General features: G+C 41.6%; 2 protein-coding genes across 3 annotated transcripts; one reads left to right on the forward strand and one right to left on the reverse strand.

Moving 5' to 3' along the window:
* Positions 1–14,024: 14,024 nt before the first annotated feature.
* On the reverse strand, positions 14,025–37,651 carry NUFIP1 (nuclear FMR1 interacting protein 1). The gene is made up of 10 exons (XM_050334060.1): positions 37,117–37,651; positions 36,770–36,855; positions 35,559–35,663; positions 34,867–34,929; positions 34,453–34,529; positions 27,512–27,604; positions 23,645–23,904; positions 20,643–20,771; positions 19,515–19,747; positions 14,025–16,324 (listed from the first exon to the last, which is right to left on the reverse strand). The coding sequence occupies exons 1-10, from the start codon at positions 37,649–37,651 to the stop codon at positions 15,986–15,988; spliced, it is 1,920 nt and encodes a 639-aa protein (XP_050190017.1). The 3' UTR covers positions 14,025–15,985.
* Positions 37,652–37,836: 185 nt separating this feature from the next.
* Positions 37,837–58,929, forward strand: GPALPP1 (GPALPP motifs containing 1). Of its 2 annotated transcripts, none has more exons than XM_050334067.1 (8): positions 37,837–37,977; positions 43,919–44,063; positions 45,079–45,174; positions 49,002–49,110; positions 51,824–51,958; positions 52,186–52,350; positions 52,776–52,874; positions 55,046–58,929. In XM_050334067.1, the coding sequence occupies exons 1-8, from the start codon at positions 37,893–37,895 to the stop codon at positions 55,262–55,264; spliced, it is 1,053 nt and encodes a 350-aa protein (XP_050190024.1). In that variant the 5' UTR covers positions 37,837–37,892; the 3' UTR covers positions 55,265–58,929. The 2 variants fall into 2 exon arrangements, with proteins under 2 accessions (XP_050190024.1, XP_050190025.1); XM_050334068.1 differs by having other exon boundaries at positions 37,853–37,977; positions 43,925–44,063.
* Positions 58,930–64,671: the final 5,742 nt, after the last annotated feature.

Below are 64,671 nucleotides of genomic sequence, written 5' to 3' on the forward strand. Positions count from 1 at the left end.
GTAGATCTTCTAGCTTGGGAAATACTAATTATTGTCGTTCCCATGTAGCCATCCAGTGCTGAGGTGGGGAAAATTATGCATGGGGCATTAGGTGGTCCTACAGATAAACTTTTAAAACACAATATTCAGCAGGGAAGCAAAAGTTATTATCAAGATGTGTTTCTTATATGGTCTCAAGTGACCAGTGCTGGATTTAGGTTGATGTTTTGGCAGGTTGCAGTTGTTAACCCTGTAGTCAGGTTATTCCATTTGGACGTTTCTGGCATGTTGCAAGATTTCAAGAAGAAAATGCACTTACATTTTTAATGTGCATCCTGCTGACAAACCACCTTTCCCTGTGGGACAAGCAGTGCTTGAGGAGGGAAGACTAGGAAAGAGGATAAGTAAATCCTCTCAGTTGGATAAACTCATTGATTTCATGTGCACAACGTTTTAAAAAAAAAATCAACAAAAAACCACAAAACAAACATACAAAGAAACAAATCTCATTATTGTAATGTGTTTATTATTTCAGTGAGTGGCAAAACGTCATTCTAAAAATAATATTAACCTACCATGAGAAGCCACATAAATTTTATCAGGATAATTGGTAAATCAGACCTCTATCTAATGTTTCTCTTCACAGAAAATTACAGCCTTGGAGAAGAACACTTTATCACAGAGAAAGTCAGAGTGAGCACTGAAGAGCTGACAGCCCAGTCTGGAGAAGAAGATTTCTTTTCATGGAAAACACAAGGTTTTACCAGTGCTAAACTGATTTGGACTGTATGACAATCAAAGTAACAACATCTGTGGAGCTTAATCTGCCCTACAACCCAAAGAGTTACAAGAAGATTTCCCTTTCACCACACCTGTCATTGAAACGTGTAATATATATAAATTATATATATATATATATAAATATAAACTTGAAGGAAGTCTCCAATAATCACACTTTCCATCATCTCTCCCCAGATAAGAAAGATCTGTCGCTGTCACCAGACGAAGCCATTCCTAAGTCTTGTTTTCTTGCATCACCCAGATGAAAGCCTACTGTGAGGGCAAGAGCTTGGAGAGGCTGGTCTGCAGCTGTCCCCGACAGCCTCTGTCATGGCTCCCATTTTCCATTTCCTCTTCTCCAAAAGGGAAGACAGACAGCTGTTTAGGAAGCTTTGAAAAAAATCTCATTGAGAATTCAAAAGAAGGAGATGGTGCAAGTATGTGTGTATGTCCAGGATTTAGCCTATCTCCAGCTGGTTGATGGTATAGCACTGGCTTTCTTCTTTGTTTCCAAGCTCCAAAATAACCATAATAACAAAATAACCATAATAACAAAAAATCTAAATAATGCATTAATGGCTTGATTAATTCAACTTTTAGTCATGTATTCTAGTACTTGTGCAGCCCCACAGATGTTTCACTGTGTAACAAGGAGTTCTCTAACTGTGAAAGAGGACAGAAGAACTGGTGTGAATTCACAACAGTAAATAACATTCTGCTCTTCCACATCTACAGCTTGCAAAAAAAAGTAGAAAAGGAGATGTTTCAGTTCAGAGAGAATTATGTGCTCTCTGAATTTCCTTCCTGACTGCCTGAGAGTGCAAACAAGCATTTCCAGGAACACCTGAGAAACTAGGTACATGCTGCCTTGGATTCCCAAGGACACTCTTGTTCCTTCATGGTCCTGGATGCTGCACGGTAGCGGAAGAGCTGGATTTGTTCCTGTTGACCTCATGATGGTCATTCTGAAGGCCAAGCCTATTTTGAGAAACTATTTTCTTAAGAAAGCAAGCACCAAGAAAGGCAACAGGGAGTAGTTTCTGCTTTGCTTCATTGCTTAGCTGGTTAATATTTAAAAAGATCAATCCAGAATCACTCAAAATTAATGTTGCTGTTCAGATCTTCATAAGACAGCATGAATGTTGCCTCTTGCCCTTGACCTGACACTTCGTAAATTCCCCATAAATTTACAAAACTAAGCTAAATTTAATTCAGCTGAGGTCTTACCTTTGTGTCCAGTAGAACACACACACACACACACACACACACACACACACATACACACAGCATTTTAAGTGACACAAGAAGTCACTAACATGATTATGATAGGCACTACAGGCAGATATCTTTTAACAATGCTTCCACTTCTGCTTGCAAATGATCCCTTTTCATCGTGCTCTCTGCAAATCTTACTCATTTCCTGTCATCAAACTGCAAGAAGTCATCTGTCTTCTTTCAGTAGAAACAAGTGAAGAAAGACAGGCAACCCAAATCTTGACTCTTGTCCTCCCACAGAGAGTGGTCAAGTTAAAGAAGTGGGGTTTGACATCGCCCGCTGTCCAGCTGTATTTTATGCCTTGCTGGCTTTATTGGGAAATGTCCATGCAAAGCCGAAAGACCCTCACAAACACTTTATTTGCTTTGCTGTGAGTTCTTTATTCTGCAGAAGACCAAATGAAGAGCTAGATAAGCTACTCAGTCTTTCCCAAGGCATACTACTAGCATTTTCACTTTCAGAGTCCACAAGAGCAGCATGATGCCCTTGCCTTGTAATTAGCTTAAGCCAGAGGGAGCGAAGATCTGAGATCTTGGGCTGTACCAAAGAGACTGAGAGCTGAAGAGCTGAGACAGAACTGCTGCCACCTGCCATAACCCCTCCTCACCATCAGCTCCCCATCAGTGGGAAAATCAATGTGTTTACTTCCCATCAGTGGGTGAAATCAGAGCCCTTGTGCAATTTCTGTCAACAATTACTTGATCACCCTATTTTTGTGCAGGTCTGATGATTGCAGTGCAGTGTCTCTGTCAGGGGATGGATGAGAGGCTGGAAGGGATCAACCTATTGCTTAAAAACAGAATGCAACAACTAGAGGAACTGCGTTTTTGCAGGGCATTTTTTATTCAAATGCTAAAACTGTTTCACGTTAAACAAGCTAGGTTAATAGATGTGGCAAATTAAATGCTAAGTCAAGTCTGCCTTGACTGGCCACAGCAGCTGTTAATCGGATTTTTTAAGCCGCCAGCTTGCTGGGCAGTATGAACACAGTTTTGCTGGCTGCTCTCATGGCTGGTGGTGCAATGTAAGCACAACACTTGGAATACAATCCACCAGTGTCCCCACGCCAGATCCCAAAACCTACTTCCTAGGCCTGCTGCCAGTGTTGTGCTATGAGTCACGAAGAGAAACAAACACAAGGAATGTCAAATTAAATAGGACGCAATGCTTTCGCAGGATTCAAAAGCAGAGCAATTGTGCTGCAGAGTACAAACCTCCCTGGACTCCTCTTGGACTGCTTCTCATCTTGGTAATAAGAAACATCCCTTTAATTAGTTCCACCTAATGAAATTCATAAGTCAGGGAGTGGGAGTTTTGCTCCTGGGTAGAAACAGAAAACTTCTCTCCACTCTATCTGCCCATTTTCTGCAGCAGTCATTAGCAAATTTTATCAAATCTCTGCATTAAACAGTAACAACTATTGTTCACTCAGAACACAGGTCCATTTATGAGCTGCAATATGACACATCTTAGAAACCCCAGACTGAAAGACACTTTTGAAAAAAAAAGTAAATAAATTAGGACTGGCAAGAAAAAGTAGTTTCAAATTGTCAAGAAGAAACAATAGAGAAACTTCTACCTGATCTTTCCGGCTGCTGAGATTAGAGAAGTTCCTTTATCTTTCTGGATTTGAGCAAAATAATTTACAAAATTTATTCCTCTTTCCTTACAATTAAGGGGCACCCTTTATCTCTTCAGCTGAAGCTCTGGGTGCTTCATGCTCCTTTGCATTAGGGACAAGTAAAATAACTCTAGGAAGTCTCAAGATGTGCATTTGCTCCTATGGAAATATTGACCCACAAGCGTCTGTTTAAATTCACTTTGGTTATGTGTTTCTCAAGACAAAGCGATATCCATGGTAACACTCTCACTGCAGAAGAGAGAGCACGTCCAGAATGAGAATGTAATCGCTCTGTTTATTGATGACTAAAAGCCTGAAAACACAAAGTTTGAGCTCTCAGGCACAACACCAGTGCTCTGCAGACGACCAGGGCCTTTATCAGGACATTTTTGTAAATGTCTGTCATAGAGGTTAGAGAGGGAAAGTGAAGTCTGGCCAACTGTTTTCCTTTCCAAACTCTTTTGCAAAGAGACATGGCTCACTGTGCATTTGTAGTTGCCATTGACCTTTGAGAAGGTAACGGTGGAGAGCGAGAAGGACAGAGGTGATGCTCAGCTACAATCAGAGATAGCAAAAGCACAAATCACCACTAAGACAAACTGTTAGGACAGTTTGGATTTTGGTATGAACTGTTTTCAGGACCTATGGGGTCCCTTGGTGTATCTGCTTGTTTTCCTCAAAGTGAGGAAATACATTTATCCTGTTATTCAACATTGAGTCCCATAATTACAGAGTGTGATTTACAGGGTTGGTTATAGCTGCTGTTACAGGAAGGTATGGCATTGGACACAACCACAGTGTTGATGGGAGAAGGAGGGAGGAAGATGGCATGTGGCAGCTCTTGCATGAACACTTGCTGCACTGGGCAGTGTTAACAGAGGGAATGGAGGAGGAAGCCACAGCCCTCCTAGGATCTTCCCAAGACTCCTTCCCACTTCCAAAGCTACCTTTGACTTGGGCTGTGAGGAGTAATTTTCTAGTTTTGCACTCGGGTGAGTTTTTCACAGCTTTCAGCAATAGCTCAAACCAGTTCTGCTCTCAGGACCTGCTAGGGAAAAAGGTGTTGGTGCAGAGGTGGTCCCACTGGTGCTAGAGGACTGCTTTGCTGCTTCAGTGCATTCTAAGCCAGGAGTGTCTTATCCTGACCTGAATCCCCTTCCTCTTTAAACCTGGCTGCCTGCTAGCATTTGCTCTGCTCTCCAACCACACTGAGACAAAAACCTCATACCAGCATTGATCAAGGCCTCCAAGACAATTCCTTGAGCTGTTGGGATCCTTCTACCTGCAAACCAGAGCCAGCACACACTTCTAGCCCTGAAGATCTGTGGAGGCTGGTATGAACTTGCCCTACAGACACTGCTGTAGAAGGAAGACAAAAGAGTCCCAAGGCTAGAGTTTTCAAGCAATGTTTTGGTGCCACAACCCCTCTAAACACTACACAGCCACTTGCAAATTATGTGATTGATTACAAATTACATCAACACCATCCTATCAGACCTTCTTTCCTACAGTAGTGCTGACAGAGCACTCATCAGCTTCATTTCTGAGAACCCATAAATGCAAGAGCTGTAAGGTCATCATCCTCACAGGCAAAAGAAGGGACCCTTGTTTTGAAAGCCAAAGTAGCTCTATTAGGAATTTGAGGTCAAGGTACTCAAAGGGGTACACACTGTCCCCTAAACACGTATCCAGGCTGAGCATACCTCCCGCAGAAAACACAAAGTGTGAGACAATTGCTTTGTCAGGGAAAGACCAGGGTAACGGTTCCTTTCAGGGATTTGGCTTCTTATACCAGAGCTTCCTGTCCCAAAGAGAAACAGGTCCTACTGCTGGAGGCCAAACCTTATCCATTGAGGACAGCAAATTATTTGAAAATCAATATTGAATTTAGCATGTCTAGCTGAGATCAGGAGACTCACCTGACTGAAAAATACTCTGAGGCACTGCCTCTGACACCCATGCATTTGCAAGCACCTACAATTCGCCCTCCTGTATCTACCTCACCCCACCACCATCCATCTGAAAAAACCCACCCTCGTTACTGCAGGATTTTCCATTTCAGCTGCAATAGAGGGTGGCCTCTTGCTCTGCAGCAATGGTGATGTATTACCCACCCAGGTACTGACCAGGCTCCGAGCATCAGCTTATCTGCCAAGGTCTACTTCCATGACCCTTTGTCCCTGTTAGCCTGCTGAATTTATGCTCCTTCTCTGATGCACTGCTACGTGAAGCTGAAGGCAATGATGAAGGTGGTGCAGTTAAAACAATGAAGACAAAGAAAAGCTCATGAGAAAAATTGTCTTATCTTACCAACATCAGGTGGAATGCAACCTTACTCTCTTGTTTGGGATGTAGCAAATATCAGTTGATCAAAATGGCTTCAGGTACAGCATTCTTAATACAAATTTGAAAGAGCTGTAAGAAAACATTTGTACTGTCTCAGGATGATGCTTACCCAAATTTAAAGAGACGTCCAAGTGGTTTGAGATCAACTACATGGGTCAGAGGGAAGCTCTGCTTCAGTGATTCTCAGTGAAAAGATATAGTACCAAGCTAGGGTTTTATTATGATTAACCCTTTTAATACTTACTACTGGAGTTATGGATTCAGATGCATATTAGATTACTGTCAGTGGCTCCTGGTGTAAACAGCATCTTCTTGAGTCCAGAAACTGATAGCTGGTTGCTCATCTGTCTCTTGAATCTTTTCTCCCAAGATATAGTGGGTATTTATAAGTCATCACTCTCTCATTCACTTGCCCTTAATAGGGCATCACATTCCCAAAGCCACCTATCAGAGCTCAGCTGGCTATGGAGACTGTACTTATCCTCCCTCCCCTCCTCTCCCACATCATGCTGCATAATGCTTCTCTTAGCGGTAGCCAAGATCCTGCTGAAGATGACCAAATTTCAGACTACTCAGCAATTCCAGCTCCCAGGGGAGCACGAGATCCAGGCTGGAGAAGCCTTTTCTATCATTACTCCTTGGAGCTGTTAACAGCCAAGAAGTGGTTTTGCCAGATCTCAGCTCCTCTCCAGTCACATCCCCACCACCGTGACCCTAAGCAGAAATCCCAGGCTTATAAAATTAAACAGGCCTTTCCCATGAGTCACCCTGGGAGTCCATGCTTGGGTGGGATCAGGGGAAGGAGCAGAGGCACGTCTGCTCCCTGAGCAGCGCAGAATAGGCAGTGTACGAATGCAGGCTCCGAGATTTCCTGGCCCCAGCTTTTCTCATAGCTGCAGGTCAAACGGACATGGATATAGCAGCACAGTAACCTATTGAACCAGATTTTGATAGCTAACTACAGAGAAGTCTAGCAGACCATTAAAAATTGAGATAAATATAGGCACACATTAAAAAAAAAAAAAATTGTGACTCTAAAGCTCTATGCCTAATTCATCAGGGAGCAGAAAATCATAACACTTGGGATGTTCTTCAGGCGATGCAACTGCAGCTCTAGTGAGCCAGAAAGCTTTAAGCAGGTCTCCCCAGAACCACAGGAAGGAATGCTGTGCCTCTGCTCTGCTGCCAAAAAGACCCAGCTCCCTGCACGCCTGGTTATTTTCCATGCTCAGAGAAGTGTGAGTTCACACAGCATGCAATGGATGTGCTACCCTTTCCAGCCTCCAGAGGCTTGCTCCTGCTTTCAAGGCTTGATTAGTAGCCCAAAGGACAGAACAGTTTATTTCCCTGGAGACCGGGAGTGTTGGTGACAATTGGTTGGCTTTTAAACAGATGATGTCACTGGCACAACCTCCCGGTCTAACCCTGCGAAGCCACTGCTGTCATTTGCTGCTTTTGGCTCACACTTGAGCAGTAAGGACAGCTGACCAGCGGTGCTGGGTGTCAAGTGCAAAGAAGACATCTTTTAACTGAGAGGTGGGTGTTGCACAGTGGTCTAACCATGGGGCTTGGCAGCAAGAGCTGTGGACCTCCCCACCTACAGCCTTCAGGTTTTATCAGCCTCTCAGGAGGCAGAATGAACGAAGTAGACTGAGGAAAGGCCCTATCAGAAATAAAACAGGACCTTCACAGTTGTCCCATGAGGTTAAATTAGTTTGTGTGAAGACTTCGGAATCACAAGCAATCGTCTGGTTCAAACCTCCAACGTTATGTGAGTCATAGTGCTTTGATAAGGGCTGAATTACTCTAGGAAACTTCAAAGCCATCAAAGAACTTGTGCTCAGTGACGTTTGTGTGCAGTGCTTTGAGTGAGTTTTCTCTGCCTTTCCCAGTCACCGCGCAACAGTCAATTAAAAGCGCTGCTCTCTTTGTAGCATTCACTGCAGTACTACATTTATTGTCCTATTTATCACCATTGAACTGCCTCAGGCTGAATTATTTATAGCACTGGAGAAGATGAATTAAGTGGTAAACTCAAAGTGGGTCAGGGGGATGTTGCTTGGCCTTGAGACCCGGACGTGTCAGTGGGCTGATATCTTAGTCTCCTTGGCTTAATGGGATGGAGCATCATCATCCACACTCGCACCAAAACCTTCAGCTGCACCCAGCCAGTGCCACCCTCGCCCTGGGCCAGAGGAGTAGGAGGCAGGTACCAGCACCCTGCATTTTGCTCCCACAGGTGATTTGGCCCCGCCTTTTTATTTGTGCGTGCTCTGGTATTTCAATTAAGCGGATCATTGCAGCACCCTCATCAAGAAACTCCACTACAGAGCTGCATTTCCGGCACGCGACATGGCATGCCAGTGCATCACACTGCCAGTGGCATGCCACAGGGTGGGCCAAAACACCCCAAAAATTCAGAAAGCGGCCTACTAGCCTGAGTTTTTTAGTTTTTAGTGTATTAACAATACAGCTACTTAAGCACAGGGTTTTTTAAAGGAAATCCTGTGTGCATTTCCTGTCCCTAAATCCCAACTGAATCTTGTAATCCTCCACTGAGAACAGCCTGTGCTCCACACCACCTAGAACTTTAATGACGACAATGAATCAGTTGTTTCCCAAAGAGGAGAATCAGTTTTCACATTACTGCTTTTTTTATGCCACATCTGACTGCATAGCAGAGGCTCCAGCAAGATGCTTATGCCAGGGTTCCCCCAATACCTTCCATGCCAGAAGATGAGGAGTATTCCCACAGGCAAAAGGGATGGGGTATACCTGCCTAGCATGGCCCTGAAACCACCAATATGAGGATACTGATCTCCTAAATATTGCAAATTTACATTATTTTACCAAATATCAAAGCTCAAATATAATGCCCAAGTATTTTTAAAATACGCTTTAAAAATAAATACATACATGAAACTAAACACTGCTTCCCTGCACAAAATCCTTGTTCTTGGAAAGCACCAGACATCTTGATTCTGGTCATCTTGGGCTTCTCTCATAGGGTGTCACAGTCAGACACCGGCTATGAGCTCCCGTGTGTGGATGGAGGTCACGGGCTAACAGACACCAGGTCCCCCAAAAGGGTCATCTGAAACTGAGATGGAAAACATGCTTCTGGCTATGAAACCAAAGGGCAACAATAGAAGACCAGGTTAATGGTATTTTCCCTCCACAATGCAAGGGCAGATAAATTTCGTTCTCTCTTGTGAGAGAATTTGTATCAATGGTATCGCCTAAAATACCACAAAAGACAAGACGGCCTCCAAAATTCAGAATTAATTTGTTTCAACAAAAAGGTGGGGAAATACCTCTACTTTTGGAAATCTGCAATAACATTTTGCCACTATATGATGCAATCAACTTCCCTCCAGTACCTGTTGGCTGGTACAATACTGACATCTTGCCCTTGAAAGTCAAGATCTCTTGGCTAAGAGACCAAAAGAAAATAAACAGGGTTTAGACTTAAGTACAGCAAAATGAAGAGTTTTACAAACAGTGAACTTGCTGGGAAATTGTGGTTTAAGTAATCCCACTGCTATTTTCATATTCAGGTTGAATGTACTTAATAGCTCCAGCAAATGAGAGCCTGGGACCAGGTTCCCCAGCCCCGGCAGAGTGGGAGGAGGAGGAAGCAGACTGCTTAATTTAATTAGGAAGAAAGTCAGCAAAAGCACTTACTCAGGAGAGGATCATCCCGAGGACGTGGACCCCCCATGTCTCCCTGACCAGGAATCCTCCAAGCAACACACTGCCTCTCTGCAACATCCTCTGGTTTTGTTGTTTTTTTTTTTTTTAAATTCCATTTTGCAGAGATTCGACCTCCCAGGTGAGAGATGCAACCCCTTGGCAAAGCAGCCTGGTTCTTCCTCTGTCAGGAGGGAAGCACATTGGGCCGAGTGGAATCACAGAGAGGCAGGAGATGGGGCTGGCCAGCCCCACATGTCCCAAGGAGGCCACTCTAAACAGCTCTCTCTTGGGAGCCTGGGAATGGGGGTCACTTTTTCCCACGCCGAGGAGGAACTGCTCTGGCTTCCTCATTTCTGTTTTAAGAGAAACTAAATGCTTTTGTCTTAAGTGAAATGCAAGGTTTCACCAATCTAAAACCAGTGTTCCAAAAATGTTATTCTCTGGTCAAACATAAGAAAGGCATCTCTTCTGAAATCATTACAAACTGGTATACTCTGGGATGTTTCAGGTCATTTCTGGAACTGAATAAACCTCCTGCTTGCCCAGATCCATCCGTAAGTCAGTCCTTTGGGAAATCTAGTTATTTCATCCCAACTGTTTGCCAAGGAAGAAGAGATTAAAAGGCACCCAGTTCTGAACAGATGCCTGCTACTCAAGAGAGAGCAGTGGATCAGCATAGACAAATATTGGTGGCAATTTTCTTTCAGCCTCCTCAAAGCCAAGGATACACTTCCACTATTCAAGCAGATCAACCTGTGTTTAGAAAGTAAAGTGGTGTGACTGGAGGGGGAAAGCAGGTTTAACAACTCTGTACCTGGCTTGCTGTAACAAATAGAAAATGAATTTGCCCTTTTCCTCCAACTACATACTGCATTTGTTCCAATTTCTTGTCCCTTTTTCCACAACAAGAACCCAGATCAGTGTTTTCATGACGATGTTAGTCAATCTGAAAGAGAATTAAATCCACACTGGATTTCCCCTCACCCAAAACAACTGCTCCTATGACAACTTGGATGTGTCAGATACTCCTCAGCAAAAGCTTTATTTTACTGAGCTGGTATTGCTTTTATATAAGGGCCCGTGCTCACACACAGTCTATACAGCTTCCTTCATGTATACAATAAAGATGGAAAAATTATACTATGCCAAGAAAGCTGTCTTGCCAAACAAGAACCACCCCCCAAAGGGTATATTTAGAAATCAGAGGACAATTTAGGAAGAGAGTCACACAACATAAGCCAGAAGAGTAAGGAAAAGCAGGAAGAGTGGGAGTTTCTTTCAGGTATTGAGCACTCCCAGACTGCTCCAGTGAATAACCAGATCGACACAACTCTTTTTCACCTCACCAAGTAATAGCAAAGCCCAACGCTTACACAGCACTTTTCATTCATCCATCTCAAATTGCATCACAAGGAGAGTTAAAGCTTCGGATTTAGCATCCCCCTCTGCAACTTGATGCACAGAGCTGAAGTCCAAGGTTGAACAAAGGCAAACACTAGGGACAAATGTAGGCCATCGAGTTGTGTCTGTTTTAGTGGATGGTGAGTTTGGACCTTCCATTCAATCCTTGATGCAGGCCATCAACCTTGTGCAGACAGGGTAGCCCATGGGGTCTGCTTGTTCTTGCCATTTCATTAGGGGCAGTGGTTTCAAAGCAAGTGTTCTACACCAAGAAGCAATTTTCAGCAGCACATCCATTTCAGCCCACGGAATCCCAGTGCTGCTGAGGCTGGCAAGCATCTCTGGAGGTCATCCAATCCAACTCTCGCTCACAGCAGGTTCTGGCACAGCAGGATGCTCAGGGCTGCATCCTATTGGGTTTTGAATATCCCCAGGGGCGGAGATGCCACGATTTCTCTGGGCAAGTTAACTGGCACAAAAGCACAGCTTTTTTGTGCCAGTGTTTGACCTCTCTCATAGTAAAAACATTTCATCCTATATTTAAAAGACATTTCCTGTATTTTGGTTAGTATTGTTTAAAGTCTCATCCAAGAGCACCCCTGAGAAAATCCTGGCTACATCTTCTTTACTTCACCCATCAGGTACCTATTAACGTAGTACCTATCCTCGAGCCTTCTCTTCTCCACACTCCCTCAGTTTCTCCCCATTATCCTTGTGGCCCTGCACTGGACTTGCAGTACATCCATGTCTCTCCTGAACTGGGCAGCCCAGCACTCAATGCAGCACTCCAGATACACATCACCAGTGCTGAACAAAGGACCACTTCTTTCAACCTCCTGGTGACTGACCAAAACCCTTTGAGCCTGGCAGTTCAGCTAGTGTTCTATCTACCTCATCATCCACCTACCTAGCCCCTCCCTCACCAATGAGGATTTTATAGGACACAGCCTTGATAAATCCACAATAAGCAATATCCATTGCACCCCCCTCAGGCAATCAAGAAAGTAATCTCTCTGTTAAAGACCATCGAGTTGATCAAGCATTCCTCCTTCATAAAGCCATGCTGATTAAACCCAAACACCTTCTTCCATGTTAGATTATTAGAAATTCTTTACTGTGAGGGTGGTGAGAACTAGAACAGGTTGCACAGAGAAGCTGTGGATGCCCCATCCCTGGAAGTGTTCAAGGCCAGGTTGGACTGGGTTTCGAGCAACCTCTAGTGGAAGGTGTCCCTGCCCATGGCAGGGGGTTGGAACCAGGTGATCATTAAGGTCCCTTCCCAGACAAACCACTCTATAATTCTAGGATTGTCTTTACTATGGCTGGAAACAGTTTCCAAGCTTACCTGTTCCACCTGCTCTGGGGTCAAGGTGAAATTGATAAGCCCGTAGGTCCCAAGATCCTCCCTAACTGCTATTTGTTTTCCTACCAGTCCTCAGAAACTTTCTCCAGTTGTCCTTGCTCTTACAGGTATTCAAGAGTAGCCTCACAATGACACAGTATGCCAGAAAGACAGCTTAGGGAATGCAGTATTCCAGCACAGGCTTCTGCCTTTGACAGAACAATCCACCCAAAGAGTCGGTATTTGTTCCTCAACATTTTTTAAACATCTAAGATCTGCTAGGACTGTATGACAGTTATTCAAAAAAATTATTGCACCACATGACTTGGATTAGCAGTCACAGGAACAAGAGGAAATATGAGGGACACCCAGTTATGACACAGAGAATCAGAGCACTGGCAGCAAGGACATCATCTCTCTCCCTTTCGAGCAGGGCTAATCAAACCACCCCATCTCTACTGCTTTCAATGCAAGGACTGCACATCAACATGTAAAATCAGTTGCAAAGACCCTCACTGACCAAGAAATCCTACAGATTAGAAATGCACACCATTTGTTTCCCTTACCCTCTCAGGAGCAGCTGTGCTGTAGTAGAAGTGATTTTGTTCACAGCCAAGCCTAAATTGCCCAAGCTGCACCACCACAACTCAGTAAAGTCTGATTTTTTTCTTCCCTCTCTCAACTCTTCTAGCTCAGTAGGTGAGAGCGATTTAAAACAAACAAAAAGAAACCCAAAGCCCAAGGGTACTGAATTTAAACTAGACGCCCACAACTACATTTTCAGTAGCTAAGTTATAAAAGAAGAAAGATAAAAAATAAAATTTCAGAAGTGTGAAGGTTGTCACTGGAATATTTTTATCTAAAGTGAGTCACAAAGACTGAGCAGTAGGATTCTTTTTTTCCTAATAACGCTGCAAAAAAACCCTTAAGAAACTATCACACCTCAAACCAAGACAATGAGAAAGTTAAAGGCCTAATGAAGACACTGGCTCCTGCAACATGTCAGAAACAACAGGCTCTTCTTACACAGACACAGAGAGCTATTTTAATAGAGTGAATAAATGCACCTCTCCTAACACAGAACAGAAAAGTTGCAGGGACCAGAGAAGCCTGCAGGCATTTGACAGTACCAGAAAAGGTTATCATGGCAGCTTTCCTATATAAAGACTGAATCCAAAGTACTAAGAAAGTACATTCTTGATTAGTAGGAAAGGGCATGTGAAGTCTGAATATGGTCTGGAAGAATAGGAAGAGAAGTAGGGGAGAGGAAGGGACAGAGAGACCTTCTACTCACAGACCAAGACTGCAATTCAGGGTTTAACATCACTGCAGTGTATGTCTACGTGTGACTGCTGTATGAGTTGGCAGAAACGGCTTGTTATGAGAAAAGCAGCGATTCCTCACAAATGCAACAAGTCCTAGATTAAAACTCCTGATTTATGCCACATACAGATCTCCCTCTAAAGAAACCTAGTTCTTCCTATCTACATGAGACAGATTTTCAAAACATTTTTGTTTGACAAAGTTTTTGGTTTTGTGTGAAAGTTTAATATTCTCAACTCATAATGACACAGTATAAAGAAGTCAGTGTAAAGGTTTTGGTTTTTTAAACATAAGGTCAGAGTGTACAGTCAAAGAAAGCCCTGCCATCACCTCAATTCAGACAGAGTATTGTTTAAAGTGCAATTTAGTAGCAATTTTCAGACATCCATTTCTTTTCCTGCAGCTGTTAGCCATGCTTTCAGCAGCACTGGTACCACTCCGCTCTGAAATCAGGTTCTGCCCAAGTGCCAGATCTCCATGGCTGAGAGTCCTTTGCTGGTATTTTCATTGCAGTAAAAACTGTAGGAGCCAGAGGCAAGTCAGTGAGATTGAGATGGCTTGTGAGATCATCATGGGAGGAATGAATCATCTGCCTTGGAAATATAAATGTTTATGATCACTGCTTCTATTCTGCACATATATTCTTGAGACACATAACTTTTACAAGGGTGTTGATATTTATATAATTCCATAAATTTAGAGAGTGCATTACAAACACAATATGCAGTTGTAGCTATAAATAGCAGAGCAGCAGGACTGAATTTTCAACTATTTCTTGTTTTCTATACTCCACAAATGGGATGTGTGGCACAAGTTAAGGAACTAAAGGAAAGAAAATACAGCTAATGGGCAATAAAAAACCCCATGTGAGTCTCCATATTTTAGATGGTGGAATGGAAGGCTAAACATCTACCAAAGAACAAAAAAACCCAAACAAACCCCCAAAAAACCCCAAACCAAAACAAAATAATAATAATTTAAAAAAAATACCAGAACAAACAAAACAAAAAACCCCAAACCAAACAAAAACCCAGCCCCCAAGATTTAACTGCAACACAACCATGACTAAAAGACAAAGAGCAGATTCTGAAGTGGAGGTTTTGAGAACAGATTATTTTCATGGCATGTTTTTGGTATCAATGTGACAAACTAACACCTGCCTTTGACAAGAAACATTTTGGCAAACAAATGCACAATGTAATTAAAAGACTTGTTTCTAAACCTTGGCTGATGCTTTTTTTTTTTTAGTGCTCACAACACTTTGGATGTATGAACAAACCCATGAAAAACCAATCACTGGGTGCTGTAGGAGCATCACAACAATGCACCAAGGAAGATATTCTTCCAGAAGGCCAATTAATAAATTCCCAATGTATATTAAAAAGGGACAAACCAGTAAGTCTTGGTAAGCTTTCTAAACTTTGATAATAGGATTAAGGATTTGCTTTAAGAGTTAGATTTGTCAGGCAATAACTTTAACAGCAGTTAAGGCCTATGGCTTAATACTGGGTACCTGATGTCAACCAGCAACCTGGCACCGATGCAAGCAGTTACAGTATATTTATTTATTAATTTTGTAAAAAAGGCTTCTTGCAACATCCTGCACCCTCATTTCCATTTCTTGGCTCAATTAACAAATTAATTCAGAGAGGAAGAGACGCTTGCTGCAAGCAGTTCTTTTAGAGCCAGGTCAGTTATATGTTACATTTAATGTCTTTATTTAACACTGGATATATTAGAATTATATTGGATATATCTTGAAACAACTGAAGTAAAAAAATATGTGCACTGAATTGTCATTTCAAAACTACACTGAAATACTTCCGGACACTCAAGATACACCAGACACACCAGACCATGACTTCACATTAAGATCCATCCTACCACAGCACTACTTGGCTCTGGTGATGGACTGACACACATTTCATAAGAAGGTAAAACATTCAGAGCTCTGAAGCTCAGAAGTGGGGCTTTCTGCACCTACTCTAGGGAAGGTCATACTCCGTGCCACTGCTGCCTTTGTGCCACGCGGAAATGGAATTACTGAACATGGATGCTGTTTTCCAAGGAAATGGCCACCTTAGGCAGAACAGATAAGGAAAGTGGTTTTAACAGCTCTCACTGTGTACTTTAATGATTTTTTTTGTTATACTGATGTCTTTCAAAAAGCATCAGCTGGGTAGAAAATGTGAGCCTTTGCTTTACTGTCCACGACAGACATTCTCTACGGTGCTCCTTCACACTGGATTGATGGGGTTTCCCATGTGTCCTCATCTGCCAGGTGAACCATCTGTGAAGTCTGATCCACAGGTTCTTTCTCACTCTGGGCTATTAATAATGCATCTTCTTGTCCTCCTGCTACCTGAAGGTCAGAGCTACAAGAACAATTGGATTCATCAAGTTTGTCCATCGAAGACTCTGCTGTAGTTGTAGAGGACTGTTCAGTTTCTGTTTCAGCTTGTGGTTCTGTTTTAAAATGAAGTCCAAACATGTTATTTCTGATGAGGTATCGAACGCACTGCAAAATCACATTCCTTTCATGTCGGATGTCCTGGGCCAGTAACTGGAAATAAAAAAAAAGAGAAGATGTTGCACATTTCCCTCTACTGCTCTGTAGCTGATACAAGGTGATACAAGATGTGTGGCTCTACTCAGTGATTTCCAACATCTCTGAATTTAAATAGTTGCCTCTGACACACAACCCCTGTGACACATGGGGCTGGAGACTGCCATAGCACAAGACACAGCACAAGAAAGCCAGGTATTCTCTCACTTGGTGCTTTCTCACCACCTGACTGGGGCTTCGGAAGAGCCAGCAAGCACATTTGACAGCATTACCCCTCAGCCTGCTGGGCTGGGCCATCTATGGGCTTGCTGTCCCCTCCCTCACATCAGCATATGCTGATCAGACCTCTTACTGCCCCAGTTCAACTCAGCAGCCAGGAGAAAACAAACCTGACAATTAGCAGCAAGTAGTGGGGTATTCTGGGATTTTTTACTGTTTGTTTGGGTGTTATTTTAGTGGGGTGCATGTCAAAAACTGAGCAGGCTCAGCAAAGGGCACAGTACAGTGGAGAAGAGACGGGTCCAGGCACCCAGAGAGTAGGCAGCAGGTAGGGAGCTTCCCCTCTGGGCAGAAGCAGGCTGCTAGAGCAGTGAAGGCTGGTTTGCTCTAGTGATAGAGGCTCATAATCACCACAACTCACTATGGATCAAAGAGGATGAAAAATAGTCACATGCCCAAAGTACACATGTTTAAGCACTGTTCTTTAGCACCATTAAAGCAATAAGGTAGCTAGAACAAGCTGACATATGGCATCTTTGGATTAAGCTGTCAGTCTCAGTGTGCTCGGGCGGCAGAGAACATCACTGAATATACCTAAATATGAGGGATTTCCTTCCCCATTATCTGACTGTAGACTGAGATGACAATGTTCTCACCTCATGGACTATAATTCTCATATCATGGACTAGGCCATACATCGGGTTAGCAAGTCTATAAGCATCTTTTACACTTTCTAAGTTATACTGTATCTGTAACTTAATATACCATGCATTTTTAATTTAAATCCCCTATGAGTAAAAGATAAATACAAGGAAAGGGCATGTTTCATCAGGTACCAGATGTACTGTGGATTTAAAGAGCAGTAACTGGTTTGGGCTATAATACACCAACCTAAGTCTAGTAGCTTAAAGTGCTAGAGGCCTCCCTCATCTCCTTTAACCTCACTGAAGTTCATTTTGGTAGCAGAGGGGAAAAAAACCCTATCAGCCAGGGAGCTGAATGAACTTTTGTCATTGCAAGTGTCAGCAGAATTAATTCTCTGAACAAACAAAAAATTTGAAGCAAATGGCTAAATCTGTAACTTCCTGATCATTTGCAGGAGAGCTGCATTACACATTGCAGGAGATTTGGCTTAGTTTGGCTTGTAACATCACAGAGCAGCTTTTTTTGTTGTTTTAAGTTTCAACAGGGTTTAACCAGCCACTTTTAAGTCTGCATATTTCTACTTAGACTAGCTGCTGAGAGGTGTTAAAAGCAGTTGACAACTAAAATGAGCCTTCCATCTGAGCTAAGAGATGTCCTTTAGGGGAGAGAAGGGACAGTGTAGTGATGCTCTCCTTGTCTGACTGGGAAAAACTGCTGAATTCCCAAATGGCCAAATTAAGGCACAGATGGGAAGCACCATCACCCTATCAAAGAGTGCATCTTTGCATTTTATTTTTTAATGTAGGGATGAGTATCAGTGGAGTGATACTACACAAGCTTTTTATTTTGTCAGCATAGAGAACTGACTAAATATGCATTACTATTTGCATGGCCATAATAAACATATTTTAGTAGTGCTCCAAACTCACTGCAAATGACTGCCAACAGATATCTGCAGCTATTCTCCTACCACCCCCTCTCTTATTCAGATGCCTTTTGTAGAATTTCAACATTGCTTCCTCTCAAGGTTTTCACACACTGACCATTTCTGATGACACTAGAAGCCTACCTGCAAACCTCAGGCACTCCTCTATGATTCACAGCCACAGTACACTTCCTTTAACAACAGCTTTGAGCAACATTAAAGGGCAAAAACCCCTCACTAAAACGCAACTTTAAAAATGGCCTACACTGGCAAGCTTCAGTTCAGGCTTCCTATGTTCTGCCAGCTTCTCTCAGCATGTGGGACTTTATCTGACTTTCTTCCAGAGTCGTCACTGCTTTGATCACCAACAACTTTGAAGAGCAAGAGATAAAGGCAACTGCATGCTTAGGGAGCTACACAAAGGACAAACACTTCCTTTTCAGTCATTAGGAACTTTAATTCTTGGCAGTGGTGGTACTACGTGCTAAAAAGACTACCAAGGGATTTCTCCCACGTCTGCAGCTTGGGATGCACCTTATCAGGTATCTCTTGCCTAAACATCCTGTGCTATTTCAGAGCCCTGATGTCCGAGACATCCTGGTTTCTCCTGCGTTTTGCCCATAGCAAGTTTTCCCTTGGTGGGGGAGCTTTACGCTGACTATTTACAGAATCACAAAGGCAGTCTACCTATCTCATACTGTTTTTGAGTAACAAATGCAATAAAAGCTCCAAAATTTTGTTGGAGCTTTCTAAAGAAAGCCACCAAGGTTTGTGGCCAAATAGGTTGCTTTGTGCTACCCCTACAAACCTCTTTTTAGCCTTCTGATACACCAACCTGCTTCTCTTCAAGGTGCCAGTGCTGTGCCCTTTCCTCAGATTGATCTAAACACACCTATTGAGAAGAAACCCCTGTGCACACAGGTCGCAGCTCAACACCATTCTGTAGTTTAAGTCACACTTATCAACAAGGTCTCTTTGCATGTGGAAAAAAGATAATTGTGTACTCCTTGGCCAGAGGAAGGCAGCTGAATAGCAAAGCTGAGAGCAAAGGGAAGAAGATCAGAACAAGGTTGATGGGATTACACACAAACAAAACCCACTGGATACTACCACAGGAAGGGAAGAGAGAGGAACAAAGGTTTTGTTCTTTGTGCAGCTCACGTGAGGCACATGATTGTCATCTCTTGCTCACCAGTCATTACCTGAATGCACACCACGGTATTTCTATTTGGCTGTTTAGGCATCTACACCTTCTCCAAGTGAAGCATTCACTTCACTATTTTTAAGACAGGCCCTCTGCTAACAGACTGCTCTAACTTCCCGCAGGGAAGAGAAGAGCCACTCACAAATAGTTCTACTCTTGCACAGGAGGCATTATTTTAGCACTGAGACTGTTACCATTTCCAGCAGAGTTGGACGGCGCTTCGGGAGGAGAGGTAATGTTTTCTTGCCCCAGTTATCAGGCCCTCTGGGGGGACGTGCATTTGAATTTGAGTTTCTTAACTTCGTGCCTGCATATTCCGGATGTTTTTGATTTGGGCTTCGATTTTGAGGAACACAAGTAGTTTGAGGCGTATTTCTTAGCACAGCCTGGTTCTTCTCAGCTTTTGTTGCCGTCTTGACAGGGATTTCTTAAAGAAAAAGAACACACTTTCATCTCAAACTTAAAAGCCTCTTTAACATGCTTATCTCCCCACGCACTGGCAGTTCGTTAGTACTATTCTTGCTCACATAACCTGATGTGAAGATGTTCAAGGTTTACTTGGAGGAAGGGAGGGTTTTGTTTGGCTGGGGTTTTCTTTTTAAATACAAAGAATTATCTCTAAACATTCACAGAAAGGAAAACAAGATATTTAAATTCAACAATGTAAAGAGAAAAATATAAGGAGCAAGAGCTTTTCAAACCTCTGCCTTCTTATAACTGACGAAGTACATTACTTCTGCTTCACGTTACAGCTTGCTGCAAATTTGGCTGCTGAGAAAATCATAATACAGTTAGGGCAGAGGATGCCCAAGTTCAACTCATGGCCTGCTAGATGCTCTCTAACTTTGGGTAGGCCATTCTGGGTAAGTAAGGCACAGTAACTATCTGCAAAAACAAGCAGCAGCAGTAATTCTTCCCCATACACTGATACAGTCAGAGAAGCACAAAACACAAGTACTAGAGTTCCTAGTCTTACTGCAACACCCAGCAGCCTTCTATGAAAAAAGTCCTTAAGGACACAGAAATTAGTTCACAGAGTGGGCACCACAGCTTTTTCCGGGCACTATTCAAACATGATTTGAAGCGAGTCTGAAAATAGGTTGCTTTTTTTTCTCCAACTAAGATAAAAAAGGGTTTGGGAAATTCAGTGACACACAACCCAACCAAAGACATTTTATGTGCCTCCCCTCTCAACCCAGGACATGCTGCTGAGAAAAGGCAAGCAAAAAACCCACATGTCCTGCTTGCACAAGTCCACATCAGTGCAGTGTGATATAGGGCAGAAAGGGAGAGGAGAAGGGTGAGGACATGCTTCTACGAACCTTCGGGCTCGCTGTCGGATGCGCTGCCATAGTTGACTGACAAGGCACTAAGGGCAGAGGTCACCTGCTTGGGAACAACTGTCAGTCCCAGCCTCCCATCTTCATCAGCTGTTTCATCCTTGTCAGATTCTGCAGGAAAAGAAATGGCAAGAAGGATTTTTTTCCCCAATAATCCTGCATGCCAACAGCCAGCCTTGCTGCTAAACCGCCATCTCACCACCACACAAGCCTGATGTTGGGTACCACTGCTCAACACTGTGGACTGAGAGAAAAACCCCACATTTGTGTTCCCTCTACAGACATTTGGTGGCAAACTTGTGTCTCCACTGGTTTACTATCCTGCCAGCAAAGTCACTGAAACAAAAAGTCTCCTGAACACAAGCTCAAGCTCTCTGCGTCTTTCTTCACATACCGAACATAATTATAGGTTTTATTATCAAATGTAGGTAAAGAGAGAGAGAGGATTTCATAGTACGTTTTGAAGTCCTGCTGGATTTAGTCCTGCAGAGGCAGGGGTCTGGAGAAGGTTTTAAAAGCCAGTCAGAGGGAATTAAAAAAGAAAAAAACCCCACATAATTCAGATCATTCACAGTGCAAAGACATTTTCAGACAGTAAAAAAAGTTCATAAGGGACATTGAGAACTAAGCCTACAAATTTGATGATCTGTTTTCAGCAGTACATCAGACCATTTGATACTTAAATCCCTGCAGAGCGTTATGGATGCACGTGTAAGCGAAGTATTATAGTCTCGAACTACCCCAAGAGAGAATACTAGAAAGACAGGAGGCAAGTAGACCAAAAATACTGAAATTAAGGATACTAGGAAAAGAGGTCCAGAAGAAAAAGGTCCCTAAAAATAAAAATGTGACATTGTGATGGCTTTAGTTACAAACAAAGATCTATATGAAGTAAAATCTTGGTAAGACTCTCAGGTAAACACTGCCACAGTTTGCAGGAAAACTAAGAAATGCTTTTTAGTAATACACCTGCATACAAATTTAGTATTTTTTTAAATGTATGTACATACATAGACACACTCCTCCCACAAATAAAAACATTTTGAAAAACTAGTTTTCTGGCACTTCCAGAAGAAGACTGGTTGCAACCTTATTTTCGCAAATGAAAAGAGTTGTGCCCTTTCCCATCCCCTGTATGTCTAAGCCTGCCCTGCAGGAAATCTGCCTCACACTTCTTAAGAACATTTTACTGAAATTAACACTTCTGAAATCATTATTTTGAAACCACAAATTTCTCTCTTCTCTTTTAATATAGTATTCGTAATTGGCAATTGGATTAACTGGAACTCATGTTTGGTAGAACAACTTTTTGGTAAATACTCAGGTAATTTATCTAAACTACTTACCTGATTCCTTTTACTTTTTGAGAAAGGTCAATTCTCTCTGATTTAGTAATCATGCCAGTTTGCAATTACATTCGCAGCTCATGCCAAATTCAGTGCATTTTTCTAGTGGAGAACATACAGCACCTGCATATACTTACACAATTATAAAGTACCTTTTACTTCCAGTTATTTTGATTTATTGCTGCTTTTTTTCTATCTCATCCAAAAAGTTGAGTGGTTTGGTGGTTTTTCTTTTTATTTGTGTTAAATTTTAAATATTTACTCTGATTTTGCTTTTTATAAAATTAAGAATACACATTTACTGGACTACATTTTCTCTTTGAGAGTAACATATTTGGAAGAAGCATTATGCACTACTGAGTACAACTGACTGTTTCTGTTCAGTAGATTCCTCCAAGTTTTACACCTGACAGGTTCATCACCTTACCTTCTTTCTGCTTATAAATCAAGAGAAAAATTCTGTTTTGTCATCTTCTATTCAATTCCTTAGCTTTGAAGGTACTAGCAACTAAACAGCACTTAAGTAAATTCATTACTTAAAAAATACAAGGTTTAAATACTCAAAAAAAATGTACCTTCACAGTAAAATCATGGATTCCAGTTGTTTGTGGGGGTTTTTTTGTGTTTGTTTTTTTTGTTGTAGTTGTTTTGTTTGGGGGTTTTTTGGTTTGGGTTTTTTTAAATTCTACTTAGTTATATTGCGGTTTTTATTATCTATTCTGGCTACATTTCTCACTAGTCTAAAAAGCTACAGCTGGCTTTGATAATGTGTAATAAGCAAGTACTACATTCCTTTTTCTGTCTATTGTAACAGAAGTTACTAGCTGTACTTTGTATAATTAGACCCTTTATCATTAAGTAAAACACAGATGCTGCAGGGAAATACAGATATATTTAAGCATACTTAAGTTTCCCAACATGCAGAGATAAGTGCAATAAACAAATTGCATAGGGATGCTGAGTTCTTTTTCCCACTAATTGAAGATTATGTTTTCAAGAGGAAAAACTCAGCATCAGACATCTTTCCAGGGGACGTATTCTACCCTTGTTGCTAAAAATAGCTAGACTATAAGTCTATGCCATATTCTAAGAGTACTGCACCAATGCTGACTATATTATAAATAGTTACATCTGAAGAATTTATATTGCTGCCAGCACGAGGAAGCAAGACATGCTCACCAACCCCCCCCCCAAAAAAACTAAGCAGCAATACTTTAGAGAACACACATATGGAGAATATCAAGAGTAATAGTACAGCTAAGAACAGAATTATAAGAAAAATACTGACATTTTAAGTAATTCATTTAACCCATACAAGGAAATCCATTTGTTTTCACCTTCTAAATACTGTTATTTTCAAAACCACAAAGGAATATTTAACAGTCCTTACAAAATAATTTGACTGTTGAAGCTTTATTCTTCTTCTGGCTTTCTAAATATTTTCCTATTTTACATGTTAGTTTAGCAAATTAAGTTGGTGTATGTCTTTAACACTGTCATACAGTATTTACAACAGAACGTGTAATGCTGCACTCAAACTTCATGTCAAACTTCCAAAATGGTGACTAGCAAGTAAGAGTTTTAGCATTTAAACTTAAAACAACTAAAATAAAAGTTCTCCAAGTTCCTTGATCTTACCAACATCACCATTCGCTAGAAGACCGAGAGGGTCCACGTCCTTCTCATACGCCTGACCTTCCAAAGCCTCTTGTTTTTCATGTTCCTTTTCACACGTGCTGTTTTCTGGTCCATTGGCTTCATTTTGAGTCCTATGTACACGAGAATCCCCACCATTTTTCCTAAATTTCATCCAGAATGGGCGCCATTGTCTTCTCCTGTGTCTTCCTTGATGCCCAAGAGCCTCTCCATTTTCAGGTTTCCACATCCCCTTCATTTTGCTGGAGAATAGAAAGACAAAGCTCATACAAATGATAAGCTATGAGAATAAAATCAGTTGATGTAACCAAATGGCTCAGGTCCACATTTAAGGTGCAGCAACACAGAATGATGGCAGGACTTACACCAGCTCAGCTAACATATGGTGACAGACCATACAGGCAGTCACAGCTCATCCCGTTGGCTGGGTAATGTGACAAAGCTGGAACCTGAATGAACAGTTTAAAGTTCATGACTTGAGTTTTTAACAAGCCTAAGGGTACATGGGCTAAGCAAGTTCCTTGATCATCTACAGTGTGAGGACATGGCGTTTCCATTTAAGATAGCCAAGTCAACAAGTATTCCCCTGACTTAAGCATTTAAGTAATTCAAAATAGTAGGAACAGGAAATGAAAAAGAAAGCATCTACTATAAGCATACTTCCACTGCTGAAGTCTCTTTTTTCTGGTTACAGCTCAGAGAAGCATCTTGCTGCACCAAATCCATTCAGCCATCTGACACCATCAGCTGCAATGATTACCTACTCTTGTCTGCAACTAACACGCCATTCATCTTTTCCATTCCAAAGAAAAGGAATGAAAGAAATGTCTGTCAAGGTAATTAATTTTTAAAAAACCTGAAGCAAAAGAACAAGTCCTAAAATACAGGAAAAGCACAGCATGCTGGTTCCACTTATCTTCCATGGTTCCATACTCTTCCAGGTTATCCTATAAACACAAAACATGTTTATAGGAAGATACCTGGAAAGCTTGACAAACTCTGGTCAAAGTCTACAGATACAAGATTAAGTGTGACAAAGACAGAAAAGACAACCTAGGTTTCCTGAAAACAGTTGTTTTCAAGTAACAGAAACTTAATTCAGCAAAACAAGATTAGAACGAACATCAGTGCATTACAACAGCAAAAAAGACAAGATCTGCTTTCCTGAATGGGCCCCATGGTTCATTCTGATCACTACTACTTGCCTCAGCCTGACCTATAGCATGGTAGAGGTCCTATTATCCCTAGTCAGCCATATGCCTCATGCTGTGGGACACTGTGTTGACAAAGGACTTCTTTTGCTTTGTCTTCATTCTGACGTCTAAAACAGTCACTTGGTACCCCCATCCTTACAGAGTTACAAGAAACAGTGTATAACCACACTTTATTCACATCTTCCACCTATGCAATTTTTCTAGGCCTCCACCATACAGCCCTTCCAAGCCACCCACTACTTTGCTAGTACAGAAATGTTCCCATTACCAGCATTCCTCACTTCTACGCTTTTCCAGCCTAATTAAGTCCTTCTTGAGAACACAGCCTATCATAGCACTTAATATGACTTTATATCGCAACAAAACCTATTTATTTTCACTCTCCAGTCACTTCACAGCAGCATCTAACACTGATTGCTCAGCCCTGACAGCATCACCCACCACAGTACAGTGCTCCTGTGGCACAAGTGGCAAGCCACCACCTTCCTGTGCATCAGTCTCATCCACAAAAGCAGGCTAATATTAGCTCCTGTAATTCAACTCCATCTAGAGAGAAAACTGCATTTCTGAATTTGTACAGCCAGGCTCTAAATTCAGCATGTTGCTGTATAATCTAATAGATATTGAGCAAATATACGTGTTGTCCTTGACCAAGGATCAAAAACAACATTTCTAGTTGTTTTAAGTTCTCCGGGGCCTCAAACACCTAGAAAGAAACCCCAAAGTCACAAACATCAGCCTGGCATCTGTCTTCTACCATTCCCTCATGAACGATGCACTGCTCTTTGCTTCCCATTCAGAAGGGACAGAGAGCCATGCGCTATTACTCTGCTGTTGCAAGACACCAGACAGACTTCCAAAGTTGTCCTTCTGCATCTCCAATCTTAAACACAAGGATGCTGAGAATAAGAAGTTGTAAAGCACTTCAGAGAACCACAAATGGAAAGCACCATAGAAGTGTTAAGCATCTAATCGTTTTAAATCTTACTTAGCTATTTGCTTCAATAGTACAGCTTGCACAGAACAAGCTGTATTCTATTTATTGCCTTGTGCATCAGTGAATTTGCCAGATAAGCACCAATTCCAGAATCTTTACTGCTGATATACAAAGCAGAAATGACAACTTTTGGACAGTTCATCAAGCCTATAATGCTAGTAGCTCACGGAAAGGTGGGGGGAAAAAAGAGGACATTTCTAGAATCAGAACAAAAGGTCACTATGCGAAAGCGGACAACCTATAATTTTGAGGGCTTTTTTCTGAACAGTTTTCCAGATATAAAGCTACTACTAAATGTAATAGCATGGAATTGCTGATGGACATTTAAGACTATATAATGCGTCTGACTCACAGCCACAAGGAGTTAGCAAATAAACCTGCATACATCAAACAGTTTGTTAACTGTGAAAAGAAAAACTCATCTTTGCTCATAAGAATCTCCAAACATAATATTACACGTCTGCAGCAAACCTAGCACCTAAAGGTAGGTTTGGTTTCTTGGGTCCAAAGTTGCACTTCTGCAACTTTATATCCTTCGAAAGAAGTTTTACTTCAGTCTGCTCTAAGTCTTTCCTTCCAAAGGCATGAAAGGCAACCAGCTGGAGGGAGCAGGTAAGTGTTGGATCTTCTGAAGCCCATGCTGCACCAAGGTAATTTGGACTGTCAACATTTAACAAATGACACTAGCTTCTTATTCTGCACTAGTTCAACTACTTCACCACGGTGCAAGTTTTGTTTTGTTTGGCACCATCCCCCATAAAAAAAGAAAAACCTAGGCAAGCCCCAGCTTCACCTCCATGCAGCAGCAACTGGCCCTTAGTAAGAGCCTCTTGGGACTGAGTCTGCTCCCACCTTCCAGCACGGTCGTTCCAGTTTGAACAAGTGATATTTTAGGAATGTGGCTCATTATAACACTTTTATAAAAAAAATCTTTCCACGAGTCCTAAAGGAGAGTTAATTAAGTTAGTTGGTTCCACCTAACAATGATACTGAGGGAAAAGAACAAAACCATACTGGAAAGTAATTTATAAGGGAAAGAATGGATAAAAATCCAAGACAAGTAAGTACTAGCTCAGAACAATGGTAGAAGACAGATAAAAATAACAGAGGGTAGAAGAGGCAGCACTACTTAATTAATAGTGAAACCTTAATGAAAATAAAGTTAAATATTTCTCCCCTCTTCACTTGATTATTGATTTATCATCTGAAAGGAGAGATTAAGAAGCCAAATCTGCCCATAAAATCTCTCCAGGCCATTTTCAGGCATTAAAGGATTAGACCACGTGGATTCATTATGTTGCAAGAATTTTGTTCCCATTATTACTTTTTCAGAGACCAAGGTTACAATGATTTAATGAATGGCAACTAGAACGTGGTTTTCTCAAATAAGCTTGAGTACAGAATTAAGCGAAAATATCAGATTTTTAATACAGTTATTGTTTCATTTAACTGAAGTGGACTTTGAAGCACCACGAAGTAAACAAAAGAATATTACATCTGCAGTTTGTCACATGACTTGTCCTCTGCTAAAGGGCAGCTAGATTGTATATACAGTGGAAGCAGTGAGTGCTGGGAGACCACAGTAAGAGAGCACACTTGTGAAGGAGGAAAGCAACAAGCTTGGTTCAAAACACTTACCCAAACTGTTGGGTAGTCAGCACTTCTCCCCTTTCCTCCTTCTGCGCCTGCATCGCCTTCTTCCTTTCAATATTGGCCAGCGTAGGGAAATTTCTAGAAGAAAAAAAAAAATTTCACTGACTTTTAAAGGATTCACTGTACTTTCTCAATTCCCCCTTTACCAAACCAGCTTCCTCTATAAACATTACAGATTTTTTAAGCCTTTCACGGAAGTTTAACAGACTGTTTCTCTCTTAAAAAGGTACCAGTGGGGAAAAGAAACCCAAGTGAATTTATGTTTACACATCCAGATTAAAAAGAAAAAAAAAAAATCTACCAAATTATCACGCTTAAGATTTACCAACCCACTCAAACAAGCTACAGACAAACAGTTTAGTCACAGTCATGGACGCTCTGCTTGTCTCAATACATAACAGCATCATTTGGTTCTCTAATTTTATTTTTATAGACCTTCAAGTGGACTATTTGAATGACACTAAAAGGCACAACATGCTTTTAGCAAACTAACTGCCAACTTCTTGTAATATTAAAAAAAAAAAAAGGTTATAGGAACAGCTTCTGGGTGCTTAAGTTTCCTTTAATGGGACAGTATGGGAAAAGCACACAAGTTTCCTCTCAAGCAATATTCAGCATCGTGCTTGCACACTGACCTCTAGTTCACCAAAATTACTGCCTCTTTTCAATTCCAGCTTCAAGAAAAATTGCCAAGTCATGCAGATCAAAAGAAATCTATCGTTATAACCATCTCCCAAAACATCCCTCTCTTCTGTTCCCCACCTCCTTTAAAATCCTTCCCTACAGACAAATGCCACACTGGTTTTAACATGCAAAGACCATAGAGTAGGCTTTTTACCTCCAAAGCCCAAAAATGGCTACACTGGTTGCTCTGCAAACGTTAGTTAGCTAAATCCCAGTGCTCTCAGATAAAGGTGGTAAATGAGAAACACATGTACATACTCCCCCAGCTTCTGGATGGAAACACAGAGTATAAATATTTGATGTCTATTAAAATGGAGTAAAGAGAAACTCAGAACAGCTTCTCACAGAATATAACTATCAAAAAAGACATAAATCTTTCTTTAAATATTTAATCTTATCACATCCCCCATTTTACAGCATGAATGTTAAGTGTTTCAAGACAGCTTCAACCACATACCAAGGGAAAAAGAGAAGCATTTTCTATGAGACAAACCTAATCACACTACAGAACTTGTCTCCTTTAAGAGGATTTGAACATGAGCTGTCAACATTTATTTTCATTGGATTTCTCCCAGAAATCTGCCATACAGCTCAAGTGAGCAGAGGGATGTGGTGCTTTATCTCTGCTCTTCCCTGTTAGTTACATTTGCTCATCCCTGTTATAACACTCACAGCACACAGCAAATAGGCAGTAAACTCTTTAATCTCAAGAGCTTCACATTGACAAAGACCCCTGTGCTTGGCACCTCTCCACAGTTTTGGGATAAGGTGCTTTCCTTCACACATATAAAGGCTCACAGGAGAAGAGTGAGTTATAAAATAAGCAGTTATGCTCAAAACACCCCCAAGCTTGTCATAAAAATTGGGGTTTTTTCAAATATAAGGGAAGACCCTAAATCCTAGAACAAAGGAGTCTTCAAAGTGCTCCAGTACTTATGCTGATTAAGGACATATTCAGACATGCTCTCGCAACGTGATTTGAGACATGAATGCCTCCCACTTTCATTCCTGAGTTACCACTCCCTCCACCAAGCCACTGTAATGGACAGCATGAAGGCTTTCAGCGCGATTCGTTGCCAAGATCGACAGATTTCCCCCACACCACCCTTTCCAGTTGACACAGGCAGTAACTAACAGCCAGCGAGAGCTCAAGTCGCAAGTCCGAGTGCACCCGCAGGAGCACATCTGAAGGCACCTGTGGTGGCTCTGTTTCTTTTCTCCAACTCTTTTTACTCACTCGTGCAGAAAATGCACCTATTCTGAGAGAACAATGAGTGACTTTATTCTTCCATGTAAGGACTTGGTGGGCAGCGAGCTCTAGACGTTCGAATCCGCAGGTCACTAGCCTCAGTCTGTGGTAGACTGGGTTCACTCCTCCCCAGGTGCTCTGTGTGACAAGGCTGGGTTAAGCCCACCAGTGGGTCACAGCAGGACTTCGCGGGCCAAGTCAACTCCAGCTGACCTTGCAAGGATCAAGTAGACCAAAGAGGCCTAGACCAAAGTTACCAACCCACTCCACTGCACCAGCCCCAGTGAAACTCCAGAACTCATCAGGTACTGCAGCTCCGGTACAAAGAGGTCTGTGCACCTCCTAGCATTGGCTAGATTGACTCTTGGAGGAAGGGAAATTCAGCTGGACCCTATGTGGAGGCAGATGCCTACAATGGAAACTTTATGGTCTTGAGGTAAAACTTTATGGCAGACTTTGTAAACGTCACTATCTAAAGGACAGCCATAAAGTACTCCAGAGAGGTTAAAAATCAAAAAAGAGAGGAATTTAATTTTTTTATAGAGAGAATTCTTATTCAGGAAGGCTAAATTTAGGAAGACTGCTTCTGAATATATGTAGGTGTGACAATGAAGAAGGAAGAACCTATACTGACTAAATCTCTCCACATAAAAGGCCATGTGTTAAGACACAATGAGCTGACAAGGGTTTGAACCCTCTGAAGATGGCATGCCCTCCTCCTTCCCTAACAAAATGAGGTTCTTAAAACGCTACCTACAAACAGGCCTGAGGAGGAAAACTAGCCCAGCGCTTATGTCCTGCAAACAGCTTGACAGAGCCTGAATACAAACAGCTTCATCAGTCCCCACAAAGGCTTTACAAACCTAAGCAACTTGTTGTAAAAGAGAGTTAAACCAGGATGTGATGGTCTAGCACAGCAGATTTCATGAAGCCAGAAGTCAGCCCCATTTCAGAGCAGCTGCAGTTTCCAACCATAGACATTTCTATAATCCAGACTGGAAGTTTTTCAGTATAAATTGTAAAGATAGCACCAGAAAACTGGTTTTCAGGCTGAGTATATTAGAAAAGTGAGACATGCAGGTAAAGGTTACCCTAAGCTTCCAGAGGCATGGAAAGGTGACAGTGAACATAATCACTAACGTGTTTAAGTGAATAGATTTTTTATTTCAATAAGTGAGTACACTAGCCAGAGCCACCCATTCTTTTTATAGACCAGTGTACTCTATCTTGCTCACATAAACATCAGAGTAAACTAGCTCTTCGCAAGCAGTGAAGAAAACAGAGCTTTGCCAAAGTCTAACAGAAAAGAGACCTGTTTCTATAGCAGTTTACACAATGAATTTCTGAGTCAAGAGTTACACAAGTTTAACTTAATAGGAACAGCACTGTGATAAAAATGCCTCAATAATCTGAGCTGGTCTTAATTGCATATGCACAATCAACAGCAAAGGGAACATGGATAGCCCAAAGGGCTATCCCAAAGAGACTCAACAGAGAGTTGATAAAATCTTGATTTAACTGTCCCACATCTGATTTTACCATGTTAGCTGAGACAGTTTTATTGCTAATCCATCCCTGCAGATCAGAGTAAACTTTATTGTATCTATGTTTACCTTGATCTACCAACACATTACTTCTACTTTGCTTCACCTTCTCTAATTTACCAGGTGCTAAGAAATTATTTTTCATATTACATATTTGACTACTATGAATGCAACACCAGGAAGGATTCCAAGCTACTCTAGAATTATCATTATTCAACTAGAGAACCATAAATTAATTAAAAGTGGTGTGGTTAACAGTACTGGACTTCATTCATTAAGCACATGCTCAGCCTGTGAGATATATTGTAAGGAAATACAGCAGACAATCCCCATCTGAACAAACTAACCTCAACAGATTAAAAAAAGGGTGGGAGGAGGGGGAGAATTTACAAGCAATATACAAGATCATGAAAATCTTCCAATGTTGTATTAGAACCTAAGCAACAGCACACTTAATGATTTGCTTTAACACTAGAGCAGCCGTGTCACATTCTTACTAATAACCTTTGCTCAAGAAGAGTTGGTGAGAAACAGATGGGCTAGCAGACTCAGATCTCACTTGGGAAGAAGAGAAGACAGCAATATCTCATTCTGACACATTAAGGAAATGCACTGCACATAACTCCCTGTAAGCTCATGTTAAAGCAAAAATATGCTGAAAACAGCACATTTCTCAACACTTAAAGAGGACAGGACAAATCAAAACAAGAAAAGTTGATGTCAGACTTCACAACCATCTGTCAGCAAAACACAGGGAAACCCTAAGATCCCATGGAACTTCATCTCTATTGCTGTTTGCTTAATTAGATTGCTTGGCTCAGCAGGTTCAACAGGGAAACAGCATTCCAGCCCAGCATACTTCATCCACAGATACTCCTTACTATCTCTTCTCCTTCCACTGCATGAGTAAGGCTGCACTTTAAACACAGGCTCTTTCTAACAGATTTTAAGCAGGATACACAACTGAGCAACACAGCAGCTAATTAAGAAGAAAAATCTCAACTTTGTAATTATTTAGAACGACTGAAAGAACAAGCAAGACAGGATGCAGCATGGAAACACACATGTTAAATCACTGCAACCTAATTAGAAACACAGTACTAATGACCTAAAAAGATTCATTCTTAGCTCTGACTGGAGCCTCTAAAAAGAAAAAGATTTTTTCCTGTCACGATAAGCCAAGACTGCTTAATAGCTCAGACTCCCTCTGGCGTCCTTTTCTTGTGTACAATGCAATGTTTACTGTGAGTCAACAACAGACCTTCAGTACTAAACTGATGCTTTGCTGGCGACCCAATTAAAGCCTCACAAAAGTTCCAGATGGCTTTCTCTCTCTGCCTGCCCGCCCCCATCCCCCCCCCCTTTTTTTTTAATTAAAAAAAGAAGGATGCTCATACAGCTTCCTTGCTGTACAAAGAGTAACAAAAGCCACCCAGGTAGTCATTCTATACCCATCCGTCACGCCTAAATAAGATGCCCACCGAAGGCTTGAAGCACCAAAATAAGGCACAGCACTACTCCATCTAGTGGTCTTCGCTGAGACAGTCCTAATCCCATTTCACCTTTTTTGGTTGGTGGTTGTGACCACAAGACTTTATTTCCTTTGATTTTACTGCACTGCAGCGAGCAAAGGCTTTCAGCAATGTTGTATCACAGACACATTACATTAATCTATAAAAAGGCAACAGTATCTACCACGAGATTCTTTAGAAACTCAGCAAAACCACCTCCAGCAGAGCATCACCCTAATAATTAACTGTAAAAAAAGGCTGCTGTAACTCACAGCACCCACTCCCTATACAAACAGTATCTTAATCATGATTGTACACTCCATTCTCACTTCCCTAATGTTTTAGTAAATAGTAGAGCACATACTGACATATACAACCTAAACACCACGCTTAAGCCTTAGCATCAACCACTAGACAGGAACACTCCTGAACAAAACAGAAAAGTGTATCAAATAAAGTTGAAGATGAGTAGCAAAGACTCACTCAAAGACTGTACATGAGTATTGATCTTTTTCCTTGGAGCTACTGGTGGAAAATTAGATGTAGGCCCCTGAAAAACATGACGGCAATATGGAGACTGAAAGCAAATAAAAACCAAGCCCTTAAGTATTTTTCGAATAAAAGGAAACCCTGGAATGAAAACTAACCTAACACTAAACTTGCCTAATCTAACATCTGTGCTTGTATTTGCACAGATCACAACCATTTTTTTTCTGGTTAACTATGGCATTTTAAACATGAGAGAAAATAATTTGTTTATGTATCAACAAAAGTATATTTAAAAACAACATGAAATTATGGATTATCTTCATTTGCTAAAAAAGATGCCATTTGGTAGAAATTATGCAAAAAGTGGCGAGAGAATAAAAAAAATATTCTACCATACATTCCACTCCTTTCTCAACAAAAGCACTGTGTAAAAAAGTATTAATGGAAGTCAAGTACATAGCAAGAATGTGTTAGCATTGCTTTCTGACACGAACACAAGCTGGATTCATCAGTAAGACTGCATCAGACAACTAGGTGTATTTTCACTAAAAAAAAAAAAAACAGATTACCAGTACTCTGCCCTAACTCATCACCACTGATCTTGAAATTAAATTTGTATCACAACCTAGTCTGTATACAGGACTCTTGCTCAGAGAAACAAAAACCATGCACTGATCACTCACAAGACTATATTCTAAATCATGAACAGAAGTGAGGAAAGTCTACAACCTCTTTCATCTGATGGAAAAGGGCAGATTTTAATTTGTTCAACTCTGAGGAAAAAAAAATCTGTGAGATAAGGTCTATGGAAGTATAGTAGGAATTTTTAAACACTTCAGTCCTGCTCAACAGAAAAAAGTTATAGGCTTTCACATCACAGAATGAGAAATTACGATAAATACTCCATACAGGAGAATTTTACCTTGCACCCTACTTACAATGTAAGTTAGACTACCTGAGACAACATCATTCATTGATGCTGTTCTCTTTCAGTAGAAAAGCATCAAGCAATGCAGAAAGTCCTTTAAAAATAGGACAACTCCCTGTTGCAGTCCACTGCAATCAGTCTGTACAACAGTTCCAGATTTTTTAACTATTAGAAAAACACCACATAAATACACATTCCTGACTTAAAATGTGATCAGTGATCAGGCTAAGAGGAATGAGACATTCACCTAACCTGCGGTACCAAATCAAACATCTGGGAAAGCTACTTCTTCTCAGCTGATATTTTGCCATCTATTATAATATTACAAACTATTATGGTCTCTGCAGCTCACGCTCTCCTGGCTAAGGCATTCTGACACAGATTACTACTGCAGGAGTTTTGTAGGGTCAGTAGAACAGCAGCAGCAGCAGCAAGTACGTGCTGTTATTGCCCTTCATCTGTCATCTAATGATCACACAGGGAAAATACAGTAAAACAAATTCACAGGCCACAAGTCTTACCTTTTTCTTTCTTCTCTCCATCTAGCAATCTCTTCTGGACTATCTAATTTTATTCTTTTAGCACCGGGTGCGTGTGCCTAAGGAAAAAGTATTCAATGGTGTTTAAAAGGGGAAGGAAAGAACCAGGAGAAGGGGAAAAAAAAAGCATCATTATGTCAGCTATAGCAGTATCACACTGTTTTCACTTCCAAAAGTGGTGAGACTGCACACAGTGATGACAAAACTAATCCATTTAAAAAAAAAACCCAACCAGTAGTTTTCAACATATTTTCATCCACTTGCCTTAAAACACATTCTACTCAGAGGTGATATATTTTCTTTCCAGATGAATGAAAACAAACCACTGAAGAATGAGAAAAGGGACTATGGTAAAGATGGCATAGACTCATGTTTTGGGCCCAGAGGGATACCTACGTTTTTCCAGTGTATCTGAACTATCTTCTCATGTGCACTGAAATTGCAACCTTCTTCTGTGCACTGCAAAATAAGAGGGTGAACTTAAAACACACCAAATCCCACAGATTATGAACAAGCATTTGAGCATCCTTTAAACAAACTCAGTGACAGATACCTGTACAGTTTGTTATATAGAATGTTTAAGCTACTCAGGTTCCAGACAAAGGCAATTATAAAAAAAACAACAGTAACAAGGGATAATATGCTTTTAAATGTTATCTGATTTTAGAAGAACCAGTGTAGCCAACGTATCTGATAACCGGAGACAATGTGAAGTTTACCTAAGAGAAAAATTTGCAAGACTCTCCAATTCAAATTTTTATACTTCTTTGCGATAAGGGAGTGGATTTTTAAAATGTTTTCCACACAAAAATTGTACCTGCTATCCGGATGTCAATGAATTAATTCCTATCACTCAGCAATACTTCAGAAGAAAAACATTTTAAAAGACTTCAGTAATAAAACCAAAACTACAACTAAAACCTCCCTGACACACAGCATTCAGAAAAAAAAAATGTCTTCCACTACTACTTTACACAGCTCTGGAATCTCTTTGCTAAGTCCTCCATTCAAAGAGTGACTACAGCTAACTGCTTATCAGGTAGAAAGTTTAAAATCAAAGTGTGAATGAAAGAAGCCAAATCTTCAACCTGTTTATGCTGTGAAATATGTTCATCATACTTCTCCTGGTTTTGAAAGCCACGGTCACAGGTATCACAATAATGAGAGAAAACTGGTTCTTTCTTCTTTTTGGTCTGGGGAAAAAAAAAAGAAAGAAATAATCTCAAGATTGCAGCTACAAGATACTCCTATTTTTTGTGAAGCAGTATCATGAATATTTTTGTTAATAAAGCCATCAGTTACACATTTCAAGTTTTAAAGATAAGCTAACATAACGTGAAAGTTAAGCTCAAATAATTTATCTTCTAAACAAAGTGCACTGCACTTGTCTCTTTCCACTACCACCTTTCAGTCAAGTACTTCTGCAAATGCACCAGGCTGGCACAGACTCACTGAGGGCTGTGAGGCAAACTAGGCTACAGCTCTGAGTCTCTTCCCTATCAAGACAGACTATGACTGTCCCCAAATGACATGTACCAGTTCAGAGGGTAGCCCAGATCCTTCCTTTTCCCACTGTACAAATCAGTGTCATCTGGCTGTCTGGTCTTAACAATATCACAGAGCACTAACGCAATTTAGGCATTCACTCACCACAGTAAGGGCATTTCTAACATAAACCTGTGTTAGAATTTGCTTGAAATGTATCTTTCAAGAGGTTCAAGATTTACAGACTGTCATGAAAGGGCTGGCATGTTAGACAAGACTATGAAGCAAGACCCACAACACTGTCATCATCACAGAATAACAGAATGGTTTGGGTTGGAAGGGATCTTCAAAGATCATCTGGTTCCAACCCCCCTGACACAGGCAGGGGCAATCTTCCACCAGATCAGGCTGCTCAAAGCCCCATCCAGCTTGGCCTCAAACACTTCCAGGGATAAGGCATCCACAACTTCTCTGCACAGTCTGTGCCAGCCTCCCGTCCCCTTCATGGTAAAAATTGTCCTCCTTACGTCGAATCTAGAACTACTCTGTTTCAGTTTAAAACCATTACTCCTTGCTCTATCACTACAGGCCCTACTACAAAGTCTGTCCTCATCTTTCCTGTAAATCCTCTAAACTACTGAAAGGCTGCTATAAAGTCTGCCTGAACCCTTCTCTTCTTCAGGCTGAACAATCCCAACTCTCCACTTGTCTTCACAGCAGAGGTGCTCCAGCCCTATGATCATTTTTGTGGTGCTCCCCTGGATCTGCACCAACAGGTCCACTTCTCTCCTGTGCTGGGGACCCCAGTCCATACCTTTGTCTTCTTATTCTCTTCTGGACGTTTACCAAACGCAGGCACTTGCTTGCCTTGCCATTTCTGGGAGAAATTACCATTTCCACCTTTGGAAAAAGAGGAAAAAAAAAAAAAAAGAGCCATTTATACATACAGCTGGTAAAATATCCCTCTCCCCTACTACTACCTCGGTGGGCCCACTGAAGGGTCTAGGGAATACAGAAGAGAGAGGGAAGAGACGAGAGACCAGCATGCTTGGAGAGAGGGTCCTCCACCCCCCAAAGGTTCAGGACAGCCCCAGGGCTCCTGCCTGCATGGGATGGGAAGGAGTTCATAGGCCCAAGAGACAACTTCTCCCATGTCCTCACCTGCATGCGGGCCCTGGGGTCGCACTCCAAAGGCCGGTGGGTGCCAGGCAGCGGGGGATGTGTAATTATTAGGGGACAGGTAGCTCTCGGGCTGTGAGTAGCTGTCGGCAGGCGGGTACCGCTCAGGCTGTGCGTAGTTCTGAGCGGGCGGGTAGCTCTCGGCAGGCTGGCAGTAGCCCTCGGGCTGCGAGTACCCTTCGGGCTTTGGGTAATTCCCAGCCTGCGAGAAGCTCTTGGCAGGCTGGGAGTAGCTGTCGGCGGGAGGGCAGCTCTCGGCAGGCTGCGAATAGCTGCTGGCAGGAGGATAGCTCTCGGGCTGCGAGTAGGAGTCGGCGGGCTGCGAGTAGCTGTCGGCGGCCGTGTAGGTGCCGGGCGGGAAGCTGTCGGGAGGCGGGTATCGCCCGGGCGGCGGGAAGAGCCCGGGGGCAGCCCAGAAGCCCGGGTCCCAGGAGGGCGGCGGACAGAAGAAGGGTGGGGGCATCCCCGGCGGAGGGAGCCCGGGCGGGGGCGGCGGGTACCAGGCGAAAGGGTTCATGCCGGGCCCGGAGCGGCCGCTCGGATGCGGCCCCTGCCCCGCGCTCCGCTCCCGCCACCACGTGGGGCCGCTCCGGCGGCCACCGCTGAACGCGTCACGTCCGGGGCTGAGGAAGGAAAGTCCTCCTGGATAGGCGGGAGTCGCATCATCCGAATGCGCCGGAGGGGCGGGGACCAGCGAGCAGGGAAGGGGAGCGGGACGGGGGCGAGGGGCCGGGCAGTGCTCCGGAGCCGGCTGTGCCATGGCCCGACAGCTCATCGGCCCCGCGCTGCCGCCCGGCTTCCCGCGCCGCGCCGAGGCGGACCCGGGCGAGGACTTCAGCCAGGGTGAGGGCACAGGGATGCGCCGGGGGTGGGATAACGGGGCTCCCAGTCCCTGTGCCACGGCGCGGGATGCGCCGGGGGCGGGATAACGGGGATAACCGCACGGGATGCGCCAGTGCGGCACCTGGATGGAGCTAATCTTCGCGGAGGGGGGGGAATTATTACAGTGGCTTTTTCAGGGGAAAAAAAAAAAAAGCTTTATGTGATGGGATACTACAAATACGAAACGGCCAAAAACTTGTTAAGGAAAAGTACTGCTTGCAGTCCTTCATTTTTTCCTGCTCGAGTCTCACGTGGGCTTTGAAACCTGCGCTCTTTGGTAGCTCCGAGTGCGTGATGGGCAGGAGAGCGAGGCGGAGGTTGGGTCTTTGTCAGAACAAACCACCTCAGCAAACTAGTTTTCCAGGCAGCGTACCTCGGGATGCGGAACGGACTGGCAGTCGTTGGGGCTGTGGTGCCTCACCTGCCAGGGTCTTTGATGTTGAGAGCCGTCGTGTCAGAAGGGGGGACCTTCTCTGAGACCAGCCGACTGCCAGGCTGGCTCTCCTGCAGTGGAGCTCGGTTTCTCACGCTTAAATACTAGCATGTTCCCTGTCAGTAATATCTCTGGAATCAGAACTTTGAGCTAGTTAGCACTCTCTGTCTTTAATTCGGGTTCAAGTCACTAGTATACATATTCAGTTTCTTTCAGTGTGTCAGTGATCGTTCAGTTATCCCAAAGAAAGGGGCTTTGATGCGAGAGGTTTGCTGTGTTCGTCTTCTCTCCTAATCCAGAAGAGGGAGCAATAGGAAGAGGGAGCAAAGATGCTGCATTAGCCGACACCATGGCAACGTGAAGCGGCGTGTCCCTAGCTCGCCTTTGTGCAGAAGCCCTGACTACACGCTTGTTTGAGCTCATGAAGCCTTTCCTTTTCATATCTGTCTTGATGGCTTATTCACTTTCCATCAGCGTACTGATGCATGTTGCAAGTATCTATACTGTGTATGAATCCACAAGTTAAACATGTCGTTAGGCTTATCATGATTTTGTGACACCGAGTGTTTTGGCAGTATCTAGTCAAGGTTACTCAGCCTAGTTTGCCCACTTTTTTGTCCCAATGTACATCAGTTCCATACTATTACAGTTGCACTGGCAGATCTGCTTGGAGATTTCTGTGTGAAGTGGGTGAAGGAATTTATTTGCTTTAAAAAAAAACAAACAAAAAAGCCCAAACCTCAACTACTGGGAGGTTGTTTGTTTGTTTTTATAACTTTTACAAACTTTTCCTAACTTAAAACAGCTTCTCACAAAAACTAAGTGTACCTGCTCACCACATGAGGCATACTTGCTCCAGTGAAGAGGAGGAAGATAGACCAGGCTTTTCCAATATGTTTTCTTTCCCTGTGATCTCACTGAGCAGTGGTCTCACTGAGTTGCTCATTGCTTTTCTTTAAGAACACTTATGTTTTTATTCTACTTTCATAGTTTCTGCCTCCCAACAGCAACAAAGTAGGACTTTGGACAGCCTGTGGCAGCATAGTCAAGAGAAGATTCTCAGCCAGGTGCGAGAAGTAGAACACAGTGGTTATGTATGATTATGATTAGGTTTGTTACTGGTACAGTATGTAAACATTGCCAGTGCAGTATCTAAACAGCAACTCTATCATCTACTGCAATGGATTATTGTATAATTAGATTGTGGTCCCTCCTGTGAGTCATGAACTTCTGTGAGATCCCCGTGCTTTCTAAGCTTCTTAGAGAAGTCTGGGTGTGGCTGGGTCCACCACAGTCTCAGATATGTCTGTGTTCACATAGTCTCAGATATGGCCAACAGTTTATGTTTAAAGGGTTATAAGCAAGTTTGATTAGAAACATAGAACTTTCCAGTCTTTGGCCATGCAGAATTCACAATTACAAAGCACCTATGTAGTTACTTTAGGATTTTATCTCCATACTTGACCAGATCTTAGTGCTTTTAAAACTCACCCATCCAAAAGTGAGTGTTCCCTGTCTTTGGCCTGGATGTACCCTGCATTCATCTCTGATGGGGCTGATCCACCCGGAAGCTGCGTGCAACCTTGGGAGATCAGTTGGTCCAGTCTCCAGCAGCATTTTATACCTTTTGCAGGCTGATGTGCACCACAGTCAGTAGCAAACTTCTCAGGTCCCCCTTGAGGTCCCACCCTGCCCTCCCTCGGCTCTGGATGCATCATCCAGACACTTCCTCCTGCAATACTCACGTGGTGTTCTTGCCATAGGACAAACCACATTGCCCACCAGAGACAGACAAAAAAAGGAGAGGGAGAGTGTATGTGGGGGAAAATGCACTCCAAGACCCAAATATCTCTGCTGTCAGAGAATTGATGCTACTAATACTTTGTCATCCTTAATCAGGAAGATGATGGGAGCAGATGGTAGTTGGACATACCCAAAAGCTCATCCCTTGTAAATTCTTTACCTTCTTCATCTTGTCACTGTTCAACCCATGGGACACACTCATCACCTGATTCTTCACCTAGTGCTTTGAAGCTGGCCTAATTGTGCTCGTGCTAATTGTGCTAACTGTGCTCATACTTCCTTTGGTCTGTTTGTCCATGCTACTGCACTGTCCTTGTACCAGCAGGAGAGAAATGCTAGGGAATGGCTAAAATAATCAGATGTAGAAGGGAGTTTTGTCTATTTCAGCATTGAGACCACATTTGTTTAGTACTGATGTGTTGATGTGATATGTCTGAGTTGATCTGCCACTATTGCTTAAAGGTGAAAGGCCCTGTCTGTCCCTGAGAACTTCCCAGTGCATACCTGATGGTGTGGTAGAGTGCTCAGAATCCTGAAATACAGTAGAAATTAACAAAACAAAAAGTTTTTAATTTGTTTTCTGAATTGAATTGACTTAATTTTCAGGCAGAGAGTCAACAGAGCCAGCTCACTGGAGAAGGCAAGTCAGAGCAACATTAGTAGGATGGCCATTTCTAGCAGCCCTAAAACATTCACTTCAGTCTGACTTGGTTCTGTTTCTCTCCTCTCCATCCCCAGAATTTCCTTCTCATACTTTTTTATCCCATTGTTCTGCTCCAAATTGTTCTGAGTTCTAGTTATTTTGTCACTTTTCTGTTGCTCTACTATTACTATCTGTATTTTCCCACTTTCCCTGGCTTTCAGCATATTTCATTCACAGACTTCTGATTAGATCTTGGCCTCCCTTCTCACCCCTTCCTTTCTTTGCTCCCAGAATTTATGCTTAGCAATTCCCATTCCTACTTTTCTACTCTTTCCTGCAGCTCCCCAAACCACCCTATCTATAGCTATATCCTTGCCTGTGCAGATTTTTAGTCTCAGTCAGTACCATGACCATATTAAGATTTAATCCCAAGTTTCTTTCTCCTCTGTTTCTTTTCATCACATCCAATGCCTTTGTCTTCCTTAGGCTTTAAATGCCAGTTTCCCTTCATTAATCAGTCTCTGTCTCTATTTTGTTCCTGGTTGTCCTTCTTGGGCTGCAATTCCACGAACAAACAGTTCTTTCAGAGGAGTGCTGGGGTTTGCAGTGTTATTTTTATGCCTCTCAAGTTCCCTGATCCACTTTATTGCAGAGTCCATGCAAACAGTTGTGCCAACGTGACAGAGAGGAATTGGGATGAAAGTGTGTATGTTAGCCCTGATTTTGGACAACATGTCAGTGGGACCAGTCTCCCTCCATAAATAGTTTTGGGTTTAGAATCATAGAATCAACTGGGTTAGAAAAGACCTCTTGGATTGCCAAGTCCAACCCTTAATCCAACCCCACTGTGATTACTAGTCCATGGCACTAAGTGCCACATCCAGTCTCATCTTAAAAACCTTGAGGGACGGTGAATCCACCACCTCCCTGGCCCCGCTCTGACCAAGTCAAAGACAAATTTGTCAGGACGGAAGATCTGTCCAAAGGATACAGTCCGTGGTGCTGGGTTCCAGGTCCACAAGGATGGCACGTGGGACATACTTGTTACCAGCAGCTTCACTGTAGTAGACTTTGATCCTCTCCAGCTGAGTTCTTTCCAGCTCACAAAGCTGCTCCCAATTTCTCTCTTTGTCTGTAGTGTCAGACTCATCAAACTGCACCTGAGTTTGTTCCTTTCACTCCAAGTCCGTTCTCTTACCTGTCTGCATTCAGAGCAAATGAAGTCTGCTTGCATGGTGTCAGGGCACCAGGCAGCTGGAGAAAGCTGTTTGTGCAGGTTTTGTCTGGATTTTAAGTGCTTTATATGTAGTGGTGCTTCTCATACCAAAAGAGGAGACTTCTTGATAGCAGTTTTTATTCCTATTTAGCATTCATCTGTTGTTTCTCTGTCATATTGAGCTTATTTTACCTTTATAGACTAGAGTGTTCTGTTGTTTGAATTTTTTGGGGGAGCGACGGGGCAGTTTGTTGGGGTTTTTTTTCCTTCTTAGTGCTGAAAAGGATTTTTATGTCCCAGTTAAAGTCTTTCCTATTAAAACAGAAAACAAAGAAGTGGTATATCTGTCTGGATGCTTTGTAACTAGTAGACTGTCATTGTTCTGTGTCTTGTGCTCAAGATGAGTAAAAGCTTTATTAAGCTCGCTCGAAGGACTCGATTTCTGCCTGGCCTTTGTCAGCTAACAATGGAACCATAATCTGTATCAGGTTTCAGATTTCGCACTATCAAAAAGTCCTAGTTCTTTAACTGGAGATGCAATTTCCTGGTACCATTCATCTTCTCATCTAACCCTTGACTATTCATAAAGCGAACAATGTCTTATTCTCACCCAAACACCTCTCTGTCCTGTCAGTCTTGTACTCAGTTCTGGAAATATTAAAAGGAGGAATGGTTTCTGTGCCTCAGGATGCTAAATCATCAGTAGGCTGTTCATAATGTGCCTCTGTAAATGGATGCTGGTCCTGCATACGTTGCCCTGGATCTGGGAAGGCCTCTTATGTTGGGGCCATTGCTGGTTTTTGCTTACTCCAGTTGGCTCGTTGTTGATTGAACCTGTGAGGGTATCCCTATTAAGTGTCTTCTTTGGGGGACATTTGCTTTTAGGATCAATGGTTAAGCTTCTTCTGGATCAATGTACATGGTACTGTATCCAAAAACATCTATAAAGATCAGTGCCTGCTGGTGGGGACAGTGCCAGAAACAGCTCGGGCCTGTTAGTAGTGTTAGTGTCTGAATTTTTCCTTTGCTGGGATATTCCCCCTTGTCATTAATGCAGAGAGTGAAGGGTTGACAGGAGCATGAGATCTCCATCCACTGCCCTGAACTTCTGACAGCAATGATTCTTTGAAAAATGCATTCTCTGAATGCCTAAATCATCCCTTTTTCAGCAGAGTACTTAAGTCTGTGCCTGCTTAAGTCTGTTCACGTTTAGCTGAACTGGGAGTAACTTTAATGGTTAAACTATTCCTAAAGCAGGCTGGCATTTAATTTAATACTTTATGGTTGCAATGCTCCCATTTAATACTCTATGACCTCCCACTCTGTGTATGCACAAATTATTTGTTTCTTCACCAGTAAGCCTCAAGAGCTTTACTAAGGGGGTCGTTTCTTTTAAATATACTGGTTTATACCACATGCATTGTAAATCAGTTGTTATATAAAACAGGGCTTTCTAGTCCTATTCCAGAAGACACTCATTTAGTAGTGGATTAGTATAATTCAGTGCAGGTTGTTCACTGAAATACGGTGCTGAAAAAAGTAACTTCTAGAATTTTGTGTAGATATCTTCTCTAAATGCCAGACAGAGCAGTGATTGAATAAACTTAATTCCAAGTAGATACCTATTTTAGGAATGCCACGATAGATCATACTCATTTGAAATGTTTAATAAGTATCCTCATTAAAGCTGGTCAGGTAGAAGGTTCGCTGCCCATGGCAGGGGGGCTAGAACTAGATGATCTTTAAGGTCCCTGCCAATCCAAACCACTCTGTGATTTTGTGATCCCAAATAACTCTGAATGTTCAGTTGCAGGACCAGCACTGCCTCCAGGCTACAAAAGCAGCTGTAGCTCAGAAACTCCTGACAGTGAGGACGACTCAGAATCTCTTCCTCTACACAGAAATGCAAACAGAGATTCTGAAGAGGAGACAGGAGGAGATCCAGCATCCAAGTGAGTATGGTCTTACAATATTTGTATGCTTACCTTGTATTGAAAAGTAAATGTGTCTGTCTAAATTATGAGAAAGGGACAATGGTGTGTAAAGGAAAAAAAAAAAGGTAAACTCTATACCTGTGTAAGACTTTTGATGATGTGTTCTGCATGTTCTTTGTGGTCAAGAACGTTAAGCTGACCTGTTTGATACCCTACAGTGGAATTAAGTTATTTGGGTCAATCAGATCTCTGTGTTTACATGTTTTCTTTTAGGTCTGTAATTTTGGGTGTTTATACTAAGGACAGGCACCACTTATCATGTACGTATTTGGTACTGTTTTGCCCTGGTTTTGGTATACTATCGTTGAGAGGACCGTGAAAACTATTTATGGGCATGAATTTATGCATTCAGTTAAGTCAACTCTAATGAAAAAAAAACCTGAATTGTTTAGCAAGTAATGGGAGTCTGTACATACTCTCATTTGGTGGGTTGATTACTCACAAGTGCTGTGTTTAGAATTCGTGTGTGTTTATTCTAGGCATTGTATAAGAGACTTGAGGGTCATTATGCCATCTTAATGAATGTTAGAGTAATTATTACTCACTTTTTTCTTGTTTTCTCATTCAATAGTTTTTCAGTTAATTAGAATTGAACTGGGAAAAATACTACTCAAAATGCAGACAGTGTATAAAAATGGAGAAAAAAGTGTGCTGAATTTTAAATTACTTTGGGACTGGAAATTGGTATTTCAACATTATACTACTCTTCTTTCTACAGCAAAAGCATTTTTAATGGGTTTTTTGGTTTTGTTTTTTTTTTAAATGCCAGAGCATTTTTGGAGTGAAGCTTATGCTCCCAATTTTTCAATTGCTTCAAATTATTTTGGATCCTTTTGCATTGTTTCCTTGGTAACAGTAGGATATTTAGTACATAAGAGCATCTGAAATAATTTGATCTATTTTTTTCCTTTTTAAAATGTAGATAATTGCTATGTATGTCAAGGTAATTATGAAGTAAAATCTATATTTGCAGAAAGCCGAAAAGAATTCTTGAAGATGACGATGATGATGGCTTTTTTGGGCCTGCTCTTCCTCCTGGATTTAAAAAACAGGATGATTCTCCAGAGAGGTAATCAAAATGGAATTATATTCAGATTCTTTTCCTTAAAATACAATTATTTTAGATAAAATATTTTGCGTCACTATTACAGAACACTTCAATCGTGCACTTCAGATTCAGATGATTAGAACTAATTCTTCCTCCACATTCTGAGAACAGGAACAGCATTCCCTTGACACAGCCCTCTTAGACCTGGTTGGAGGGAAAAAGAACAAATGTGAATTGTCTCAGATGTATTTTGAATGTCAAATTTCTTCCATTTCTTTTGATAAGTCTCAGGTCAGTGCAGAAAAAAACCCAAATTACAGGTAGGAGGATCCATAGTTTTGTAGTTCATTCTGGGCTGTGGGGAATTAGGGCAGTTAGCTTTTGTGTGGTGCAACACAGTGCAGACTATTAGGACTGTCATTTGCTAATGCATCCAGGATTATTGTTTAAGTGTCTCCAGGTACAAAACTCCTCTGGACAGTGTAGGTTTCTAGAAAACAGGCTGTCGTGTCTAAGGTAATAAGCATTATTTTTGGTCTCTATCAGGAAGCTTTCCATTTGGTTGCACACAATTATAAAATACTTCCCAAAAATACCTATTTATGGATTTTCTGCGCAGAACTCAACCATGTCTCACAGCCTTTTAGTCTTTACAGTAACCTGTACTTCCTTTTGTAATTTGAAATGATAATCCATCAGTGATTATCATTTGGTGCTTCCAAGGGGATGCTTACTGATAAAAAGTACAAGAGTCTCTTGATCACTGTTACCTTCCTCAGAGCAATAGGGAGCTGGTAGAGAAAATAAAGCAATACCTGCCTGTCAGGGGTGAGTTTTCATTTCTAGGAAGATGACTGAGTTTATTGCTGAGCTGTGTATGTAGTATACCATCTCAAAGGAAATTTCAAAGTGAAATGTTTTTTCAGTTTTGATAAATTTTTATGATGCTTGGCAGCAGTTAGGAAAACAAGATTTACGTGACCAAGGTTATTTTGAAGTATCCTCTTCATATGTTTGGTTCAATTTGCTGTAATCAACAAACTCTTTTGTAATTGTGGGTATCATGCTCAGTGGGCTCGTTTGGTGCTTTCATTGTCCCAAGAATAATAATTATTTCATTTTTCTTGTGTTCCGTATGCACAGTGTGTTATTTTAATTATAAAATTTTGGAGGTCACTAAAACTAAGGGGATCTCTTATAAAGCAAATAAATGCTTTTAACTTTTAGTATCAGCAGAAGTAGCCTTCTTGCTTTCTTGAGTTTTGACGTGAATACTCATGGTAAAATGGAAAAGAGGAAGAAAAGAGGCCTTGTAGTTTGAAGGTTAGGGAGTTGAGCACTAACACCTGTTATATAACCTTTGTCTTTTGTACGTTGACCAAACTTCTATTTTTACTTATTTTATTTCCAAAACGCTGGATAACTTGCATTTACATTGAGGCAAGAGTCTGCTCTGTGTCTATGAGTATGAGAAATTAAAGCAATAGAAGACACTTGCTATCTTTTTTTCCTGCCTCACCATGCAACTGCTCCTAGGACACACTGAGAAAGCAGATTGAGCAGAGCTGTTTTGCACCCAGCCTGATTCCCTGAATAGGTGGGAAAGATGTGATGTGTGGGAAGAGCCTTGTCTGCCTTCCACCCCCGTACACCTGGGAGCCTGGTTGCACTGACACAACTGAGGTGTATAAGCTGTGCTGGGCAGAGACACTGCTGCTGACTCCGTGTCCCTGCTGAATGCCTGTAGCCTTGAGCAGATTGCCAGCTGACAACCAAGCCATGAATAATTGAAACAAGTGCAGGCTGTTTGTTTCAGTGTGTGGACGTACTGTTTATTAGTTTTGTGTGACATACTCATTCTTCTAGAAAAGCTTTTGTTCTGTTACATCTTTTCCAGACTTGTCAAAGCAATATATTCATGATTAGGGGCAGCTCACGTGGCAATTTGCAGCTTGTTGAAAATGGTTTGAATCATTCCAGCATAAAATATGTATGTGAAAAGATTTCCTTCAACTTTGGAAATTATATTGCTGTTTATCAATGGTAGACAGAAGTGCAGCACTCATAAATATTTCTGAAGCGTTCACACATCACGGTAAAGAGCAAAGGTTAGCTTAAAAAAAATTATGTTATACATCAGAAGAATGCTGAAATGCCCGTCTTGAAACATGGATTAACAAGGATTCCCAAGTCCAACAACAAGAGAACGTTCTTTGCCATAGATGAAATAAATTATTCCTTAAATTAAACCTCAGTCCATGATAAGTTTGGGGCCATTTTTGAACATGTATATATAGGTACTGAAGCTAGTAACAGCAGTCAAAGTGTGTTTTACAGAGTTTTATTTAGGTTCCCTTCACCTGTTGAGAGACCCTTGGGGCATCCAGGAAGCTGTCAAGAGTCATGTCAGCTGTGTGCTGCTGACAAGGCATAGGGTTATTCATGTGGCTGGGGGGAGAAAGCATAAGAAATGGAAAGCGTGGGAAGGATGAATATGAGAACCATTTTTCTCTTCCTTGGAAGAGCCTTTGAGCTGTAACAGAATCAAGACAGAGCATTTGAGATTGGTTCTTTTTCATAGGTTTCACAGATACAGCCCACAACATAGATGTTTGTGTATCTTTTAGTATACTGAAAGCTTTTTTGTATAGTTTGGTTTAACTGTCTCTTCATGCAAAATAGAGGTACTCACATACTAAAATAAAAGATTTTTGGGGAGGGGGGCTGTATCTATGTAGGTTTAAATTTAATCTCTTTACCTTATATCTGAAATTTTAAAAATGGCTTTAACAACAAAGCAGTCAGGAAGGAAGGGAGGAAGATAAAATTGCAGCAGCTAGATGGGGGTGGAACTTCGTATTTAACCAAAGCTTCTTTCCTAGGTTTGAAACCTCACCAGTGCCCTTGTCCTGGCCTGAGCTCTTATTTGTTGCTCGTTTGTATCTCTGTTAGCTCTTCGTCAAGACTTTCTGATTTTTGTTTCTCCAATTTAAATCCTGACAGTAATATCACCACAGCAGGGCTACAGTGATTAGCTTATGGGGGATTGAGAAGAAGACCTTAATTAACAAATTCACTTGTTGTTACATTTGATCACCCTAAAGCTCAGAACTGAAGATGACAATAGACCAAGTCTTTGCTGATACATTGTGAGGATACTGTCACCTAGATATTTCTTCAGGTGACAGTTGTTTGAGTTTTTAATTAGCTTTTATTAGCTTTAAAGAACATTATGGTGGATTATTAAGAGGAACTCACATACAAAAGACTTTCAATACTGCAAGCACAGTTTGTAGTATTCTTTGAATTGTTTTCACCGTTGAAAAGAGATTCTCACTTTCCTGTGTTTGTGGAGACAACTGAATTAAATTGCTTGCAGAGCTGCTGCGTAAAAACAAATCAGTGAAATTACCTGGAATCACAAAACTTTCCTTCTCTGATCTGCACTTCAAGGGAAAATAAACTTAAAATCAGAGCAGTTCACTATTTCTGTTTATTGAAGAACACTAAAACTGTGGTGCAAGACAAGAACAAAATTGGGTTTGTTGGTAGAGAAGAAGGAGTGTATATTTGGCTTAACACCTTTCATTGCTCTTGAATCTGGTGAAGGAAGCTAGGGAAGAAAAAAGTAGATTTCCTTGACTATATGCTGCAACTTTCCTGGGATTTTTTTGCATCCCAGCTGTCTGCACAAACGCTCCCAAAAATTGGAGACACACTTCACTCGGTTATTTCTGCGATGTGTGCATAGGGGGCACACTTGACATTGGGAGCAAGGAGAATCACACTTTGCATCAATATTTGATTTTTATTTCTATATTAATCTGCTACATTTTTTCCCCTTCAAGGCCCATTATAGGTCCTGCATTACCACCTGGCTTTAAGAAACCTTCAGAGGACACAAGGAGTAGCAAATGTTTCATAGGACCATCTGTTTCATCAGAACTCAGTCCTCAGGTTTGTAAAAACAGAACCCTTTTGTTTAGTAATGGTTAAACAATGGTTAAACAAGTTGCAGCCTGAAAAAAAACTACTAGACATACTTTATCAGGATGACAGTTTAATTTTGGACCAGGAAGCATCTGGAATATTTTTACCTGAGTCAAATACTGAAGCATAAAAAAGCCTTAAAAACAAAAAGACTGGTCTGGTTTGTTGTGCTTTTGCTGTTAGATAGATGGTGCACTCACTGAACACAAGCAGTTGACGTATCCTAAACTGCAGTCACAGAAATTCTTCCTAACATTTTTCCATTATTTCTTTCGTTGTGCCGTCCTTGACAAGTGAACATTCTGGAAAAGTTCAGATTTTTAAAGGCATTAAAGAAGTAATGAAACCTAATAGAATGAAAGTATTTCCCTGTAGTTCCAGCTTCTACTTCTTTGCTGATGGGGGAGCAAAACAATTGAAATTTTCACAGATCTTCACCTCCTTAAAGATGTTTATCAGTGGCTACCTTAAGTTTATCCAAAAGAATACAATCAAGAGTGGCGTTACAGTGTCACTATTTGTTCTTATCAATAGCAAGATAATACCTGTAACTGGGAGTGAGGTGGTGCAGGACAGTGACACTGACACAACTTTTTGGTTTGTGTTTTTTGACTGCTCTCATCAGATCAGGTAAAACCTAGGTAGAAGTCCTGTAGTCTAATACCTAACTACAAAATAAAGCATGTGCTGCTAAAGAACATTCAGGACTAAGACGTGTGATGAAATGAAACTAGAAGTATGGGGAAAATTCAGCGCCCTGGACATGGTCTTCCAATACCATTCTGAGGGATCCAAATTGTCTATAGGAGGGGCTGGCAGACAGGGAGCAGCACTTTAGAGAAGATTGCACCCTTCTTGAGCGGCACCTCTTAAGCCAGACAGGATACCGTAAGACACCCAAAATGGTGCTGGATACCAGTGCTTGGGCAATCAAATCTCTCTCATGCTATGATAAACTGAATATTAATTCCTTGTGAGAACTAACATTTATTCTGTTTCATTTCAAAATACTTACATTTTTACATTTTACTCCCAGACACCGTGGGAGATGCTAGGAAGGAAAGATGCAAAGGCTGCTCTGAAACTTCACTTTTTTGGTTAGTAGTTGCAAAGCATATAATTCTCCAGCCTCCTACAGTGAATGTTGTCGTAATCCATCATGAAGAAAGATTATCTGACATTTCTGAGATACTCATCATCTTATAACTCCAAATAACAATTAAGCAATTTATCATAGTGACAAATCTCTTGAGGCAGGGATGTCAAAATTGGTCTGCTTATATATTTTGCAAACAAAAAAGTCTCTTTTCTTATAAATACATCTTCTAGCATCAGCTTTTTTACAGCTATTACAGAACTCACCTTTTTTCTCTTCCTAGTAATGATCTTTTTCTTACCTCTTCCTAATAATACTCCTTTTAAAATTTTTGAATATGAATTTTTGGGGTTTTTTGTTTTAATTAATTTAATTATTTTTTATTCTAGTACATCTTTAGAGGCAACTTATTTCATGCTGACTCTTCACTTAGTATTGGTGAATATAATGAAATGCCACTTATGTATTCTCAAGTAATGCTTTGTGTTTCCTGACTACACAGTCTTGTCATGCCTATTCCCATTGCTCTATCACCCACATTCAGACTGTAGCTAAATCTTTGCTCTTTTGTAGATATTGGGCACCTGAGCTTTGCTTCCAAGGCACTGTGGCATCACCATTTTCTGTCTAATTTTGCCTCCATCCACATCTGTATTTTTTGAACTTGGAGGGAGGGACCTGTGAGCTTTCTGTACAACCCCTGGCAACTACAAAGATTCTTATTAACATCTAGTAATTTACAAACTTAGTTTTTTGAGCCCTTCTTCAAATAATTGCTTTGAATGCAATGCCAGAATCATGGAATCATTAAGGGTGGAAAAGACCTCCAAGATCATCAAGTCCAACCTTTGACTAATCACCACCTTGTCAACTAGACCGTGGCACTAAGTGCCACATTCAGTCATTTCTTGAACACTTCCAGGAATGGTGGCTCCACCACCTCCTTGGGCAGCCCGTTCCAATGTTTGACAACCCTTTCAGTGAAGAAATTCTTCCTGTAGGGATCCCCAAGGGATCGAAGAAGAGAATGACAGAACCAAGAGATAAGACTGGCAGATGCTGTGCATCCAGGAGCATAGTACCATGCAGGCCACTGTTACCCTACCTTGTATGTTAATCTTTCTATCATCCTTACAGAAGAATCTAAGCTCGAGGCAGTTCTTGCAGTGTGAAATTGTGATCCTTGTTATGGAGATGCCATCCAAATATTGCTAGTGTTGATAAAGCCCCGAAGTGTCGAAGATGTGTGCTTGTGTGTTTCAAATCTACCTGCAGCTACAGAGGCTGTGTGGCCGCCTGCAGAGCCATGTAAAGCACCAGGACTTTGTGTACTGCCACTGTCCTTATCACCAGTCTTGCCTCAGACAAGAGATGGTGCTTTTGGCAAAATGGAGACTAAGCATCCACGTTGAAGGGCTAGAACAGGTCTAATCTGGAGTTCTAATCCAGATTTTTGTTGTCTGGCAGATGCATTGCATTAGGTTTATATGTTCTTCTAGACAAAATCATTCTGATCTTGTAAAGCTAAAGTGTTTCTTGATGCTCTCAGCACTATGGTTGAGAAAAATGTTTTCTGTTTGGAAGGTGACAGATAGTAGCGAGGAAGAAGACAATCTTATAGGCCCAATGCCTGCAAAAGGACCGGTGGAGTCTGATGTGACTAAAGAATTTGAACGCAGAGCTCAGAGGATGAAAGAAAAACTTACTTCAGCAGACAGTGTAAGTTGCATTTCTTAGTTTCTAATATTTTGTTGCTGGATTGTATTTGTCTTTTTCTTTGCCTGTTTCTTTGTGAACCCAGTTGCAGTTCTGCTTGGGATGCTAAGTTTTTGCATTTGTTAACACAAAGAAAAATCCATGATTTCTGCTGGAAGCTAAGAGATTCAGACAGTAATTTTTGATTATGCTTTTTTTACTTTTCCCCTGCTCCTATGTCTTTCGCAAAGGATGAACCCAAGCAAGTTACCAGGGAATCATGGATGACAGAGCTTCCACCTGAGTTGAAAAGTTTTGGATTTGGCCCAAGAACATTCAAGAGACGAGCTGATGACAAATCAGGCGATAGATCTGTTTGGACAGATACTCCAGCTGACAGAGAGAGAAAAGCCAAGGTGAGCAAATGCTTGTATATTACTAATATACACTTGCAGGCAATGTATATGTAGTTGATGTTGTGTGAAAACAAAAGAAAGATACCCTGGGCTGTTAAATGAAATTTTTTTCCCCAGATTTTTCTTTGATATCAAAATCTACTAATTCAGGCTTAAAGGTAAAGGCAACAAAAGAACAATATTAAGTATAAATGATATTAATTTACTTCTTCTCCCTTTTGGAGTAGTCAGATACTCTGTATCAAGTCACTGAATTTCCAGTTAGCACGTCCAGTTTCTTCTTCTATCAAGCTGAGCAAAAAATATCTGGTGGCCTCTATCTTGGGCTCTACCCTTTAGATTTGATTAAAGTGGATATAGACTTCCTTGCTTTTTGCTTCAGACATTCTGATTATTATAGTGTGTGATTTCCTTCTACTCATCAGGAAAAAGAAGAGGCAAAAAAGTCTACCAGTAAGGATAAGGAAGAAATAGTGTTATCTGGGAGAGACAAGAAACTCATTGAGCAGGTGACTTCATACAATGTAAGTGTAATCACAAAATACTTCCTCTTCCTGTATTTCCTTTAGTTCTTCACTCTTCTGGTTCTCATCGCTAGTGCTGCTGGTTCCCATGGTGATGCCACCACAGTTTTCCCTTTTAGTGCCCAAACCTACTGCTGTTTTAAGTCATTAGAACATTTGCTATTGACTTCAACAAGAGCAGGATTGGGTCCTCTCCAAAGTGACAGAATTTGGGTTTGCATATATTGTCTGAGTTTTAGATGGTTCTTTCCTTAAATCACTCTTGTATCAGGACATGAGTGCTGGGAGTAGGCGACCTTAATTTAAATATTAGCTTGCTTCAACAAATTAGCAGCATCCCGAGAATAAAACAATGGCTTAACTTTCAGGACAAATATGCATTAACCTAAAAGAGGCTTGGTGGGCCAAGCAGATCGATGGGTTAATTACACTATGTCATTAATTACATTAACTGCTCATTACAGCAACTTCATTACATGTAGTTTTCCTCAATCTCTACATGAGCAGATAGTTTTCACAGACAGATGTCTATTACTAGAAATCTGAACTCCGCGTCAAATTTCCTCTCACTTTTCTGTCTGCCAGCCCTGTCCACTGGAGTGTATAGACTGTTGCCTGCCTTACAGCTGTTAGTTCCAGTTCTTCCCTGATGTACGGCCTGAACTCTTATGGAAGGCAGTCTGGTCTCTTGAGAGTATAATTAACTTGAGAATCACAGCCTTGGTGTATTTTACATGAATTATGTTTATCTGGCACTTCTGATAATTTATTTGTAGTTCATTAAATCACATGTCCCTCTTGACTTAGAGACTTGCAAATCCAGAGCTATTAGCATTCCGTCTTAAATTTCTGCTTTACTGTTTGTTTCTACTGTCACTTTGAATATAGTAGAATAACTTCTGTGTAAAACTTGGATTTTGCTCTCTACCATTGCCAGAATAAAACATACACAGGCCTTTACTGTTAGGGTAATGGAGTTCTCAAAAATTTGGAAGGCATCATGTTTAAGAACAGTGTTTCTTGGGTTGTTTTGTTGGGGGTTTTTGTTTGGTTTTGGTTGTTTTGTTTCTGGTTTTGTTTTTTTAATTAACTCTTATTTTCAGGTGGTTGGTTATGGGCTTTTTCTTTTAAAGTCTTTTCCTCTATTCTTCCCTATTTCTGACATTTACCAAGGATACTTTCCTAGAACAGGAGCTTTCATTCTTAGAATAGTTTCTTACAGTTTATTCTCTCTATGCTGGTGTTACATACATGCTCTGGTGCAATTCTGTCAACACTGACACAGTTATACCATGAATAAGTATTGTCCATTTTCTGTTTTCCATGAGAATCATATCTTATGTCATGTATGAACCATTATTTGTATGTGTGATGAAGTTAGTGTTTGCACAGGAAGTGAAGGAAAATGAACCTTTGGAATAAAAGAGAGCTGCTCATCTTATTGCACTTTTTGATGAGAGAATTGGTTTGGATAGACAAATGCCCTGTATCTGAGTACAGGATGGACCACATCCTGTGGTCTTGTGAGAACTAATCCTGTTCCTGTGTGAAATCAGCAGTTTTATGTTGTATTTGGGCTGGATCATGCTCTTTAAGAAGTGCAACTTAAGCCCTTGGCTTGGCAAAAGACGTGCTCTAGCTCTAGCCTGTGACTTCGTCCTGTGGGCTTTCAACAGACGATTCAAAGTTAGGAACATACATTAAAAAAACCATTGTAGTGCATGAAAGTAAGATCAAAAGGGTATCTAGCTTATTCCTGCCCCAAGCAGCAACCAAAACCAGATGCTTAGGGGACGTGTATAAGAAACTGGGCCTGTACACTGAGATATTTCTCTTGATGTCTTCGTTTGTCTCTGCTAATAATGGCAGAGCAACTTTTCTATTTCTTTTTCATTATTTTGATAACTTATCACCATTGTCTGTGGAGATTCAACAACATTCTGGGTATCTAACATCAGCGAATTATTAGTATTTTACTCAGCCTAGACAAGATTGCTCATATTTCCTGCTCAATGTGTGCTAAATTTATGATTCTATATCCACTTACTAAGCTCTCTTCTTTTTCTGGAATTTTTAGCCTTCCTAACTACAATCTTTACATTGAGGTTTTCTATGTGTTGTTCATATTCTGCAATACTTCATTTCCTTTTCTTTCTTCTCATTTTTTCCAGGAGTCAAAGAGGTCAGAATCGCTCATGGACATACATCAGAAAAAGCTGAAAAGCAAAGCTTCTGAAGAAAAGACCAAACCTCAAGAAAGAAGGCCATTTGACCGAGACCAGGATCTCAAAGTCAATCGATTTGATGAAGCACAGAAGAAAGCTCTTATAAGAAAATCCAGAGATCTGAATAGTAAATTTGAGCACAGTAAAGGCAATATGTTTTTATAAGATAAAAGCTTTTTTGAAGTGAAGTCAGTTAAACTTTGAGTACTTAATTTTTGAAAGTACCTTTCTGTAAATATTTGTATGCAAAATAAATATCCTGATGTTTAACTATTTTTCCTTGTCTGTAAATATCCTGTTAGGGAGGATCATCTATATTAAAACTAACCCAGTAAAGGAAAGTCCTGGTATAGAAAAAGATAATGTAAATTTGCTACTTTAAAACTTTGATAAGTATATTTTTTTGTTGCTAGTATATACATAATTAATTAAAGTAGGTGTTATTTTAAGGAGTTCTAGATTTGATCTTGAAATGCAATTGGCAGTTTTGCCTTTTCACCTTTCATGCTTCAGATATTCTTGTTGAGCCTGACCTGAAGGCCATGGAAAAATCCCCTTTAGGCTTGTGGGCAGAACATTGCTTGACTGGAGTTCCTGCTGGGGAGTATAAACTAAAATGGCAGCTTTTACATCTACCCAGCATTTTTATTTATGTGAATGTGTGTCTGTACATACATACAGGTTTATATATACAGTATAGTTTCTGTACTATATCAGGAAGAGCTAGTGGTAGCAGAAGTAGTAAAACCTCAAGGTTTTCAGATTTAGTTGTAAAATAGTATATGAGAAGAGAAAATCTAATTTGCGTTCCAATTTGTAAGGCTTGTCAGCAGAAATCCATCTTTTTTTAAGCAAATGCAACAGGAAAATCAAAATTAAGCTTATTTTGTCAGTTAATTTGCAGAGCAGAACAGCTCTTCTGTATCAAAAAGGAAATAAATCTGACATTTAAAAAAGCCTACATTCATGCTTAGAGTTCTTTACCTCTTCTGTGTGTGAGCAGCAGAAGCGTTTGTTAAACATTGGAACAGGGCTGCCCAGGGAAGTGGTGGAGTCACCACCCTGGAGACGTTCAAGAAATGACTGGATGTGGCACTTAGTGCCACAGTCTAGTTGACATCATCAGTCAAAGGTTGGGTTTGATGATCTAGGAGGTCTTTTCCAAACCATTCGATTCTGGTATTCTGTGTTACTCAAAATTAGACTTGTACTTTTACCCTTTTTGATTCGAACAATGCTTGGGGTCCTTTTTGAGGCGTTACTGAAAGGATCTATATATGGAAATAATTTTATATATGAGATGCTGGTAACTTGTTTGGAAGTATTAAATACTGTGGAGTTTGCTGTAATTTTAAAAAGGCTGCCCTCATAGATGGTGCCTGGGTTGGTTCACATTCGTGGAGCAGTGGCCTAACAATCCCCAGAAACGAATGGCTAAAAACTTGGTCTTATTTTATTGCACATGGACATGAGCCCAAGACACAGGCTCCATGTGCTGAGAAGTCTTGGAGAGCTTCCAGTGTTGCAAATGAATGCTTACATAAAATGTATTTAGATACTGCTTTTTCTTTTTTAATAGACAATTTATTTTGCTCCCCAAAAAATCTGCTACCTTCAGAAGAAAGAGGGACTGATTTTGTATTGTATTTGCTTTTTCTTTGATCAGTTTTTAGTTTCTGAGCCTTTTGTTTTGAGGTGAGAGGAGGGTTTAAACAAGGGCTATTTATTTTTCCTCCCCTAATACAGACTTCTCTTAGTGTCTCCTACTTTTTTAACTCAGCCAGCAAAGCCTCATTGGATTTCTACTTTCTGAGCAACTGTAGATTTCTTAATTGGAAAAGCAGTGTTAGAAATGTTTGGGGTTTTTTCAGGCAACTGAAGCAATGACAGGGTAAGCATGGTGTGACTAACTGAACCTTCATGGTTGACAAAAGATTATTTCATGAGCACATCGTGCAGTCCTCACTTATTCAGGCGAGTCTGGAGCAGGGAAGAGGGCTGCTTGTGTGAAGATTTTGTTGTTGTTATGTACTTTGTTTCCATTTTTGTTCCTTGGTCCCTCCTCCTCCAAACTGAGGACCAGTCATCAGATGTCCCAGGTGACCAGACCGTGCCATCCAGCTGTCTTCTGCTATTTGCTCTTTGTCCTCCCCAGCTCCATTATGGTCTCCTGCCCTCTCCAGGGATGTGTTTGAGTGGAAGCTCTGCAGTGTTGCTCCAGAGGAGAGCTCTTGTAACAGGAGTGCAGGCAGCCCTTTTGTGGTCCTACATTGTACCTCTGTATGTGGGACATGTGGTTCTAATTAGTGAAGCCTTGATGAGATGAGATGAGAACTGGAAACTTGTTTTCAGTCATCTGCTGCACATTTTCTTCTCCACTCTGAGGGAGCCTTTCAAAGATTTGATGAAATCCGTGTTACGCGCTTGAGATGGAGGAAAGTGGAATTGTTGAGAGCTCAAGTTAAGCTTTTCATTACTTTGTGTAAATTGAGTGAACCTTTCAATTGCCTTAATACACAAAGTCATCTCACCCATGTGAAGCCATTCCCTCAAATAGCCATTAGAACAAGCAGTAACTCAGTAAATCACAGGCTTTGTAAGCTTTTGTGGGAAAAGATGAGGCATCCTCTACAATTTGGACAAGTTGTAAAGCATTTCTGCAGAAACGTTAGGGGAGGATTTTTCAGAATCTCATTTGAAAAACCGGAATCTATTTCACAGAAAATCCTGTCCATAATTGCTATGTAACATTTCTGGTAACCAGCTCCCGACACAGATTTAATATATACTACTGCTATTCTGCAGTGCCAGCCTGTGTCACAGCATATTGACTCCAGGCATATCAGGAAACCCTGTTTTGTAAAAAAAATGTCAGGAAGGTTTTCCTGGATGTGGAAAGTCTACCAGCCTAGATTTTAAAGCTCTTGCCTTTGGTTTGTGCTGGCATAGACATCCTTTTTAATACTGATGTTGAAAATTTCTGCTCAAGAGTAGGGTCCCCCTCTTTCTGAAATGTTAAATAGGTGTGTAATTCATAGTGTGATCAATAAAAAGAAGGCTTTTGTGGTAGGCATATGATACATTGGAAGTTTAAAGGGAATTTAAGGAACATTATCTGTTAATAGCAAAAAAAAAAAAGAAAGCCAACCCTTGTTGAATCTGCTGTTACTGAGGAACAATTAAAAGCAATAAAGGCATTTCAAGAAAATGTACAGATTTCTTTACATCTACCATGATGTTTAAGCTGGAAAATGATATACTAATACCTGAGTAAAATCCCTATCTCTGCTATTTTGATGTAAACACCTATTTGTAGAGAGTTATTTTTTGCTTCTGCTGTTGGTGTATGTCCTGTGCATGCTGGATTTTCTGGATGAACTGCATTTCCCAAATAATAAACAGCAATAGCAATGCATTTTAATGATGGCTTTGCTGGCATCAAGTTCTTGGCAGCAAAGTGGCATTGGTGAAATTGCTTTCTTCTAGAAAGAAACATTGAGATGAAACACTGATATGTTTCTGTCCACTAGGAAAGAGAGTTTTATGGATAGAAGAAGTTTCTAAATGCTCCAGAGGACTCCAAGATTTCAGGGCTAATTGAGCTTGGGGACTTGTTTTGTTTCTGAAATGAAAACTTATTTTTGTCCAGCCAATTTTGAATCATGTGGTTTTTTAAGAGTAATATAGCATTAAAAATCAGAATCTGAGAAAACTTTCTGTACATGCATCCTCAACTTCTGCCACCCTACCTGCATACAGTGAATATAGTTTCTAATTGTGTGATGACTTAATTCTCAAATAAAACACATGCATGTGATTTTCTGTCCTTATGAATTGTGTGCAGTGGCTTATATGCTAGGGAAAAAAACCCCTAACAAGTTATGCAGTGTCTTTCAGCCAACATATTTAGATTTTTCTCATTTGCTTACAAATGAAATGGTGTCTTTCTACATAAGGAATGCAATGGCAGCTCCCAGTTGTTGTGCATCCATGAAATGCATCTTCCTGATGCTCCCAGCTCTGACAGATGAATGGGAAGTGGTGACCCTCAACAATAACTCACCCAAGTGTGGCATTCCTGTTCTTTCCGAATGTGACATAGAGGCTGAAACATTACCCTGCAGAGCTGAATTTTTTCATAGCAGTCACTTCTCAGTCCTCCCAAAGTGACCATCACTGCAACAGGCAAAAGCCCTTTTTTCATCGTCCCATCTTTGTTTCTTGTGGTTCTGGTCATCTGTTTCCTTAGACTGGTCTTTAAACCAGTAATAAATCCCATTCCTCTTTGAAATTATACCATTTTGAATCAGCACGGCAAATCAAGCCTTGTTTTTAAAAAACAAAGTCTTCCTTTTAGAGTGGGAACTTAAGGTCTCTAGGAGACAGCAGCACAGACTGTCATTTCAGCAGGAGCAGCTGCAGCTGTGACTTCTTCCAAATAAGTATTCCAAACATAAATATTCAGAAAGATTTCTTGCTTTCAGACTTTAGAGGAAGGCGGGGAAAAGAAGTGGCTGGGCCAGGCTTGCCACCCATCAGCTTAGGTCAGGAAGGAATTTGCCGGAGCCCAGACACGATGGGAAGAGGACAAGCATTGAGTTATTACATCAGCCACAGCTCAGGGAAGAGAAGACCCTTTGCCCACTGGATCTTGACAGAGGGGTTTATGGCAGAGCAGCAGAACTGTGGCACAATCCTGACCCCATCAGCTGCTCTGATTGAGTCCTGCAAGCCAGACTTTGGTTCAAACAGTGGAAATTCTGAAGCAGGAGAGCCCCACCGGTACATGTCTGCCTTCCTTATCTTGAGCAGCAGCCCTATTGCTCAGCAGGACCCATCTCTTCATTAGCCATGGCCCTTCCTAAATAAACATCTTGAAGACACTTCTATTTAGTGTCTGACCAGACAGCCTAGGGGGGCTCCCACAGCACTATTGGGCTGGATCCATCCTGGCTGCTTGGCTCATACCTCTGTGGCATCCAGCAGCCTACACAGCATAAGTTGGCTTAGGTCCACCATGACTTCTTTTTGTTAATTTTTTAAGCATTTAAGTCTCCAAAGTGAGTGCTCTGGATCTGGCTTGGTTTTGTGTTACAGAACCACACTGCTTTGGCTTGGAGTTTAGTTCCCTCCAAGTTTGGCTTGGAGGGAACTAAAAGCCCTCTGACTACACTTGGGTTGTCTCCCTGGTGAGGATGAAGGGAGAAACACGAGTGCATGCATCCACCCAGCCAAAGCTAAAACCCAACCATCTCCCCTCTCCCTTAGCAGGTCAGTACTGGGAATGGGAGGACTTCCCTGGGAGAACCTGGGGCCCCCCTACCAAAGAGGCACTCCCAGCAGTGTCCCCCCCACTGGTCCCAGGGAGGTCTCATGTTGCTGCCTTGCCAGTCACCACCTTGAATTGCCACAGCACAAGCTGCCCCACAGAGCCAACCTCCTTCTCTTCCTATTAGTATTAGGAGATGCTTCAGACGCAACCATGTAGTATTGTAAACTCTGCCTTCAAAGGAAATTCTGGTATGGCTCCTCTTTCTTGTCCATGTTGGTCACAAATAAATCAGAAAGCTGTGCTGTCCAAACTGCACTGGTTGTACATGTGGTTAGGACGTCAAATTTCAAGCCCATTAGGTGCATCTCTGCATAGCTTTCATTCCCATCCCTGGCAACATACTTTAATTATTGTTTTCCAGAGGTCACCATCCCTGGAAGAGGTCAGAAGCCTAAAGGAGCTGGAGAGACATAAGCATGAAGAAGCAAACAGACCCTGTGGTCTGCAGCCCTGGAAGTGGTGTCCTTCTAAGCATTTACTTGCTATTAAGAAACATATCCTTGGAAACTGAAGAGGTTTTCCTTTTTTCTGCACACTTGACAAAAAAAAAGTGTATTCCATGGAATACATGTAGCTCTAATACCCCACAAAGTTAAAAACTATTCCTTAAAGGGTTACTCCAGAAATATAAAACTTATCACTGTTTTCTCTTCTCTGCAGTTTAGTCTAAAACTTACTTCACGTGAGTCTCCAACACTGCCTTGTAAAGATTGCCTTTGAAGTGTCTTGTAAAGCTTTGTAATGTGCTTTCATCTCAAACTTCATTTTCAGTGGCAGAGCATCGAACATGGGTAGGCTTCCTTTGGGTGATACATTGCAGAAACTAAAACTATCACATTGTTTCTAATTGAGGAGGATAATATATGAGGGATATCCTGCACTACTTTGAAAGTGTTCCTTACAAATACAGCAGAAGGAATTCAAAAATTGAGGATGGCCACTCCTCTGTCTGACAGTTAATGGTGGGGCCCTTGGCAGCCCAGTGGACTGTTCACTCCTGAGCTTTGTGGAATTCCCATGCTTTAACATCCCCTCCTGGTTCACTCTGTTGATTGCCTTCTAAAGGTAATCAACCATCTAAAGATGGCTGATCTTTATCAGGGAACAAGCAGGGCCTTCTTGTGTCTCTGTTCCAACCTGTAGATCTGATTGTAACTCTCTCACATTAGTGCAATCCATATATTTTGTGACAAACCTGTGACCCCACAGAGCACTCGACAGCTCAGAGCAAGAGAAGCCTAAGAGCTTTGAAAGGAAAAACTCTTGCCTTTGGAGCTGTGATGAATGTAAGGGTTCAGATCTGTCCTGCTGTGCTGACAATTGCTTCTTCTTAGCAGGTTGGTCTCCCCTCCTGACAGAGAAGCCTGCTGCCCCATTCTCTTCTTCCCTGACATCTGATTAGGGTTGAAGACCGCTAATGGTACGGGGACATGTACATTCACACACAGAGGCAGCTGTCCTTGGACACAACATCCTGCAGCTGCTCCCTGACCCTCTGCTCTGTTACCCCAGGGCTGGTACCTGGACGTGCAAGCCCCTGACTCACAGCCCTGCTGCTGCTGCAGTGCTCAGCCCTCTGCCACTGCTCACCAACCAGCCCAGGATCACACTTGCTGTGCTCACACACACCCACTCAGACAGAAAGCACACTGGTTTTACCAGATAAAAATAAGTTTTAATGAGAATACAGAACAGATTGGAGTGATCACGTGCAGGCAGGGCTCAGGCAAGCATACTGACCTGTCCTTTCTATACTGGTCTTTTTTTCCAACACTCACTCCTTTCCAACCCACCTCAATTCCATCCTTTCCCCACTTTTAATCCAACCCCTAACATCCTAAACTAAGTCCTGTATGTACAAATAGCTCATGAAAAACATCCCAAAATAGGTTGTAGACAATCCCAAAAAATGCTTTTTCCACAACATCCCACAATGAGTCTTGTATACGTCATCTTGTTGTAAATACCTTTAGGTGTGTCTCCATGGCCCACAAGAAGGTCATGTGTCTGCTCTGCAGGGCCTCACATACCATGTTCTGCTTCTTATCAGAGCTCTGCTGCTGCTGGATCTCTCTTCTCCCACACAAAATTCTCCAGTAAAAGAGGTTTGCTGAGGACAGGGTTGTCCATAGAAACAAGAAGGATGATAGCAGTGGAAGATCCTGAATGCCATTCATCATTCAGAAGGGGACTCTTATTGTGTAATTTTAGAGAGTTATATATGTGTTTGGGAATAGGGTCTCAGAACTCCAATAAAGGCTGGTGTTGGAAAAGGAACTAGACTCCTTGTAAGAAACAATTTTCATAGGATAGGACAGAAGCTGGTGTTTCCTTTCCCCTCCTGGCCATTCCATACCCAATGTCTGCCATTTACTGTGATTTTGAGTTGTATTTGTTGGCATCTTCCTCTTCTGCCTGACTTTCCCCTCTTCCCATTGCACTATACATGATGGAGTTGTGGATGGCACATTGGCCTCATGGACAAGAGGGACACAACAAGGTCAGATGCGTGAGCCATATGCTAAGCCATGGGAGCAGAAACCTGCAGCAGTGGACACCTGGTTCCATCTCAGTGGCCATCATGGACAACCCCTGCACAGTGCTTGGGAAGCATGATGGGGAGCGGGGACTCTCCACCTTACAAAGAAGCTGAGAGCATTGACACTGAGGCCATGGAAGACTAAGGATCCTTTCCACTTTTTAGAGTTTGCTTTTTTATATTCAGCTTCTTTGTACCTCTCCTTGAAGGTTTGGCCGGACTTAGAGGGACATCTGAGCTCTGTGAAAGCAAGCAAGCCCACTTTCCCACTGCTGCTTCCCAGTGCATCACCGCTCCATGTCTAATGCCCCACAGCACCAGGAGATGGCAAATCCACAGTGGTGGTTTCCCGTTCAGGGAGAAAAGGCACAATGGAAAAACAGCAACTTACAAAAAAGAGACCAGCCTGCTGCTGGTGTGTACAAAGCCCAGAGCCTGGCAGAAGCTGTCCAGAAGCCATCAAGGTCTTGCTGCTGTTTCCAAGGTAACTTCCATCTTCTACCACCCAGGTGAGGCTCAGCTTTTATCATCATGCAAGCAGAATACAAATAGTGGGTCTGAGGTAGAAAACAAAATGCACACAAAATGCCATGTGTTACCCTAGCTGCTCTGCTAGTAGTTTCTCACCTTTCACTCTTCCACATCTGGCCACTGAGTCAACGTGCCAGGAACAAGGAATCCATCCACTGCAGCTGAACCTTCATGATTCACTTGCTGCCAGAGAGAAGTCAGGTCATTCAAAATTACCATAGATGGCTTTCCAACTGGAGTCATAGCTCAAGAGCCCAGGGACCTCATTAGTAGACAGCTCCTTGATGCCTACACCATATGGATTTGACCTTCCATATGTGCTTACCTGAGAGGATCAATGAGTCCTCCAGCCAGCATCAGCACCAGCTGGGCTTGACTGTTGCCTCAAGGCCATCTCAGGATCTTCCAGGGACATAAAAGAGTGAAGGCCTCTCAGAATTCATCTCCATGGTAACCATGGGAGAAATGGGCTAGTGTCACAGGACCAAGTAGATGCTCATGCATATAGTCACACAGGTCAGTTGCTATTCACCTCTGGACCACCTGCGGCAAAAGCAACTGGGTTTAAATTGCCTCTTCAGCATGAGAGAGGAAAATAAGAGAAGTGAGAGGATGCACTCTCAGTCATGTACACAGTGCAGTACTTTAATTCTTTGATGTACTCATTACTGTCCACAAAAAAGAGTTTCCAAGAGCAGAGAAACCAAGGCCATCGCCAAAGACTTTGGGCAGCTCTTCCTGTCATTGTCATGCTGTGCACAGACAGGGAGCCCACCAAAAATGCCAGTTTTCCATAGAGCCCATGGACACACTCCTGGGTTGTGGTACTGCTGCTGCCCCAGGTCCAGCATCTTCCCTCCGACATCTTTTCACAACACAGACCTTGGCTCAGAGAGAGATGCAGACACCAGACTGAACCTGTTAGGGCAGAGTCTAGCACAAAACCACCACCTCAGTGCTGAGGGTTATGCGGAATGCTCTTGAGGAGGTTTCTACTCAGTACTGATACTCTGTCAGGAACAAGTGCATGGCCAGGAACCAGAAAAGCAATGACATGTAATGTAAACATTGCCTGAAAAATTTGGCCGTGAGAGGCCCTCTTTCCAGGTATTTGCAGCTTTCCTGAAACGTTCTGTCAGCTGGCATTACCTATTCCAGGTGTCAGCTCTG

The sequence above is a fragment of the Myiozetetes cayanensis genome, unplaced genomic scaffold, assembly GCF_022539395.1.
Source record: "Myiozetetes cayanensis isolate MyiCay16 unplaced genomic scaffold, myiCay2020 scf5-8, whole genome shotgun sequence".
Classification (NCBI taxonomy): domain Eukaryota; kingdom Metazoa; phylum Chordata; class Aves; order Passeriformes; family Tyrannidae; genus Myiozetetes; species Myiozetetes cayanensis.

Excerpts from the sequence above, each read along its gene's own strand:
- NUFIP1 (XM_050334060.1), bottom strand. The coding sequence starts at position 37,651 with ATGAACCCTTTCGCCTGGTACCCGCCGCCCCCGCCCGGGCTCCCTCCG. Across the intron at positions 36,856-37,116 it reads ACCCCAGGGCCCGCATGCAG|GTGGAAATGGTAATTTCTCC; the intron begins GTGAGGACATGG and ends CTTTTTCCAAAG. Across the intron at positions 23,905-27,511 it reads CTGACTACCCAACAGTTTGG|CAAAATGAAGGGGATGTGGA; the intron begins GTAAGTGTTTTG and ends TCTATTCTCCAG.
- GPALPP1 (XM_050334067.1), top strand. The coding sequence starts at position 37,893 with ATGGCCCGACAGCTCATCGGCCCCGCGCTGCCGCCCGGCTTCCCGCGC. Across the intron at positions 51,959-52,185 it reads AACTTACTTCAGCAGACAGT|GATGAACCCAAGCAAGTTAC; the intron begins GTAAGTTGCATT and ends TCTTTCGCAAAG. Across the intron at positions 52,875-55,045 it reads AGCAGGTGACTTCATACAAT|GAGTCAAAGAGGTCAGAATC; the intron begins GTAAGTGTAATC and ends CATTTTTTCCAG.